The sequence below is a fragment of the Rhineura floridana genome, chromosome 10 (genome assembly GCF_030035675.1).
Source record: "Rhineura floridana isolate rRhiFlo1 chromosome 10, rRhiFlo1.hap2, whole genome shotgun sequence".
Lineage (NCBI taxonomy): Eukaryota > Metazoa > Chordata > Lepidosauria > Squamata > Rhineuridae > Rhineura > Rhineura floridana.
The window spans coordinates 65,713,407-65,774,430 of record NC_084489.1 but is presented as its reverse complement, the minus strand read 5'-3'; the positions used below and the strand labels follow the sequence as shown (position 1 = coordinate 65,774,430).

Here is a 61,024-nt window from a genome sequence, read left to right as displayed (position 1 = left end):
AATGAAAGTAGCAAATAAGGTCGGAGCAATGACACATCCCTGTTTGACACCTGATCCCACTTTGAATGGATCACTTTGAGAGCCATTGTTATCCAAAATTGTTGCTGTCACGTTGTCATGGAGGAGTCGCAAAATATTCACAAGTTTATCAGGGCATCCAATTTTCAGAAGGATGGTCCAGAGAGCAGTTCGATTTACAGTATCAAAGGCCTTAGTCAGATCAATAAACGCCATATACTATTCACCCCTCGCTGGATCATCACCTTGCAGTGGTGAGTGGGCTTGCATGTTCCAATGAACCCTGTGAGCGATGCTGTCGGGAGTCGTACTTCCAGCAGGGTCACCCATGGCGGTAAGGTCAAGGGAGAGGAACCAGACAAAGAACGATCCAAGAAAGTCCTCAACAGCAGAACAGGCAGAGGGTAACAATGTGTATGTTGCAACTGCTGTGAAGGCAGATGAAGGCTGCAGCAGATAAAAGAGTTCCAGTCATCGTGGTATCCACGCCATTGAATCAAAGCCTTTCTCTGTCAAGATTATGTGTTGATCGTCGTGCACCGATCTCCCCGCATAAAACAAATTCATGCACAGGCGTCTTCCAACCAAACCAAACCAAAAGTCCCATGGCGATCAGTGAATGGCAACGGGGGCATGACTGTGAAATCCGGAAGCCCCTAGTCATGGACCGGCACATGGGCGGTGGATACAGACTCAGTCGTCCTGGCTCAAGGACCGAGGCAGTTGAGTAGTTCGGCAGCTGTATCCACGACTGAGCAGTCCTATTCAGGATCCACTCTACTCACCCCATATGGGGAGGGGCCTAGAAAAGGTGCCCTAAACATAGTCTGCCTCATCTCTCTCCCTGACTGGATCACCGCATCCAGTGGGGTCACCACTTAGCGGTAGCAAAAGACAAATGAACTTTGGAACGTGGAATATACGGACATTGCTGGACAATACAGATAGCGGTATTCAGAGGGGGTTTACCATTGCCTCCCTCCGAGGCTAGTCCTCCCCAGCTTGCCACAGCTGTGCAAGCCAGCCCCTTCCTTCTTCACAACTGCCAGCTGGGGGGCAACTGGGCTCCTTGGGACTATGCAGCTTGCTCACTGCTGCACCGATCTTTAGCTGGCCCTTTACACCCAGGAGACACGAGCGGGGATTTGACCTCTCAGAGTCTGGACTCCCAGCCAGGCTCTACTCCCCACTGTGCTATACCAGCTGTAGGACCTGGGAGACCGGGGTCCAAATCACCACTTGGCCATGAAGCTCATTGGTTGACCTTGGGCCAGTCAGCAACTCTCAGCCAGCCTCATGGGTTGTGAGGATAAGGAGAGCCATTTATGCCCACCTTGAGCTGCTTCCAGGAACACTGAGGGGTTATAAATGCAATAATAAATACATAATAATGGCAGTGTTATTTTAGATTAGCCTATTATTTTGTTCCTTTTAAAAAAGAAATACTTTGGGTAGGATTCAACTACCGGTAAGTCCAACACAGAGTAGACCCATTGAAACAAGTGAACCTAATCTACTCATGTCTATTAACCTAAACTATCATGTCAGCGTGTCTTCTCTGAGTAGGATTAGCACTGAATTATTATGGACTGCCTTCAAGTCGATTCCGACTTATGAGCGACCCTATGAATAGGGTTTTCATGGTAAGGGGTATTCAGAGGGGGTTTACCATTGCCTCCCTCTGAGGCTAAGAGGCAGTGACTAGCCCAAGGTCACCCAGTGAGCTTCATGGCTGTGTGGGGATTCGAACCCTGGTCTCCCAGGTCATAGTCCAACACCTTAACCACTACTACACCACACTGGCTCTCTTGGCAGTGAATAGCACCCTATATTTTATTTATTTATTATTTGATTTATATCCCGCCCTTCCTCCCAGCAGGAGCCCAGGGCGGCAAACAGAAGCACTAAAAACACTTTAAAACATCATAAAAACAGACCTTAAAATACATTAAAACTAAACAACGTTAAAAACATGTTTTAAAAATGTTACCCTCTTTAAGGAGAAGCGGCAGACAACTATTACAGGGATGTCGTGGGCTATCCCAAAGGCATTTAGGCCGTTTCCTCCCCCCCCCATCAGCACTTTGAAGTTACTGCAGGACCCAGAAAGGCAAACGGGAGGGGGGGGAGGCGAGGACGGTTTTTGAATTCCCTGGACAAACAAGATTACGAATCCGATCACCGGCTTGCAGAGCCTCCACGCGCTGCCTAAGGCTGCAACACAACACATGTCTACTCATAAGTAAGCTCCATCGGGTTCGATGGGACTTACTCCCAGGTAAGTGTGTATTGGATTGCAGCCTAAATTCCCTCCCTGTCCACGCCAGAGCCGGGCGCCGCCAGCCCCGTTTTTCCCTTCTTTCAAGTTACGGTAAAAAGGGAAATCGAAACCGGAGATGGAGCCGGCGGCAGGAGCGTCTCTCCCCGTCGATGAGTCAGGCGCTCAGCTCGCTCGCTGGCTGATCTCGGGACTGCAGGCTACGGGACTCCTCCTCCGGGCTTTTCAGTTCAGCGAAGGTTCAGGAGCGCGTAGCCTGCGCAACCAGTGTCTTGGGGTGCCAGGCGGGGTGAGATCGCCTTCCGGTCCAGCTCCTTCTTTCGTTCTGCTGGAGCCTTTTCTCCGCAGAAGTAACGCTGGCTTCGGAGGACAGGATTCCGGGAAGGGAGGAAGAGACCGCCCGTCAGCGAGCCCCACAGAGAGAGGCAGAGGGAAGGAGAGTGCGCGATAGCGAGTAAGCATTTAGCCGTCCACGACTTCAAAAGGGTAACTGCTCTCCATAATGGCCGGAAAGTTGCCCCCTCCTCTATTTCCCGCAGTCTTCTCCTTTAAATTATTATTTTTAATATACTGTTACCTGGCCTGAGCCTCAGATATATGGTGGAATATAGGCTCCAATGGCTGAACAGACATCTCAACTTCACAGTAGGTTTAATTGGCAAAGTGCTATATAGTTCATGCTATCACGTGTGGTGGGTGGGGAAGAGGAGATGTTACTTTTTATTCCCATTTTACAGCTGAGAAACTGAGGCAGAGAGAGACTTGGTTGTGGCATACTCCTGAATAGCTTTTGACCAGAGATGGTGCCTGGCCTTTTACCAGGGAGGTGAGGTTGTAAAGGTAGTGTCCCTCTTTTAGTGCTGTGATGCTTTTATAAATATGATTCGTAGGCTGCAATCCTCTACACACTTACCTGGGAGTAAATCCTGTTGGATTTAATGGGGCTTACTTCTGAATAAGGCTAGTTCCTTTTACCTAGAGCAGCACAGCCTTGGTGCTATTCTGATCAGATCGTGTTCCTTTGGAGATAACAGAAGCACATCTTTGACTTGAACATTCTCAGGCTGCAGCCCTATATGCACTTACCTGGGAGTAAGTTCCTATTGAACTCAATGGGGCTTACTTCTGAGTAGACACATGCATAGGATTGCTTCCTCAAAGTGATTTTACTTCAGTCAGTTGGTAAGGTGAATCTTGAAACTATATTGACCAGAAGGCAAACTTGCATTACAAAGTTCTCTTGGTCTTCTTGTAACCCACCAGATGCTCACATTGCTAGTGAAGTCAGAGGTGACTTCATTCATCCCTGCAGAGGAAAATGAATATGAGTGTGACTGGGAAATCCCCCATTCTATGTTCCACTGACTGCCAGCCTCAGACCCTCCCTCCTCACCTTTAATAGGGAAATAATAATAACAATAACAACAGCAATAATATTACAGCATTGTTGTAAGGACTGAACTAGAATGTGTGAACTGCTTTTGAATGCTATCTGGATAAATGCTACGTACTATTAAATTGGCTTGGGATCAGACTGTGCATATCTTTTATAGCAATTCTGTGCAAGCAGTCCATGGTAAGAGAGTAAGTGTGTACCTGTAAAATTGAGTGTCTGTCTATATAAAATAGTTGTTTTTAAGAGAGATCAATTATTGCATGTTCTTATGAAGAAATGATAATTTGGCAGCTGAATTAGTTCTTCTCCCACTGCAAATAAAGAAATACATACCTTTGCATCTATCTGAGGCTACTGAAGAAACAGGGGATGTAGAAGATATTGGTTTTTGCTGTGTTTGCTAATAGTTGTACCTGCTTAGGTGCTTGAGAAACACCAGTTTTGTCCCAGCAATATTAACCCATTTTCACACCGCTCCTTTATCCAACCGCTCCTTGCTTAAACCATTGAAACAAACTTATTCTAAAAGTACAGTGCACTGCGACCAAACATGTCAGCTGATCATTATTTAAAATAAGGTAGTTTGGCACCATTTGCTAAATGGACACTCTTGGCTGGAAATCAATGGGACAAGTTGGCCATGGCTTAACTTTAAGTCCCATTTATTTCAGTGGGAGCTAAGTGCAGGCTGCTAACTTAGTCTGGATCCAGGTCTCTCAGCTTGATGATGGTGCCATCAATGTACACAATACTTTACTGAATAAGGTAAGCAAGAAGGAGGGGTTCCTATTCCAAGCAGGTTGCAATATTTTAATAGTGAAGAGGTAACTATGAAAGGAAAACAGGCAAATGTAACAAGGAATGAATATGAGTGAATGCAGCTACCTGTACATAGGCTTAATTTCAGTGGGAGGTGAGCACTAAGGGGTTAAGCTAAAGGCTTCATGAGAAAGGTAGGTTTGGAGGAGGGATCTAAAGGAGGTATGGGGAACCTCTGGCCCTCTGGATGTTGCTGAACTACAGCTCCCATAATCCTTTGCTATTGGCCATGCTCGCTGGGGCATATGGGAGTTGTAGTTCAGCAGCATCTGGAGGGCCAAAGGTTCCGTACACTGAATCTAGAGGAAGAGAGGGAAGGGGGTAGCACCACTTAGGCCAGGGGTAGCCAATGTCGTGTTCTCCAGATGTTTTGGACTAAAACTCCCATCAGCCCCAGCAAGCATGGCCAGTGGTCACAGAAGATGGGAACTGTAGCCCACAACAGTGTTGTGTAGTGGTTAGAGTGTTGGACTAGGACCTGGGACAGCAGGGTTCAAATCCCCACTCAGCCATGAAGCTCACTGGGTGACCTTGGGCCAGTCACTGTCTCTTAGCTTAATCTACCTCACAGAGTTGTTGTGAGGATAAAATGGAGGTAGGGAGAACCACGTATGCCACCTTGAGCTCCTTGGAGGTGGGATATAAATGTACTAACAACAATGACTTCTGGAGGGCACCACGTTAGCTACCCCTGACGTAGGTGTTTTGAGAGAGAGTTCCAGATGCACCATATTGGGTTGGGTCCAGATGTGCTCCTGCTTAGACCAGACTCAGTGAAATCGATGGGGCTTAAATTAGTTATGATTAAGGGAGCAATCGAAACCCAAGATCCGCCAGGAGGAGCCGAGTTTGGAATAGGCAAATCTCTGGCTGAGCCTGGACTGTGCCAGCTGAATTCCCTCATCCCGACTCAGCTGGAGATACGTTGGCATAAGTCCTCCATCCTGGCTCAGCTGAGGCTCAGCCGAAGGTGCCAGAGCTGAGGCAGGGGTAAGTCCTGAAAACGGGGCGTGACAGAATGTACCCCTATTCCAAACTCCGTGACATGACTTTGCAATGTAGCCGAAGTTACCCTGGCAAAAGTGGAAGTGTAAGTCAAACTTTATGTTACAGGCTTGTATTCTCTCTGCCAGGCTCGAGCTGTCTTAGGTGGCAGCGGCCCCACTCCCGGACAGAGTTTGGAAGAGGGGTGAGTTATGCCTTGCATAAATTCTGCCGGCTTCCTATAGTTCAGATTGCTCTGCTCATCTAGATTCTACCCACTCTTTCCATATTAGCACAGTGGAAGGAGGTTAGTGAGCAGAAGAAACGTGATGGGGGGTGAAGCGTTGGCAGTAGCTGAACCCATAAGAAAAGTCTGAAGAAGCTGCAGAAGGTCCCTTTCCATTTTTATTGGGCTCCCCCTGCATGACAGGTGTTGCATCCGTGAAGGGGACACCTGTGCAGGAACAGGAGCTCTCCTGGGGGAACAGGAAAATGAAAAGTTGCCTTTTCAGTTTCTTTGGGTCATCTCATGGAAATTTTGCAGGGGAATTTTTGGCTATTTCTCTAAGAAGTACTTTTGAACAGGACATGCTGCTTAGACTTGGTGCCTTTGCCCCTTGAGGAGAACTCAGTGGTCAAACGCATGCTTTGTATGCAGAAAGTCCCTGTTTCCACCCCCAGCATTGCAGCTTAAAAGAAGCTCAGAGCTGGGGCTGATGGGAGTTGTAGCGCTACTTCTGGCACCAGCTTGAGATTTTGGAGAGCAGCTATTGGTTGAGAGTACCGTGGCAGTACGAGGCTGGATGGACCAATATCTGCCAAGCTGAAAGGGAGCTTTCTTTGTACATATGCCCAGCTGGGAAACACGAATGGTTTCCCCTGTTAAACCATTGTCTTCCCATTCTGGGTGGAGTGGGTAGAGATATGCTGCCAGCTGCAGTCTCCGATGTCATGTCTTTCTGGATGCCCCAAACCTGAATCATCTGCAAGGTGTTTATCTGATAGGAGTGTGTGGCATGAATCAGATTTGTGGAGAAATGTGGCAAGGGAGAGGGAATATGCTTGCCTCAAATTAGGTCATGCTTCTGCTCAATGGGGACACACATGGGAATCTCTGTCCCAGATAAAGGAATGCTTGCTTATGCCTCTCTTAATAGCTCTGCTGGTCAGCTGCTCCAGGACAGAGCTAACTGGAATGCCGCCTTAATGGAACGTGCAACTCTTCCACCCCATCCTGTGGTGAGCATCCTCGTGTAGCACAGCGGCAAGGCTCCCTTGGGCAGTCCAAATAGGAACGGAGGAAGCTGCCTTACACTGAGTCAGACCCCTGTTCCATCTTGCTTGGTGTTGTCTACACCAGGTGTGGAGAACCTGTGGCCCTCCAGAGGTTGCTGAACTACAACGCCCATCATCCCCTGGGCCATTGGGCATGCTTGCTGGAGCTGATCGGAGTTGTAGTTCAGCAACCTCTGGAGGGTCAAAGGTTCCCCCACAGCTGGTCTTCACTGACTGGCAGCAGCTCTCCAGGGTTGTTTGTTTGTTTATTTATTTATTATTTGATTTATATCCCTCCCTTCCTCCCAGCAGGAGCCCAGGGTGCCAAACAGAAACACTAAAAGCACTTTAAAACGTCGTAATAACAGACTTTAAAATACATGAAAACAAAACATCTTTAAAAACATTTTTTTTAAAAGCTTTCAAGGCATCTTAAAAAAAGGTTAAAAACATATTGGTTTTTTTAAAAAAGGTTTAAAAACATATTAAAAAGCAATTCCAACACAGATGCAGACTGGGATAAGGTCTCAACTTAAAAGGCTTGTTGAAAGAGGAAGGTTTCAGACAGGGCTCTCTCCCAGCCCTACCAAGATATGTCGAGGATTGAATTTGGGACTCTGCCTCTGAGCTACGGCCCTTCTCCAAATGCTACGGCAAGGGGTTGCCCAAACGAGCATTTTTCCAGGGGATTTGGTGCTTCATAGTGCTTCACTGTGCAACCAACTCAAAGGATCAGATGTGCCTCGGTTGGCCTGGAATGACCTCTCCCACCTTCTCCTCAGCAAAGCTCCTTATCAGCGAGTGAGAGAAGGATACTTGGAAAAGCTGTCTTGTGGATTTCTTTGGTGGCGTTGCTTCAGAGTCAGCTTAGAAAGAGCAGGCTATACCGATGCAAGAGTCTGTGTACACCGGGGGTGGAGAACGTGTGGCTTGCCAGATGTCGTTACACTACATCATGCCTGGCTGTTGATTTTGCTATCTGGGACTGAGGGGAGATGGAGTACAACAACAGCTGGAGGGCCACAGGGACATCACTTCTGCTCTCCCTCATAGCCTTAAACTGGTTTACCAGTCATTCCCTTTCTTCAGGGAATCCTGGGAGTTGTAGTTCTGTGCAGAGAGGCTAGAGATCTGAGCACTCCACCCAAACTACAGGACACCGTTATGCTAGCATAAAGATGATACAATTTGCAGTGTGTATATCTCCTCTAACAAGTGGCCTGACCATTTCCAGTGCTATTGGGGCTCATTCTGCACAGACATAATATCAGAAATCCATGGGTTGGATTTTGAGAACCACAAACAGAGGGAAACTCACAGAAAGGGACTGCCCCGCTCCTCACCTACCCTCTTCTGGAGAGTCCCCCAGCCCTGAGGAGTGACTAGTCAAGATGCACAAAAGATACAGTGGGGAGGAGGAGGCAGGTAAGTCTCCTTTCATGGGTTTCTTCCATGGGTTTTACTGTGGATATGCAATGTATCAAACACTGCCACTCAGACTCTGCAGCAGTTGTAGTTCTCTTGAGTACAAGGAAGCTATGACGAAAAGATCAGACATGTCATTTTGTAAGATATTATCTTTTGGAATGATGAGGTCTAGGAACAGTTTTCGGTTTATCAGGTAAACATAATTCTCTTTCTCGTAGATGAGAGGGGAGATATATATTTCAAACCCTGTGGTGTTGAAGGATTTGTATTAAAATGCAAACTTGAAGTCTTTTTGACTAGCCTACACTGATACCTGGTGAGGCTGAGTAGTGTGTATGTGTGTACATACATACGCATTCCGCTCACCAGGTATTGGTATATATATCTGGCTTGTGGACCTAATTTGGCCTTCCCATTTGGCCCACCAGGCCAAATTTCAGCCAAGCCATGCCCACCTACCCTACACCTGCTGTCATGTATGGCATCCATTGTGGGGCAGGTAAAAACGTGGTTCAGCCACAAGGGGGCTTGCAGGCACTGTCAATCAGCTGACCAGCAGTGCCTGCAAGCCCTATGCACTGCACTATGCAAGACAGCACTTTGAAAGGGTCTTCTGGAGACCCGACAGTCAGCCGATTGTCAGGTCTTCAGAAGCCCCTTTCAATGCACCCAGTGCTTTGAAAGCACAAAAAAGGACACACCTGATGTCTTTATAGTGTCAGGTGATTGACAGGTGGGTGACTGCTCACCTGTCAAACTTGGCCCGCAAGGGGTAAGGGAGATAACGCTGTGGCCTACCAGCAAGATCCTGTTCCCCACCCCTGTGCTGGATTTCTAGTCTGCCAATGTGAAAATCCACTTGCAGGACCAGCAATCAAAGTTGTAAAAGTCTTTTTTTAAAAAGTCAAAGCACCATCAAAACACAGATTAGGGGGAAGTTCCATGTGGAAAACTTGGGGCTTCCCATCTGTAGAAAACTGGGTGGAAACAGCCTGGGGGGGGTCTGTTTACTCAACTGGTAAGCATTGCATCCCCTATGGAAGAGTCGAATGTGCTTTCAGATACAATCAGGGAAACAATTAAATTCTTTAAAAAGAACAGTGATAAGTCTTGCGATATACCCATTCACTGTGTGGGCAGCACAAAATCTAGGAGTTGTTGACCCTGGAAAACTAAGAAAATTAAGGTGGGGCATTTCTGGTAAAAAGCTATTTCTAGTAAAAAGACAGAAGTCTCAAATCTTGTGCTCTGGTTCAGAATGATGCAAGACGAAAGGAAGAAAGCTGACAGTGAGCGATGCTCCATTTCCCCAGTTTATATATGACTGTGGCCAAGCATGTTCAGCCCTACCTCTTCCCTTTTTTGATTTCTCACCAGAGACTTCCTATCTACAGTGTGCAGATTGCAGATGGGCATGTGGTGCTGAGCCTTTTTTGCAAAGGTGCAGTAGGGTCTGCAACTCTTAGCCATCTGACTTGGTCCTTTAGCATAGATTCTGATGGGTGTTTTTTCCACGTATCCTGTTTAAAAGCATTTGCCAGAAGGCTTCCACAGCTATGCACTGAGTAGAATGAAGATAAGAATCTTGGCCAGAAACTATACCTAGGCACGCCACTCCAGCTAGGCACGCTGCACTGCATGGTGGCTTCAGTAGATCATGTGTCACCTGTCCGACCTTGGGAGGAGTTAATTGATCTCTCTCTGCTTCTCTGTGTCACTGTCCAGTTCTTCATTCTTGTCATACATAGACACATGTGGTTGTATTAAGCAAGCCTGGTGAGTCAAGAGACATTTGTCTTCAGCTAGAATGAAGGTAGGCATAGTTTTTGAATTGTATTTGAAAGTGATGGGCAGATGGGATACAATTTAGACCTGTTTCAAAGGAGGGTCCATCTCCATTCCTTTCTGGAAGTCCGAGATGGTCAGATCATCTTAATTTGTGTATCTTTCCATCAGGAATTCCCCTTTTCTCTGGACTTCTGTTTCTTCCTATGAGTTCAGTGCCAGATGATCTTACAAGAATGAGGCTGTTCTCCAGAGAAGCGTGTGGCTTCTTAGAAGTTCTGTGTTGTCTTAGCATAAGCAAATGGTAAAGCACGTACCCTCACCTGTGTTGGTGGAAAGGTGTTAAGATGTAGTATGACTATGACTTGACTTCTGCATTTTTAAATGTAACACCAGTGAATAAATCTGTTTATGCAGCCAGCAATTGCTCGAGCCCAATTTCCTTTTTACCAATGTGTGTGTTGTCTATGGAGATTATATGTTGGGGAATTTCCAGATACCTGATTGTCTAAAATAATGCAATCCTTGTTTTTTCAGGTTTTTAAGGAGTGTGTTGTGAATAGGAAGGTTCCTTCTGATTGTGGACTGGGAAATGCTTTTAGTTGACATGTCAGTTTTGGATTCCAGTAAGTTCCCCTCCCTTCCCCAACCCTCTTATTGAAACTATATCAAGAATCATGTAGAAAACAAAGCAGCTACAAACTGGAAACAAAACAGAGGAAGAGTTACCACATGCGATATGATCACTGTACAGTTGCAGAATGATTTTGGTAGGCTCCTGCATGGAGTCTTGCAGGGTTTTTTAAAGTTGCACAACATATTGCTGAAATGCAGTTTTTTGATGACAAATTGCATAATGCTTATACTGTTTCAGTCGCTGTATGAGGTTCTTTGATTGTGGTGGTGGTGGTGGTGGTGGTGATGGTGATCATGACTTTGGTCATGGTTAGGAACACAATCCAGAGTGATCCATGCTGGTTTTCCTTGTACTGCAAAGGAAGGATTGTGGTGTCTCTCGGGATCCAGATGCCTTCTCCTGAGGTAGCACTTCTTCTACTGGGATATTGCAGTTTCTCAGCCCAGAGCAGAATATCTTGTTGCTGGGAAATTGCTGTCCTCCAGATGTCATGGACATTGCTAATTTGACTGCAGTGCATGGATTGGGATGCCTGGGATGCTGTGGGCACTCATTGGCTAGTGCCTGTGAGGTGATGAACAACACGAGACACACCTGCCCCATGGCCTGTGCAATCTTTATACATTGTCCTAATCCTTTTCTTTGCTGGATGAGTGTCCTGTATTAGACTACTCCATCAAGAGCATTTGCACAGCAGAAAGGGGTGGGGACAGACATGGAGCTCTAGGCAGGTTTCAACCAACAAGTGAAAAAGGTGGCACGGGGCTTCCCCAGCCCCCAGCATTTCCCTGGTAGTTTCCCCCCCCTCATACTGGGAAACTTGAGCAGCCATTGTCACAGACAGCCCACACCCTCTTCTTCAGTATAGCAGCTGCTGGCTGAAGTCAATTTTTCAAGCTCCGCTGGCAGATGTAAGGTGGATATGAATGGAGGGAAGTGTAGGACAGATTCTCCTTGAGGAGGCAGCTTACAACAGGGTATTGCTTATTTTGCAGAAGTAGCAGGACAATGTAAGGACAGAGTCCCACAGCAGCAGCAGCCACCTGTGCTGCCTCCTAATGTGACGAATTACGCCAAGAGTGGGGAACTTGTGGTTTTCCAGATGTTGCTGAAGCACATCTCCCATCATGCTTGACCACTGGCCAAACTTGCTGCGGCTGATGGGAGTTGAAGTCTAACTTCTGGTGGGCTACAAGCCCCCAACCCTTGAATGACACAGTGAGCCACCTCCCTCGTAGGGTTGTTCCAATCTCTTTTCCCCCTCCCCTGGTAGCTATAAGCCTGATCAGCCAAACTTGTGCCTCTGGTCCACTGACCTCAACCATTTAGGGTCGCTCCTGCAAGCACGGATCCTTGATCCTTTTTTGTCTGTCACGTCAGAGAACACCATCCTCCCATTGCGTTTGTCTAGGGATGGGAAACCTGCGTCCTTCCAAATGTTGTTGGAGTCCAACTCCCATCAGCCCCAGTCAGTGTGGCCAATAGCCAGGGATGATGGGAGTTAGTCAGGCCACACCGAGAGGGCCCCAGGTTCTCCATCCCTGAGGATGTGAGCTTGTTGTACTGTAGTACTATTGGTACAGCTAGCTGTTAAATCTGCTTTTGATTGCCCTCTGCCATGTAGAGTCCCATTGATTTCAATGGTTGTTTAATGCACAGTTAATATGCAAGTCCTCTTGAATTCAGTGGGACTTAAAAGCATGTGTAACTCTGGATTATGCCCACTGTAAAGCAACGTCTTATGGCTACTTAAGCCCAATTGCTTTAAATGAGACTTGCAGCCTGATCCTGTACGTATTTGTTTGAAAGTAAGTCCCACTGAGTTCAATGGACTTACTTCCTAGAAAATATATTTGATTCCAACCTTATGTACATATAACTGTGTGCAGGGCTGCAGCCTATGAGTGTATCGATTGCATAGGTTTTCAGTGTACAGATATAGTACGTGTGTTCCAACTGCATTACTTCCTGTGTTGAAATGTCTTAGCTGTCCTCTTGAACTAAGTGTGAAGTATTCTACTTTTTGTTTTTTGTGGTTTGCCATTTACAGGTAGAGTAAGGGGAAGAGGACAGACAGTAATGGAGTATATGAGCACTGATAGTGACAATAAAGAGGAGATTGACTTACTGTTAACAGACTTAAATGTGTCTGAAGTGATCGACATCATGGAGAACCTTTACCCAAATGGAGACCTGGCAGTTTACAAAGACAGCCTCCTCGGTCTGTGTCCGGAGACTAACAAAAATGAGGAGCGTGCGGAATCCATACTGTTCAGTGGAAGGGAAGTTTCGTTGTTGTCATCTGTCAAGTACGGGACCGTGGAAGATTTGCTTGCTTTTGCCAATCAGGTGTCCAACACCGCAAAGCAAATTTGCCGGCCCAGAAGACAAGAGTCTGGAATCATATTAAATATGGTACGTTCTTTTCTTGAAATGCTGGCTGCACATGACTTAAGGCAGTACACCTCTGAATATCAGTTGCCGGAAATTGCAGGAGGGGAGTGTGCTGTTGCGTTCAGGTCCAGCTTTCAGGCTTCTGTAGGCATCTGGCTGGCCACTGTGAGAACAGGATGTTGGACCAGATGCGCCATTGGCGTGATTCTTATTGCTATTGAAGACCGTGGGATTTGCTAATAAACCAATAGTCTCCATGATCAACTCTAACTGGATTATGCTGGTTCATGGATTGGATGATACTTTGTCCTTAGTCCAGCCCATTTCAGAGAAGAGTGAGAGAGTGCCTGTCTTCCCTGCCCATCTGGTGCATTTGACCTGTCTCCTATATCCCCACATGGGCCCATAACGTTCAAATACGGTCTAGCTGCGTAAAATGCACCATGCATGAGCTAAAATCATAGGAAGCAAGTCAGATTACTGGCCCATCTAGCAGTGGCTCTTCAGGGCTTCGGACAGGAGTCTTTCTTTCTGGATGCAAAGCATGTGCTCTTTTGCTAGGCTTCAGCCCTTCTCCCAACATTGTCATTTCCTAAATTTTATTGAAGAAATTGAACAAACAGTTTTGATTTTCCACATATAAGCTGCATTCAGATGTTATAGCCCCATCTAGAGAGGAGGCCTCTGTACCAAGTAGGGGTGGAGGGATCTGTCAGTTTTGGTTCTCTCTGTTTTTCATCTTTCTAATCTTAAATTCAGTTCTCCACATTTTTGCAGCAACTTGCAGATTTTAAAAAGAAATCCTCATGAAAAGTTTTCAGCATTTTAGTGCAAATTTGTCCTAATAAATATATATCCCAATATATTCATTTTGTGCACACTTTCCCCTAATATATGCATTTTTGGTTAACGTTGCGTGGTTGGAGAACTGCATTGCAAAATTTGGATAAATGTGAATTTTGAAGGCTGGCTGTGTTTCGGTTCTCATATTGTTTCGGACACTGCACATTTGATAAATTCAGCTTTAAATGTGAACTGAATTGAATGTCTTGCCTATTCCTAGTGCCAAGTGGATTAGAGAATAGGTGTGCTCTCATCCCTCACCATGAGATGAGCTTGACTAGGGGACAAGTATTGCTTGTCCATATTTCTGGTCCATGTTTCAAGCCACACTAAAAATGAACACTATTTTTCAATTGCAAACCCAGATCTTAATCCTGTCTCTGTGTGTGTTTGTGTGTGAGAGAGAGAGCAAGAGAGTGAGAGCGAGAGAGCCTTATAAAGTAACTAAAAGTTATGTCATTGCAGCTAAACTGTTGTTCTGTGCTTGGGCAGTCAGATAGAACTAGATGGGTCTGTCCAGCTGTTTGGGAAATCTTTATTGCCTCCCTTGCATCCGTTTATGGACTGTACAGCTTTAGGATAACTGCTCTGAATGTTGTGGACCAAATCTGCACATACATGGCAATGGGAAGGTATCCTGACACACACACACACCCCGCCGAGAAGTCTCATGGCTCTTTGAACTTATGCAGTGCAAAGGAGAAGAAAATGGCAGCATGTTGTGCAAACGGCAGCTGTTGCATTAGAGTTGGGATGTTGGCCCCTTACACTGGATCCTGTGAGCAGCTTGGCTTCAAAATGCATCTTGAAGTTTGAATAGGATCTTGATTAACTCATTAATTAATGCCTCTTGGTTGCCCGGATAGAGACGGGTGTGTGTGCAGAAACCAGTCTACTGTAAAAAGGTAAACTATGATGGCCATTGCTTCACCCACTTTTGCCTCTTGGCTCTGCCCACCACTGGCATGTGGTCCTTCGGCTGAAAAAGTCCCCCTCCCCCGATCTAACCAAACAAGTGACTAAAGCATTGCAGCCCTACTCAAGACAGTTTTTGCCTTGCACTGTGGGTGAACCTTCCAATGCAATGCTTTAGCTGATGCTAAGATGCTTGCAGTTTCAAAGTACAACTGAAATCCATGTGACAAAATTAGGCCTTTATTCTTATCTGCCTTGAATATTTCAGGAAAGTTGGTTTCTCCCCAGTCCCTTGTCCAGCCTCTGATGGTAGGAGATGCTGGAATGGTTTGCTTACCTTCTCTAACCAAACCCACAGCTTTGTGAAGCAACAGGCTGGCAGGTTCCAGGAATGAGCAAACAAGCCACCAGGTGGACTCATTACGCAAGTCCATCAGTCAAGCTGTTGTTGCCAGACAATTAAGTGCAACTTAGGCTCTATGGGAGGCTAATCACTCCCTGGATTTGTAAATATTTCCAGAGTGAATAGAATGCTTCACATGCTGTTCCCATTTGATCAGTCTAAAGAGAGATGGCTCCTTTGTGTCATGAGGCTTCTTTGTATTGGGAAGATGAAATCAGGCAAGGTTAAGTTCTCCTTATGGGAAGGGCTTATATTAGCTCAGTGGCAGAGTGCATGCTTTGTGTGCAGAAGATCCCAGGCATTTTCCATTTAAAAGATCTCACAAACTGGTCTGGGGACAGGGTGGCTGTGAGACCTTGGAAAGCCATTGCAAGAATAGATAGTGTTGGAGTAGGTGAGGCTCATGGTCTAATTTTGGAAGGTCAACACATGTGTCCAATAAACAGATCTGTCTTTATCAAAGTATAAGTTATTCATGAAAGATTAATTCCTCCCCACCATCGATTTTTTCTTAACAGATCAGTCCCAAAAATGGGCGCTATCAGATTGACTCAGATGTGTTCCTCTTTCCGTGGAAGCTAACCTACAGAAATATTGGGACTGACTTTATTCCACGAGGAGCTTTTGGGAAAGTATACTTGGCACAAGATACAGAAACCAAAAAGCGAATGGCTTGCAAACTGGTAGGCTCCTAGGATTTCCTTTCCGAGTGTCTGTTATACATGGGGACCATACTAGGGGCAATTAGATTTACTTTCTGCCTTCAGTTTGCAATAATGGGGGCTGTTGTGTTGTTTCCTTTATGATGGAAGAACAGCAGTTTAAATGTCATTTCTCCAGCGTGCACATCTCATGCACTCAGATATGTGACTGGAGCTCCATGCAAGCAGGGTTTTTCCCTATTCTCTTACGTTTTGGGGTATGTGTGTTTGGGGAGGCATTATTAGATGATGAATTGCAGTGATGGTTATGGAATCCCAGGAGTAGATGCAGCAATCTTGTTGAAGCTAAAAAAGGCCAGGTCTGTGCCTGTTTCCAAAAGATATAAGCCTTGGATCTATAACACCATGTTTTACAGTAGACCTATCTGATGGGATTATATTTTGAACACTTTCCTCAATGGTTGCATGGCTGACTCAGATGTCATCGTAATCAATTACTTAAACCACTAGTCTACAGTTCTGCTTGCCACCCTCGCTGTGGTGAGTGTTCTGTCGCCCTCTGGCGAGGGTGATGATGAGGTAACCCCCAGCCTTCTTCTCTAACTCACAGTTGGGGAGGGGTGGCAGCGGGTGTCCCTGCAGTTGTGCTGAGTGTTGGGTGTGCTGTACAACTGGCAAAGATTTCCAATCCCTTTCCAGCTGAGGAAGGTTGGGAGTGTTTTTATTGGGTCTTGGGTAGCAGAGGTCCTTGAAGTGTCAGCCCAAGTGGTGCCAAGACTAGCCCCAGCCTCTCCTTCTGGCTCCAGAACTGGGGTGCTGGATGGCTCAGTTGCTCAGAGGAAAACAAGCCCCTGTTCCCCACACTGTGAAACTTTGGCCACTTGTTTCCCCCCTGTCCCCTTTGGCAATTGGCCCACTGCCATTTTGTGAGCCGTTTGTCCCCTCTACCTCTTTTCTTGCCTTTTTAATAAAATGTTTCAATATTATGAGCTTCACTGCCTCCAGACGAGTCTGCGAGAATGGAATCTCACCTCACTGGTGCAGGATCATGTAAGCTTGTGTGCCACCAACCTTTGCTCTGTCTGCTTTACTTAATCTGTCTTTATTTCGGCACTCTAGGTCCCGGTGGAACAGTTTAAGCCATCAGATGTTGAAATCCAGGCCTGCTTCCGCCATGAGAATATTGCTGAACTTTATGGAGCCATTTTGTGGGACAAAACAATCCACCTCTTCATGGAAGCAGGAGAAGGAGGCTCTGTCCTGGAGAAGGTGGAAAGCTGTGGGCCTATGAGAGAATTTGAAATCATTTGGGTGACGAAGCATATCCTCAAAGGGCTTGAGTTTCTTCACTCAAAGGGAGTTATACATCAAGATATAAAACGTATGTTAGCATTTCCTTTTAAAGAGCTGAGTCTCCCCTTAACCTAGTAGCACTGTATAGTGTTCAAGGCCTTCAGTTTAAGCAAGAGTGGAGAACTCATGGCCCTCCAGATGTTGTTGAACTCCAACTCCCAGCAGGCCCCAGTGAGTTTGGCTAATGGCCAGGGATGATGGGTGTGGTGTGGCAACACCTGGAGGGCAACAGCTTCTCCATTGCTGGTTTACAGCTTAACTATATGTTAGTGCTTTATACATTGTTCTCCAAATAATCCTGGGTTTTCTTGGAAGGTTATTTGGGATTTATCACTGAGATACCTTAAGTAAATATTTATGCCCCCAGCTTTCTGACAAAATGGATCTACAGAGTTCATTGATATAATGAAAAAAATGAAAGCTACATCTTAAAAATTACAGCTGTAAAAAATACACCAAAGCCAAACAAGGCATGGGAACACCTGAGTCTCTATAACCCCTTCTGACAAGCCTTCTGAAATGGCAGAATATTTCACCAGCTACCATAAATGATGGAGCCCAGTGAGACTTCCCAGGAAGAGAGTTGCACAGTTTTGGTGCCATCACAGTAAAGGCCTTGCCTTGTGCAAGCTGCCTTGAAAACCTAAATGGTTGAAAGGCAGGTTATCAATCTGTTAATAAGTAAAATAATAAATACTCCTCCAACGCACCTCAGGGAATGGGCATACAGAATGGGGCAGATGGTGAGTAATGACGACAAGCTTCCTTTGAAAAAGAGTCTCCTGCTGATCTTCACCTGCAATGCACAGACACAAGAGGGTGTTTGGGGCCTTTTAGGAGCAGCGTGCCCTGTGTAAATGAAGTGTCTACAATATGCCCCAGAATTCACCCACTGCAGTTCTTGAAGCACTCTCAGTCAAGCAAGTGGTCCTTACAACACCATCCTATGCATGTCTACTCAGAAATAAGTCCCATTAAGATAATTGAAGCTTACTGCCAGGTGAATGTGTACAGGATTGCTGCCTAAAGGTAGAAAAAATGGGGAAAACAGCTACGTTGTTCTCTCACTTTAAAAGTAGATTGTACTCCTCTTCTGCATTTATCATTTATTTCTTAACAGATAATAATAACAGATAATAATACTGATCTCTTAACAGTATTGCATGCTGCATACTAGCAACATCCTCTGGGAGCAAACAACAACAATACAAACTTTGGGACAGAGAAATAACACCAGCTGAGCAAAACTGTGGCCTCATCTGCACTATACATTTAAAGCAGTATCATGCCACTTTAAACAGTCATGGCTTCCCCCAAAGAATCCTGGGAACAGTGGTTTGTTAAGCAGTTAAATAGTTTAAGTAGTTTGTTGGGAGTTTAGGAAACCCTCATTCCCGTTGCAGAGCTACAATTCCTAGAATGGTTTAGCAATCAATCTCTCCATTCCCAGGACTTTTAGGGGGAAGCCGTGTCTGTTTCAAGTGGTAGGATGCTGCTTTAAACATATTGTGCAGATGGGGCCTGAGTTTCATTTAGGTAGATTGGGTAAGAGCGCCAAGAGAGAAGCAAATACCAGTTTTGGAGGGCGCTGTTGACCCATACTTTTCTTTTTCTGCATGTCGCAGCCAAACAGGAAATGCAGCAGAAGCTGGTTTCAGTTCCAAATTGCCACATTACAAAGGCAAGGCTATCAACTGGGGAAAAAGCCCTTTCTGGCTATGCTCCCTCTACATCTATAGCTTTAGGCCAGGTTTCGTAAAAGGAGCCTCATTAAGAGAGGTGTGTCCTCTTGAAATGCCATGAAGTCTGGTGTCTTTGGGGACTCCTTTGTGGAGTTTATTGCCCTCAAAGGCTTCAGCTTCTGTTTTTTTACCCTGGAGACTCAAAGCTGCGTACAAGCTCTTGTGTGTTTGCTTTTTAAAAAAATGTCCTGCTTCAGTTGTTTTTTAAATTATTGTTATTTTCAAACCACTTGTTTAACTAGCATATTTGTGGATCCATCTGTGTTCTTCAAAATGAAAGGAGCTCAAAAGTGGAAATGCCTGAATCCTATCAGGTTTAAAGAATAGCTCAACAAACAGGACTCCCAGCTACCTCCCACAGCCATTGTTTGGCTTTTGTGCATTTAGACATAGGTGCTTGCAATAATAATGAGGATTATAACAATGGCATTCCTAGCTATTAAAGATACTTAAGGCATAATCATGCCATTTTGCATTTATATAGCGCTTTAGAGCCTTTGAAGGACTTTGCACATGTGATCTTAATAGTCCTTACATCAGCCCTGCTGTATCATCAATACTGCTGTGTTGCAGGTGGGAAAGCTTGCTTAAAATCACCTTGGGAGTTCATGGGTCAGCCAGGACTTGAATGAGAGATGGAGGACCAAACTCTCCTTCAACCTGGGCTGCTAATCTGACCAGGAAAACAGAGCTGGGGTAGAGGGAGTTAACTCTCTTCCTCCCACCACCACCACATAGTTTTTCTGTTTTAAATTGCCCTCAAGTTGTTTGGCCCTGCTGGGGAGAAAAACATAGGTGCCTGTATTATGTCCTGTAGCTATTACCAAAAAGGGACCTGTGTATTTTGTAAAACTATATTCCATGATCCATCTTTGGGCAGTGGCCAGGGCCACAATACCACAGCAGGGCTCACCAGGCATTGTGATGCTACATTGGGGTATTGTGGGAATTAAAAATGGCAGCTCGCAGACCCAGCTACTTAACCCTGCCTTGAGCCAAGCAGCTAGGTCTGGAAGGCACTATTTTTAAGTGCCCAGAATGTCTCCAGTATAGAGTCACCTTGGGCCTTTGTGGAACATTTGGCTGGGAGCCCACTGAAGGCCACTTTCCCAAGGGCCAAGTTTGAAAATTTTGAAGTCCCTTCACTTGGCCTTGTTCTCTTCAGCCTCTAAAAAAGCTCTGTTAAGGCATTCTCTCCACACAATTAGCAATGGCATGAGGGGGAGAGCAGGGCCAAGCTGCCCCCCTGCGCCCATGAGTGTGGGGGAAGCCTGCTGTGCACATGTAGGCTTCCCCTGTGATGTGGAACTCTGTGTGATCAGGGCTGGCCTCCACTGTTAATTGCATGAAAGGGATTGCCACACAAATGATAAGGTTTTATTTGCATGTAAAATGTGTGCTGGCTGCCTTCCTCACAGTCTCTTGCCTTGAGGTGTTTTCTGGGTTTAAAGCGGATGTTGGAATTTTCCCTCCAGAGTCCTAAATGCTCATCTCTTCCCTTTTGTTTCTAGCCAGCAACATTGTTTTCATGTCAACCAAAGCAGTTCTCGTGGATTTCGGTCTCAGTGTTCAAATGACGGAAGATGTATACTATCCCAAAGACCTCAGAGGAACAGAGGTAAGGACTATGCACAAGAAGGAAGCCTTGCTGCTCCCTCTTCCTCATTGATTGATTGATTGATTGATTGTATTTGTATACCGCCCCATAGCCGAAGCTCTCTGGGCGGTTTACAGCAACTAAAAACATCAAAAACAAACATACAAATGCAAAACACATCTTTTAAAAACAATTTAAAACACAATTTAAAACACTTGAAGCAATTTAAAAAACACATGCTAAAATGCCTGGGAGAAGAGGAATGACAGATGAATGGAAAAGAGCTGATTTGGGGGCATAATCCAAGGGGAAAGTCTACTGTTGTCACTTCTACTCTGCAGCTGTAGTCTCTGTTCAGACATAATGCCAAACTGTGGTTTGGTGCTGCTATGTTCACAAGCCTCAGGCTCAAGGGTCCCTCCTTGCATTGCACTTTCCCTGACTTCCTCTTTCTTTTTTATAGCAAACCGCAGTTGGACATTACATCCAAACTGTGCAAACAATAGTTTGCACAATCCATAGTTTGCCAAGCCAAAACTGGAAACTCGCTTCACACCATGGTACAGAGGGGGATAAGAGCATGGTATAAACCCAAGGCTTAGCCATGCAGCACCAAACTGATCTGAACTCACCCACCCCAACTGTAGTTTGGGGAGGGTTTTAAAATTCCTTGTATTAGATATCCAACCCCTTTCCCAAAAGAGCATTGCAAAGGGTTCCCTTGCTGGGAGTGATGCCAGTGAAACAGATTTGAAACTGAATTGTTGTTGTTTACACTCACCCTAATTCTCCTTGATCAGCTGCCCTTAACTCGTTCCAGGAAAATTGATAACTCCACTATGTGAGAGCTTAGCACTGACCCTGAGTGGCAGCTGTTTGCTTGCTTGCTTCTCTTTAGAGAGCTTATCTCTCACTTTTCAAATTGATAAAATTCTCAAGGTGTCTTACAAACGAAGATGAAGAGGTAGACGTTTATTATAATGTAAAATAAAAATGCATAATAAAAAGAACAAGAGAGAGCAGGATAAGAACTGCATAAAACTTCGAGAGGTGCAATAGAAACTTCAGTCTTAGGAGCAGCAGTACAAAATCAATCGCAGGTCAGTCCAATCACTTTGACGTGATGCTTAAAGTTAAATTAGTGATGGTGCCAGGAGGACATCCCTGGGGAGAGAATTCTACAACCGGGACACCACCACAGCGAAGACCCTGTCTCACAGCAGCCAGCATTTCGAAGGCAGAGGCATCTCAAGAAGAGCCGTGGAAGAGACTCTCCAGTATCTGGATGGGTTCCCATGGGAGCAGGCAGTCCTGGGCATCCTGCCATTATTGCCATGCCTGGTTAAGCAACCTGGCTAAATATTTGGTTGGATCCTGAGTACGGAGAGAAGCGAAATGTGTTATGAAGACTTGCCCTCTACAGGGCAAGGTACCCTGCAATGATCTCCAGGAAGACGTTGTAATGGGATTCCCTAGGAGTAACAGCGGCAGCATACAGCAGAGCCCAAGGAAGTTGAGACAGTCAGGCTAGGAACAAGGGGGACTCGCAAAGGATATCTTTGCTTTTGTGCAGCTAACTAACCAATTCCCAGTTAGGGCTGTGGACCCACATGCCCAAGTCTGGGGGCTTATTTGGCCCCTCTGTGAGTCTACAAATTTGTTGTGCGAGGACGGACTGTGGAATGCATACAGATATCCTTAATTTAATACTATAATCTATGACAATGCAGTTTAGCCTCTATCAGTACTTAATGCCAGACTATAATCTACAGCAGTGGTCGGGAACCTCAGGCCCCCGGGAATCAACCATGGTTTCTCGATTTGGCCCGCAGAACCCTTCCTAGGCCACACCCCTCACTGGCCCTGCTTTGCCGCCGCCCCCTTTTGCCTGGCTAGAATATGTCCTTGAACGCTGATCATTCCTTTTGCTTGTCGGTATGGAGGACAGAGAGGGGTGGGTGAGTGACACTAGCCTGCTGTACAGAGGTAAAATTCGTATTTGTTGCTCTGCCCATTTTTGCCTCTGGCCTTGCCCGCCATTGGCATGTGGCCCTCAGAAGGTTGCCCAGAAGGGAATGTGGCCCTTGGACTTGAAAATGGTTCCCCACCTCCGCCAGGGGTCTACAGCTTACCAAAATCATGTTTCCTGCTATTGGAAGTAACAAGTAATCCTTAGTGGCTACTCACACCCAAACTGGCTACGTTTGAGAGCTTGTGTGGGGCTTGCTGGCCCATTCCCCTCCCTCCATCTGGTGCCTCCCCCGCTGTCTCACTCAGGCTCTGCACGGCCTCTGAAGATCCGCTGGGACAGGAGTGGGGAACCTTTGCTGCGGAACGACAACTCCCATCAGCCCTAGCAAGCATGGCCAGTGGCAAGGGATAATGGGAGCTGTAGTTCGGCTGCATCTGGAGGGCCGCAGGGTCCCCCACACCTGTATTTAAAGAACAAAGCCTCCTCTCCTGCCCAATACTTGTTAACTGTCAGGATTCAGGATGGGGCAAATCTGACATGGGAGCTAATTTCCCTCTGGATTCCATTTGCAGATTTATATGAGCCCAGAAGTGATACTCTGCCGGGGCCACACTACAAAAGCCGACATCTATAGCCTGGGAGCAACCATCATTCACATGCAGACTGGCATCCCACCGTGGGTGAATCGATACCCTCGCGCAGCATACCCCTCCTACCTCTATATAGTAAGCATCGACTCCGGCTGGATGGGCAATGGTTCTGTGATGACTGAGATACCAGTTTCCAACCCATCACTCTTTTGGACAGCACTTTAGGCTTGTGGACTTCCTAGGGGTATCTGGTTGGCCGTTGTGAGAAACAGGATGTTGCATCAGCTGGGGTCACATCCATGCCTTACCCTTAAACCACATTTAAAACACATGGCTTCCCCTAAAGAATCCTGGGAACTGTAGTTTGTTAAGGATGCAAGGAATCATAGCTCTGTGAGGTATAAACTGTGGCTCCTAGGATTCTTTGGGGAAGCCATGACTGCTTAGAGTGGTATAACTAAATGTTTGGTGTGGATGTGACCTAACATAGGAAGGGGCCTTACGCCATGTCAGATTTATTTGTCCATCTCAGCTCAGTATTGTCTACCCGAAGTGGCAGTGACTTTCCAGGGCCTTGGGCAGAAAAAGGTCTTTCCCATCACCTGCTACCGGATGCTTTTAACTGGAGATGCCAGGGATCAAACCTGGGACCTTCTTCATGCAAGCCATGTGCTCTGCCGCTGAGTTATCGCCCTTGTCAGCTACAGAAGGGCTTGTCTTTGGATGTTACCAAGGGCAAAACTACGGGTTGAGTCACACTGTGAAACTGGCACTGGCCACACCCAGAGTGATGACACAGGGTTGTATTCAGTGCTTGTCCTACTCAGAGAAGACCCATTGAAATCAATTAACATGACTAATTTAGGTTCATTTATTTAAGTAGATCTCCTCTGAGTAGGTCTTAGTTGAATATAGCTCACAACGAGTGACATTTCTAGATGTTTTTCTGACCCCAGAAAGGCTGCCCAGGAAGGATGGCATGCAGAACTAATTCTCACTGTGGCACAAAACAGGTGTTATGTTTGAGATCTGAAATTGGATCTCTCAAGTGTGTGTGTGTGTGTGTGTTTAAAAAACTTAGAAGTTATGGGAGACTCCAGTTTTGATCAGAGCAGCAACTTGTGTGTGTGTGGACACATCCTCCTCCCCATCCAACTGCTATTAGCCTCACTTGGAAGAACAGGTATGATGCAAATACCTGTTTTTTCCATCCCAGCAGAAAGAGGAGGAGAGGGTTTCATTTGGCAAAGTGGCCCAGGAGAAAGGGTTAAACCAGCCTTTCCCAACTAGTGGGCCACCAGGTGTTGTTGGACCACAACTCCCATCAGCCTCAGCCAGCATTGCCAATGGTCAGGAAAGATAGGAATTGTGGTCCAACAACATCTGGTGGCCCACTAGTTGGGAAAGGCTGGGTTAAACCCTCACCCAGCACCACTGCCAGGATCAAAGCTGAAGCCCTCCCCATCAGCTGCTTTTTTTGAAAGGAGGCTATGTCTCCTCTATATCTCCCCCCCCGAATGTGGCAAATCTGTACAGTCTTCACACCCATTCAGATTGCAGGTGGGGCTTCACCTGGTGGAATGCATCGTCATTGAAAAAAGAAAAAAACTGGATGTTGAAAAATGGAAAGCAGGTTTTCTATATGGAGGATTTATTTGCAGGCAGGCAAGTCTACAAAGGAAGCTGGAATGGTGCTGTGCTCACTATAAGCATTTTTTTTTTTTGCATTCTTGCTGAACTTGGTAAACTTCCATGGGTTTGTGGAAGTATGAACAATAAGGGGAATGACGACTTTTGTTTGTCTTCGATTGGAGTGGGAGGGAGATGGAAACTGCAAGCCATGAAGTTCGCAGGCAGAATGTGAACTTGGCAAAGGAACTCGCCAGTAATGAGCTCAAATACCCACGGCTGTCCCAAGATTTTAGGCCTTCCAAACTGGAGCTACGCAGGGCATCAGCACCACTACAATGCCAAGTGCATGGGGGGTGGGGGAATCCCAAAGATTAATTCATTAAAAAAAAAAAAACTTCACTTTTCTCTAAAGGATTCTTTTCTCCAAGAGCACAAATAGAGCATCTTTTTTAAAATAAATCTTGGTTTTCTTCAAGCCAGTAACTCAGTGGTAGAGCATCTGTTTTGCAAACAGAATGCCTCAGCTTCAGTCTCTGGCATCTCCAGATAGGACTGGGAGGGACTCCTGTCTGAAACCCTGGAGAGCAGCTACCAGTCAGTGCAAACAATATTGAGCTAGATGGACCCGTCGGACTTGACATAAGGCAGCTTCCTACTTTCCCGTGTTTGCATGGTGAACCTGAGGTGTTGAGCCTCTGCATGCCGGCGATCAATGTCCTTGGGAGGCTGTGTCACATTTCCAGCACTCAAACAAATGTTTGCCCAGACTGAATCAAATGCGCTTCCTGGTCATGTCAGTCAGTGCTCCTCTTGGACCTGAACACTGGGTCATTCCTTTCATCTCTTGGTTGCTCTGTGCTCATTCGCCAGCATTGCAGAGCTAGGATTGCAGACCTCTGGATGAACTCAAAGCCGGTCTTTAGGGTTTGCCATTTCACTGTGAAACTGGCTCACTTTCCAGGTTTGCCGTGGCTCTCCGTTGCAACAGTAACAGAGTGGCAATTTTCCAAAGCATGAGTCAGGGCGAGGAAATTCCTAGGGCGGTAACCTTCGTATACAAATTTATCTCTCAAAAATTCTTTCCCCCTCCTTAGTTAGCATCATGTTAAAAACTGCCTGCTTTCTCCCCCAACCCCTTCTTTTGGTAGATCCATAAACAAGCACCACCTCTGGAAGACATCTCTGAAGACTGCAGTGCTGGCATAAGAAAGTTACTTGAAGCCGCCTTGGAAAGGAACCCAAACCAGAGACCCTCTGCTACAGAGCTACTTAAACATGAGGCCTTGCATCCACCAAGGGAAGAACAGCCTCGGTGTCAGAGCCTGGACTCTGCTCTCTTTGAAAGGAAAAGGCTGCTGACAAGGAAGGAGCTGGAACTGCCAGAAAACATTGCTGGTACAAAACTGATCTGCCTACTCCTGCCCTCTGGAGGTTGCTGGACTCCCAGCTCCCATCAGCCCCAGCCAATGTGGCCAGTGGGCAGGGATGATCGGAGTTGTAGTCAGTGGCGGTGGGTCAGTGGAATCCACTTTGGGTTTTAGTCCCAACTTTGAATGAGGTGGAAGCACCTTGGATAGCTCCTCAAAAGTTCAGACTAAAACCCAGAGCAGATTCCACTGCCCCACTGACATGGAGCCAGCCACCAGCCTCCACTGGTTGTAGCCCAGCAACATCTAGAGGTATCCGATCCCATTTCTAGCAGAACAGGATGTATAAGGAAGGTGACAGGGCTATGGAACTGAGCCAGTGTCACATACGAGCTGTCGGTCAAGTTGCGGGTCTGGGTGGAAGTGGAGGGATGAGATGAATATGAGAGACTGATAGATATCTTTTCCTTAATGTTTATTTTTTTAAAAAACACATGAGCCAAAGTAATCCCATGATTTGAATCCAGCTTTTAAAGCAGCAATAGGCAAATGTGACGAAATTATGTCTGACTGTCCAGAGATTTCTCACCAGCATCCTTTTACTATAGTCTTTCTAAGATGTTTGCTAAAACCTACATAGTATGGTGATGGCTGGCAGTATCCTAGCACTTTAACAGGGCGATCCTATGCCTGATTATTCAGAGATGAGCCCACTGCATTCCATGGGGTTTAGAACTGTGTACGTGTGTTTAGGATTGAAGCCATAACCTTTTTATACACTAACTGTTCTTCAATGGGCCACCACTGCCTTTTGAGCTTACAGCATAGGTGGCTAAGCTAGGGTAAGGTCTGAAGGTACATGAGGTCACCACCTTGCTGAAGCTAAGCAGATCTGGGTCTTGTCAGTGCCTGGATGGGAAACCGCCTGGGCACCACATGTATGCCGCCTTGGGTTCCAGGGTGAAAGAAAGGCGGGGTATAAATATAATATAATAAGCTGCAGCACAGAGGAAGGATTTGGAGTATCTGCACTGAGGATGCCTGAGTGAACCTGGCCTGTGAGTTTTTTTTGGGGGGGGGGTTGCTTTTGCAAAGACTGCTGATTTATTATTTTCCTGGAAAAGAAGCATATTTAGTTAGCTTAAGCAAATAATGACAAAAACAGCAACAACCATTAACCATCATCAATTGTTCTAAAATGGGTCTTTAGGTATAATATCATATAGTGATCTTTCTCCTTTTAAAAAAATATTCCTTGTCAGATTCTTCCAGTCTTGGGATTACCGAGGAATCAGAACTGCTAAAGAGACAACGGTCATTGTATATAGACATTGGAGCACTGGCTGGCTACTTTAACATTGTCCGGGGACCAACAACACTAGATTACGAATAAATATGAGGATCTCTTGTGCTGGACAAAAGGAGATAATTCCTCTTATACAACTACTTTTGAAGAAGAGTGCAATCTGCTTTATCACTTGAAGGATTTATAAAGCTAACCTTCCGGGAGCTCTGACCAGTTTATATTCAGCAAATATAGGAAACAAAAACAACAATAGATTGTTTTGCAGCTAGCCAACAAAAACAACATTAGATTGTTTGTTTTGCAGAAAATATTGCTGGTATATGATGTGCGTCTTGTATATACACATCATTTGAATAATGTTCAGTCTGTATAAATGTAAAAACGCATGTGTGTAATATGCATTAGGGGGTGGGGGAGAAAGACCTGATTGGATCAGAATAGTTAAGCTAAGCTGCACTTGGACCCTCATTAAGACTCCTCAAAGTCTTCTAGTTAATAATTGTCATGATGCATGTTGGATTGGCTCTACAGCTTTGTCTAAATAGAGCCTGCTTCCGAGAGCTGTGCGGCTTTTTATAGAGCTGCGCTGGCTGTGATGACTCCTTCCACTTTGCAAGTTCTGGGGTTATAACAGGAGCAAAGAACCTTTGGCTCTCCAGATGTCACGGAACTGCAACTACCATCAGCCCGAGCAAGCATGACCAACAGCCAGGGATGATGGGAGTTATAGTTCAGCAAGAGCTGGAGGCCCAAAGGTTCCCCGCTCCTAGATTATAGTATTGGGCTGGCTTCCCTGAAGGCCTGGAGCATTGTTGGTTGGGGTGCTCACCCTTTTCTGCCCCCTCTCTCATCCTGCTAATTATTGCTTGGATCAAGAGGCAGCTCAGTGACCCACAAATCAGCACAGCGTGAGCATCTCTGCTCATCTCCACCCAACCGCCCACTTGTTTTGCCGATGGCTTGTTTTGGATAACAAGGAAGGCAACTCCCTACCTATTGTCCCCTCCTGTTACCTCCCTTGGGTTCTTTGACATACTTCCAAGGCTCTCCTGGCGTTGCTGATTTGATCTTCTTGCTATTAGGCTGAGAACTTGCCAGCCTGGGCAAATCATCTGTGCTTTTGTTGCCCTATGTACATGTAGGAATACTCAGGGTTTTGTGTTGTTTTTTCCTTCAGCTAAGCTGGGACACTGACAAAATTTTGAAAACCCTGGTACATGGGCCAAGAACACTGGGTTGGATCCAGACTAAGATAGCTGAAATTAATGGGAGTCAGTACAAGTCATCATGTCTGAGTTGTTCCATTGATTTCAGTGGGAACTAAAGCTGCAATCCTAACCCCATTTACCTGGGAGTAAGCCCCACTGAAATCAACAGTACTTATTTGAGTAGACATAGTTAGGATTGTGCTGCAAGGTCAACTAACTTACAGTGCAATCCTAACCATGTTTACTCAGAGGTAAGTCCCACTAAGTTCAGTAGGAGTTGCTCCCTAGTTAGATGTCAAAAAATAGCTGTGGAGCCTTCTAAGTATTTATCACTGGCTGGTTGACTCCAGTGGTTTTAGAGCAGACTCTTAGAATTGGAAACCAGAAAGCGACTTGTAGCTATAGGCATATCTCATAAGGTTTGTAAATGGTAGGGTGCAGTCGAGAAAGCACTTGCATTTTAACTGACAGTGCAATCCTGTACATGTCTACTCAGAAATAAGCACCACTGAGTTCAATGGGGCTTATTCTGTCTGTGATTGCTGCCTGAATTAGGCATACTGGGTTCAGTTTTCCAGAAGGTTTTCTTGCACAAAGCTCATTGAAATGAATGGGAGATGTGCAAGAGCAGTCGTGCTAACTTACGCAGTTTGTACATCCAAAGAAAAGAGTAACGGTAAACATGAGCCACTTGATGTATAATGTTGGTATTAGAATATTGCAGCGTGGTAGGGAATTTATGCCAGGTCTGATGGTAATTTAATTTATGGCTGTGGGGCTCCATGTTTGTTGAAATAAACATGTGTTTGAATGCCATGAATTATATCTTATTTTTTGTTCCTATGGAAAAAGACTTCCTTTTCTCTTGAAGATGTTGAATACATTTTAAAGTGATGTTTTAGATGGCAGTAAAACTGTTTCAAGAACATAGTTTGGTACATCCCATGGGATGAATATGTAAACTTTTATAAAACAGTACTAAGGATTGGTGTCTCTTTTAAGCATCTGTTTTTTGAAGATGGTATACTATGTATTTTGTAAATAGAACTGTTCATGAAATGTTATCTGTTTTAAAGTTTATATTTAAGACTTTTTGTATACACAATATATTTGCATTAATTTCTTCCACTCCTGATTCCCATAGGACTGGATTAAAGATTTGAAGGAATAAATCCATATATTTCTTGTGTGTGTTTATTCTGTCATTTATCTCTGTGTGTGTAAAACAGTTGCATTATGTTGCTTCGCTCTATCTCCCTTTTTATTGTCAATTCTTGTCTATTTCAAAGTTGCTGGGAGGGCCATCACTAAAGCAGGTATGGGGAACCTTTAGCCCTCAATGTGATGTTGGACTACAGTTCAGTAGTGTGAATTGAGAGCCAGTGTGGTGGAATAGTTAAAGTGTTGGACTAGGACTTGGGAGACCAGGGCCATGAAGCTTGCTGAGTGACCTTGAGCCAGTCAGTCTCTCAGCCTAACCTACCTCAAAGGGATATTGTGAGGATAAAATGGAAAGGAAGGAGTACATGTATGCCACCTTGAGCTCTGTGGAGGAAAGATGGAATATAAATATAAGAATAAATAAATTCCCATCATCCCTGACCATTGGGTATACTTGCCGGGGCTGATGGGAGTTGTAGTTCAGCAACATCTGGATGGCCAAAGGTTCCCCACGCCTGCACTAGAGGAATTCATCTTACCATTTCATATAATAAAAGACTCCACTGAGACCCCTGGCCTCCCCTGATCGACATCAAGAGGTTCCGAGTCAGAAATGGGGAACCTATGGCCCTCCAGATGTTGCTGGTCTCTAACCCTCATCATCTCTGACCATTGGCTGTGCTTTCTGGGGCTCACAGGAGGTGGACACCTACAGCCACCCCCCACCTGTCCTGAGTCAACAGCTCTATGGGTAAGGACTCCTAAGGTATGCTAGACATCCAACTGTGCAAATTCTGAACCTCTATCTACTTTTACCTTCTGGTGTCAAGGCTGTAGGCGCACAACAGTCCTTGAACTCTTGTTTCCTTTGTGTTTCCCTTTAGAAACTGGAATTGAGCCAGTATGCCACCACTGAAGTCTGTAGAATATACCACAGATCAAGAGGGGTGGGGGGAAACTAGGTAGCAAAACTGTGACAAAGGAGGGATTAGGTATTGATTAAAGTGGGAAAGTGATAGGGAAGGAGATCAGGGGCGTCACTAGGGGGTGCGGGGGTGCGGACCGCACCAGGTGACGCCATCAGAGGGTGGTGACTCTCACCTTTAATTTAAAAAAAAATTAAGTTTCTAGGTGGTCCGGTTCTTGAGATATACATAAAAACGTCAGCCGCCCCCCAGTGGCATCACTATGGGGGTGTGGGGGGTGCAGACCACACCAGGTGACACCATCAGAGGGGGGTGATTCTCAGCTTTAATTTAAAAAAAATTAAGTTTCTAGGTGGTCCGGTTCTCGACATATACATAAAAACGTCAGCCCACCTGTTAAATCTTTTTTTAAACTACTGTATAACACTTCATAGCTTTAACCCCGCCCGTTCAGGATTGCAGCCAATCAGTGAAGTGTTTGTTTGACCTGTGGCAGTGTCTAGTAAACCTCACTGCAAGGCCAGAAAATGGTGTTTCCCCCCCCCCGGTTTATCTGAAAATCTCATAAATTGGGTAAGTATATATATTTCAGTTTTTTCCCCTCTTGTGTGTAGGAGTCAGATCCTGGGCAGTGTTTTCAAAACCTTCCCAATACTTGCTTTTGTGGGGGTAAAATCATTGCTAATCCCATATCTCCAGAGTAAATCCCATTCAATTCAATAGGATTTACTTTTGAGTAGACACGGTTATGAATGCGCTGAAAATCAATGGGACTTTGGAGTGAATGTAAAAAAGAATTGTGTTTGTGTTCTCTTTCTGTCCCCCCCTCCTCCAGTCCTATTTTAAAGCAAGTAGGCAGGGCTTACTTAGTTATTACAGTTTTTATTCTGTAGGAAACAAATACTGATTTTTTAAAAACTAATACTGATTTTTCCTCAATGACCAACTGGTTTGACAATAAACTATTATATGGGCTGTATGTATTTATACATCTGCAGTGTGTGTGTGTTGTCTTTCCAACAACCCTGTGAGGTAGGGTTGGAAACCAAGGCAGCTCACAACAAGAAATAAAGCCATTTAAAATCCAATAACCATAAAGCAAGAATAAACAGTTGGAAAACAGCCTAAAGAGGCATGATTCTGAATTTTGGGTTGGGTGAATTATTTATTTATTATTTGATTTATATCCGCCCTTCCTCCCAGTAGGAGCCCAGGGCGGCAAACAAAAGCACTAAAAGCACTTTAAAACATCATAAAACAGACTTTAAAATATATTAAAACATCTTTGAAAATATTTTTTAAAAGCTTTAAAAAGACATTTTTTAAAAAAACAAAGAAAAGGCTTAAAAACATATTAAAAAGCAATTCCAACACAGACTCAGACTTGGATATGGTCTCAACTTAAAAGAACAAGTTGAAAGAACAAGTTCCTTATCACTTGAGGCTGTAGTTCTCTGCACACTTCCCAGTTTGAGTAAGCCCCATTGAATACATTGGGACTTGCTTCTGAGTAAACAAACATTGGATTGCACTATAAATATATTTAAAGATTGTGTAATTCATAAACATATTTGATAGTCATGTTTATATAAATATTTCTTCATACTGTGTCCCAATAAGTATTTGATTTCACACTATGGTTGTAGATGCTTTTTTCCTCTACGTTTTAAGTGTGCCGGTCTTCCTGGGGGTGGTCATGGTTCTCCATTGTTTTCATCCTGAGGGGAGGATAGGCTGAGAGATGGTGAGTAGCACATTTAAGGTCTTTTCACCCCCCCTTTTTTAATTTGTATTTATTTTATATTTCTCCAATATCTTCCCCTGGCTGTTTTTATGTATTTTAAATATTTTTAGATTAAATAAATAGGAAATCATAATTGTGAACCTCCCTAAAAGCAATTTACCTATCCTTATGTTTTGGCAAAGTGATGGTGTGAAGGCATGCTGGTAGAACAAGAGACCATGTTGGAGGCATGTTATAAAGTGTTTGAGGACTTTGTCACACATAACTTTTTGAGACCTGTAGATTCATGTTGGAAAGAACACGTGCATGTATTGAATGGTGGCTTGGGTGCTGTTTTTTCAGTCTACGCTGCATGCGTAGGGAAGGTGATACATCATCTGGCAGCTAGCTTCATAACGTGAGAATGAAAAACATTTGGATCACCATTCACTTGTTTACTTTTCTCACTATTGAGACCACTTCATATATTACTTTTTCATACACAGAAATTTAATCTTTGTATAGGAAAAAGTGTTTTGTAAAATGTGAAGGACAGTGGCTGCCCAGTCAGTATAACCACTGTACAAGATCTACTCAGCCACTGTAATTACCTTTTTGTTTTGAGTGCCCTTTTGTCTGGGTCTTGGTTCAGGTGTGTATCCAACTTTCATGTGCTTATGGAAGGGGTGTGCAAGTAGTGCCCCCCCCCAGTGTGGAGGCTTGGACAAACATTGTGTTATGGAAAACCAAAGTCTGTGTGAAAGTACATGTTTGGGAATGCCATCAGTGTAATCCTAAACACACTTAATAAATAATATCGAACTTGCACTTTACAAAATATATTACGGTCATGTCCATAAGCACCAGGAGGGTAGTCACCCAGGGGATCTTAGTCCCTCTGCTTTTTTGGGAGCAGGGTCCCTATGTCTCCAAGCATCCTACAGTCAGCATGAAAAGGGAGTGTGTTAGTCACTGAGAAGAGTCTTCTAATATGCTTCCTTGCCTTTTCTGCAGATTGGAGCCAATCAGAGTGAAAGGAGGTGAGTCAGCCACTGAGAAGACTCTTCTCAGTTGCTAATGCTCTCCACTTTCATGCTGATTGGCTCCTAGAGATGTTTGTTGTTGTGAGAGAATGCATTAACAAAGATCTCATTCTTAATCCAGGAGCAAAAAAGGATGTATGTGGCTGTAACTATCATGGAGGGACCCTGCAGCTCTGAATCTTCTACTAAACAACTGATAAATACCTATGTAACTTTGTGTCTGGAGACTTATTATTAAGAATCACTTTCCATAATTGTAAGGAGGTGTGTCCACACGCAAGCATCCCAGGCCCATAAATGAGGGGAGAGAGCAGCATAGGGACATAAGCAGGTGTCTTATTCCAGGGGTTCCCAAACCTTTCTTCTACATAGACCACTTGAAAATTGCTGAGGGTCTGAAAGTATCTGAAAATTTACTATGGGCATATGCAAGATAATTAACTCCCATTAGTAATAAGAGCAAGAATTTGAGCTGTGCGTATGATATTGTAATTTAAAGGTGTAATTTTAATTTTGCTAGTTGTTTATGTCACTACTATTGCCATTACATTCAGTGATATATGGGAATTACGATTTACGAGTAACATTAGTACAAAAACATTACTAAGGATTCTGTATGGTCTGATACGGGAGGAGGTCCATGGGGGTGACACCATGAGTTACCGCACCGGGTGACACCAACCCTAGTGACGCCACTGAAGGAGATTGAAAAGGCCTGTAAGAGAAAAGCATTCTGTATGTATAGACCAGGTGTTGAGGAACTTTTGGCTGTCTGGAAGTTGCTGAACTACACCATCCTGATCATTGACTCTGCTTGCTAGGACTGATGGAAGTTGTAGTTCAGCAACATCTGGAGGGCCAAAGGTTCCCCATGCCTGGAATAGACCTTGTAAGTATATTCTATAGTAACCTAGCACCTGAGCTGTGTGCTGTCTGGCTTATATAAGAGCTTCCTGAATCCACCTGACCTTCTACATCATTTGCAGATCTTTCACTACCTTATCAGGATTGATGGTCCTGCATCTATAGCCTTCAATCCTGACCTTCAAACATTGACTATCTCAGTGACTGATGCAACCCACCTCAGTTGGTGCTAAGATACATCCTAACACAATGGTGCCTTGTATCTGTTTACCCGGGTTAATGCCTCTGCTATGAATTTCAATGAAATCTATCTGTTGATGGAAGAGGAGAGAGAATTAGTGCCAGCAACCCCCATTGATCTTCCTCCAGTCTGGAGATAACTCTGTGATTGTGATGGTGAATTAGACAATTAAATGAATTAAGAGGCAATTCCATGACGGCTAGTTAGATATCAGTTCCTTAGCAATCTGTAGTATTTCCTATTCATGAATATTTCTGAAGCTAGGCAGATTTTTTGAAGAGATAGCTTAAGATGCTACGAGATGTGTTTATTGCACAAAGTAAACCTCCTTTCCATCTAGCCCAAAGAGCTGCTTAGCAGTTGCTTAGCTGCTCTAGATTTGAATGCTGAAGGAGGCTTTCTGCTGTCTTCTGAACTGAGCTGGGCTGCTTTCAGATGCAGACAATCCAACACTACCCAATCATTGTTTTAAGCTGCAAGTGGAACAGCAACACTGCTTCCAGTGTTATGTAATTTAAAATGCATTCTGTAGCCAGGCAGGCAATTCTCTTTTCCTAGCCAAAGTGCTGGAGGGATGACTTTTATTTGAACCATAGTGTGTGTGGGGAATGGGATAAATCTCATTCATCCTCATTACAGTCCTGACCATGAGTGTGTCCCCTCTGCAATTTAGGGATAAAGAAAGCAGAGAAAGAAAGACACACACACCCTACCTACCTACCTACTTTTATTTTGGAAAAGTGATAGAACTAATTCTTAGAGGGGAAACAGCAACCGTAGCGAAAGAATGGCTACAACCATTTATACTGGCTGTACCCTGCCCAAAACACCTGTCTGATGGGTCATCTACATTTGGGGAAACTGTGCAGTTCTACCATGTTTTAAAAAATGATTTTCTGGACTAGGGGAAGGAAGCTGAAGAAGGAAAAATGGAAGCAGGGTGTTTATGATGGTATGCGGATACTTCGTACAAAGTGTGTGAATATAGCATAGCTATTCCACACTAAACGCCCAGTGTGGAAGTAGCCCCGCAGTGAAGATGAACTGAGATGACGTGTGAGAGCCTTGTGCTTATGATTCAAGAGGCAGCCACATTGCTCCCATCTCTCTCTGATGATCAGCTCCTTCCTGCAAGGTTGGCACAGTCTACATTGCACTCAGTGACTGTTGCTCTGTGTTCCCCCTGAGCGCTCGGCATCCAGATTTTTCTCATGGAAAGCCTGTACTTTGCAAAAGGAGCACAAGCTTTTCCAGAATGGGTCACTGAGGTTAGTGGAGAAGTTGTACAGCTGCACCCATTCTCCCAGATAATTTCTGCTGAAGCTAAACCCAGTCACTCCATGATCACATCCTCCAGTCCAGGCTTTGGCTCACTTTTATCAACAATTGGATGCAACTGCACAAAATAAATGATTTTAAAGCCTGACATTTTGGCAGAAGGAAGCATGTATAAGCTGGATGGGCAAAATACGTTCCAGAATGAAATAAAATTCAGCAAGGCAAGGACTACGGGTCTACGTCTAGATATCGCGTAAATGAGTGAAACCTTTATTTGCTTGAAAAATCAGTTAATGGAGTTATCTGCAGGACCGCTGAACAGAGTGGGAGGTGGATTTTGAGAATTAAGTATTCTTGATACAGATGGGTGGGATTCAGTGGTGGCTGGTGTCCATTGAGACTGGCAGGACAGAAGGCAGAGACTAAAGATGGAACGATCTGTCCATTTCAGTTCTCCAAGTTTCTTATTTTTCCAGTCTGAAATCCAGTTCTCAACATTTCTGCAGCAATTTGTGATTTTTTAAAAAAAATCCTCATGAAAACTCTCTAGTGTGTTAGTGTGAATTTATCTTAATAAACATATTTTATATGCATTTTGCATGTTATTTTTCACAAACATATTCATTTTTATGCATGCTTTCCTCTAATAGATGCCAACATTGATTGGTTGAAGAACTGCATTGCCAAATTTGGATGAGGACAAATGTCAAAGGAGGGCTGGGCTTTGGTTTACACATTGCTTCAGAAAGTGTGCATTGGATAGATTCTGCCTGAAAGGCAAATTGAATCAAATTTCTTCCCCATCCCTAGCCAAGGGGCAATGAAGCTAGAGCCAAGGACAGGCAGAGATGACTAATTCTAGTTTTGCCCACATCCTCCTCCCTACTAAGTTCCACAATGGCAACAATGAGACTGAAGAGGAGGAAGATATCCAGTGTGACCCCCTGGATTGGATGAAGTAAGAAAGGCAGGCAGGTGGGGCCTGGCTAACGGGAGACTGAGGCTAGTGGGGCAATGCCCCAGTTGCCCTAATGGACCAACCTCCACAGGTCAGGCTGAAGAGCTATAATTCTGCTCCAATACGCAGAGCTAGATAGAGTGGTTTAAGTTACAGGAGGGTAGATTTCAGTATAACATTAGGAGAAACATCTTGAGAGTAAGAGCAGTTTGATAATGGAAGCAATGACCTAGAGAGGCATTAGGGTCTCCCTCACTGGAGGTCCTCAAGCAGCGGCTGATTAGCCAACCACTGGGGAAGCTCTAGCTCTGGAACTCCTCTGTCAAGCAGAGGGGTTGGACTAGATGGCTCTCCAACTCTATGATTTCATTGATGGCATTGGTGTGGTTGGGAGAGAGAAGCCATATGGAACGGGGGAGGGGAGGAATATCATGGGCAAGCTGTACCTGTGATCAGGAATTGAGATTGTTCTAAGATTTATGTTCTCTATTCATCTGTTAAATCAGCAGAGCCATGGAGAACTCTGAAACCGCTTACCCAACAATGAACACATTTACAGCCTGATCCAATGTGTCCACGTTTATGCAGAAAAAGTAAGTCCCACTGCATTCAGAAAGGGTTAGTCCCATGTTAGTGGCCCAAGGAGTGCAGCTGATGTCTGCATCAATTGTGTTGCGTTTCAATATTGTTGTCCAGTTTGCTAGTGCAAAAGGAAAAAACACTTTTTCCAGCAACCGCAGTAGCCATAGTATGTCATGAGATGGAGGAAAGATTAGAAAAAGTTATGCTCAGAAAGAGGAAGAAACTCTTGCCTTCCTCTTCTGCTTTTACACATAGAAACATGTAAGTCAAAAACGAGTTTTGGAACAAGCTGCAAAAGGTCGTCACCACACACGTTTGTTCCTCCCCCTGAATTTTTGGTAAAGGGCCTGGCTTCCCTCCACCAAAGGCTTCTGCTCTGCCCTCCCCCCCCCACTTCCCACAATGTATTTTGACATGTGCTGTAATAGTATCATCCGAGATGTATTAAAGAAGGAAGTTGTAATAATAGGCACAGAGGACATGAATCAGAAGTAGCTGTGAGCTGCAGTGTTCCACACATGGGCTTTTGATCATGTTCAGGAGTTTGCTTTGGTTCCAGTGGACAGGCAAAGACTTGGAGGGAGGCCATGATAAAACCCGTTTATACCTTGAGGGTATAAGTACACAACCCTACACAAAAAGCACTCAGTGCAAACATCTTTAAACCCGAGCTTGCTGTGTCTGGGTGGAGAAAGTGGCTTGTGAACTAGAAGAATTGCTCACATAAAAGAATAATGACTTCTGCTATTGCAGCAGATCCCATATGGGTAGCTGCACTTACTGTAGTTGAGGAACTGCACCACATAATTCCTGGCCAATCCCAGCTCTGCCAAGATATGAACATATGATGCTCTCTTATATGGAGTCAAATCTATGGTCCATCTACTCCAGCATTCTACTGGTCTTCAGCTGGTGGGCCAGAGTCCGCTACTAGGTAACAGCAACAGGGCCACCACCATACAAAATATATGGCAGAAGACTAAGAAGTAGGTCCCTAAATGCATGGGTAGGCTAAAGCTGCATCCTGGGTCTTCACTGTTGAATATGTCTTTCCCTGGCAGCAGCTGTCTATGATATTTGGTCAAGATCTGTCCCATCACCTCTTACCTGATCCATTTTAGCTGTATGTGAAAGCAGGATTGAGCCTGGTATGTTTTGCATGCAAAGGATGTGCCTCGTCACCTAGTTATTATTCCTCCCCAAGGTGTCAGGAGCTGCTTGGGGTAGATTACAGTGTGGTGTTGTGGTTAGAGTGTGGGACTAGGACCTGGGAGATGGGGATTCAAATCCCCACTCAGCCACGAAGCTCGCTGGGTGACTGTGGGCCAGTCACTGTCTCTCACCTTAACCTACCTCACAGGGTTGTTGTGAAGATAAAATGGGGAGGGGAGAACCATGTAAACCACCTGGAGCTCCTTGGAGGAAAGGCCAGATAGAACCATAACAAGACCCACCACCTGTACTTCTGTGCACAGCTGCCTCATGTGGTGATGAGCCAACAAGATGACACACACACACACATTTCCTACAAAAATGACACATGCAACAAGGTGGCAGTTTTATCAGGGAAGCTGTTCTGCCCTGCCCTGACCAAGGAGCCCAAACGGCACCAAGGGAAGTCCCTTGACCCAACAAAGACTTAGAGCACCCTGTCCCAACCTAGTCCCCTCTAGATGTTGCTGGACTCCAACTCCCATCACCCTAGCCACCATAGCCAATGGGCAGGGGTGTTGAAAGCTGTAGTCCAACAACATCTTGAAGACATCAAACTGGAAGAGTGTACAGAAGGTTTTTATGGCTCCAGGGCCAGATTATGCCTCCCAGGCTCTGCTCCTTCCATGAGAGATTAAAAAAAAAAACCTGAAAGGGACTGGCCTCTGTCTTGTTTGGCAAAGCTGGTTTTCAAAGGCAGCAGAAGCTATAGTGAAGCAATTTAAATGTATGTGCATGTTTACCCTGCTGAAAATCACTGAGACATCAGACTTGGTCTAAATAAGAAAAGCTACTTTTTAAATAGAAATGCGTAGTTGATAGGAAAGGCTAACTAAGTTGGAGGCACAAAGACCAGGCTTGGTGATTGCTCCCATGCTCCAGGAGAGAGAGACAAAGGCAAGATGTCTCCTCTCCCTCTGCTGGTCAGAGAAGGAGGAGGAGGAGGAGGAGGGAGAGTTGGGAGGAGTGCTCAGCTTCTCTAAGAGTATCAGTTTACACAGAAAGAAGACAGGTAAATGAGTATAGGTCCGGTACAGCCTAGCCAGCTTGGAGGTCTGTCTCTCTAGCTCCCTTCAAGCATGCAAACTACCCAAATTGGAGTTGCAATTTTCATAGAATCATAGAATAGTAGATTTGGAAAGGGCCTATAAGGCCATCAAGTCCAGCCTCCTGCTCAATGCAGGAATCCAAGTTAAAATGCCAATTTGTTGGATTCCTGTATCAGTTTCTGGACTCGATGGCCTTACAGGCCCCTTCCAACTCTACTGTTCTACAATTCTATGTCTTAGAGCCAACCACCCTGTCTCCTGTCCATCAAGCCTCTTCACTATGCATGTTGCATTGGTGCGGTGACTTGGGGATGTGGGTTCCTGGCATGGGTTCCCAAGGGGATACAGGATCAGAGGGGACAGGGGCTGGAGTCTGGTCTCAGGCTCAAGAGCTTCTCATCTGGTGGGCTCAAGCTGTGGCATGATACTGGTTCCTGAGTTTTTGCTCCGGTGCTGTTGGACTGATGCATCTGGAAGGGCCTTCCTCATCCAAGTCAAAACACAGCTGTTGCTCTGATCAGGGCTGTTGACAAAAATAAACAGGATCTCTTAGCAGATAGGCAGCTAACACCTCAAAGAGCTTGGAAAACGTACCTGTAATCAGAGGAGTTAATTGTCATAGATTGGAGAGGCCCATTTAAGTTTGACCAACACTCATCAAGGTTCTCAAATCGCAGACAAAAGATGAGTTGGTAGTTATTATTTAATCTCTATCTATGTTTGGATTACTTGAAGTTAACAGAGGTCTTTTCCCATCTTCCCATCTGTTACTGAAACAGATGTTAGAGCAAGGCTGTTCTATTGCTCCTAGCAAAGAGGACAAACTTTCATTTCTATAATGTATTAATGTAAGCCTATAGTAAGGATTTTTCTCACCATACACACCTGTACTTCCTCACTGTAAATGCATGCAAATGTCAGCTGGAGAATTGTTGTGGAGAGGTTGCACATTTAGACTGTCCTCAACATTACTAATTAAGACACAGGAAGACTCTGGAGGAAAACAATTGGGTTTGGTAGGAATTATTTCCGTACTGGAAAAATGCCTGTGTTTAGGAGAGTCCCTTTTCACATCTGACTCATTAAGGATTTGCATTGGTTGCTATTTATATATCAGGTAATAACTGGATTAATCTTTTTTTTAGTAAACCACATGCTAACTAGAAACTTAGTTCAAAACAATGTATTTCACAGCAGTGTTCCTAAGGGCCCAAATTTGCAACTACTTAGGTGAATAATTGATCACATGAGTAATCACATTGGTTTAAATTGCAGCATCCATAATGCTTGTTGACATTCTCATATACATTAAGGGGGCATGATAAAGGTTTATGGAATAAACTGGCTGTAGAGAGTGCAGAGGTGGGCTCCTCCCACCCACTCAAAGTGCTAGTGATGGTGAGCTTCCCAGGGGCTTCTGGTGAGTTGCTGCTAGAGACACAGGTTTGGATTCAGAGCAAGTTAGTTGCTTTTAGATCATGTTGATTTCAGTGGGACAAGTTAATCATGATGTAGGTACCATTGACTTCAATGGGTTCTAAGTCACTGATTTCAGCAGGTTCTAAGTGAAACTAACTTATGCTTATCTGAGCGCATCGTTGATGCTTATTTCTGATAGGATTGCACTCCAAGTCTGGATCCAGCTCACAGTCCGTGAGCAGGCAGCACATTTGTCTGATTGAGCAAAGCAATTCTCACGGATGTAAGGAGTCTGTAACCAAAAGGGTACTTACTTTTGAGTAAACACGAATATTGTACTTTAAGTACATAAAAGGACTATCATTATATCAAGTTCAAGTTTCAAGTTTATTGTAGGGCCATAGGCCAACACAAGATACAATACCAAACATATAGTATATATTAGTAGTTAAAACAATGTTAAAATTATGTAGAATTTAAAAGCGTTAAATTGTGCCAAAATCTAGAAAGCTCTCGCATGATGACAATCCAATAAGAATTCAATAAAGGCAGCTATCTTGTTTGTAATTCTGAGGCAAATTTGACTCTTAATTTTTGAACCGCTAATGCAAAGAGAGAAACATTATGAGTAATCTTGGGGTTTGAATCGGAGAGTAGGAGGCATATTGTGTCTGCTTCCATAGTCGTCCCGCCGATATCTAACCACTTCCGTAGCAATTTTGCTCTAGGAATCTGATATATTGGACAATTTAAAATTAAGCGTGGAAGGTCCTCTGCTCCATTAAAACCGCAAATACATTTTCTTTGATCCTTAGGGATGTTAAATATTCTTCCCTCTCTTTCTGAGTTGGGGAGAGTAAAAAAACGAATTGCCGTAAATGCATGTCTAAGGGGTACAGGTAGTGTCTGAAGAAGATAAGAGGAACAGGTGTGATCTTGCTTAAATCGCCAATACCAGGGAGCAGTTCGGCAATTTAAAAGGGACAAATGATCTAAATATTCGGAGTGTTGGAACATCTTTGCTCTTAGGCTTTTATGTGAATCTATTAAATTAAATTCTTGTATCGTTATATGATATCTGTGTAGTATGGCTTCAATTTTAACTCCCCAAATAGTTTGTGAATTTCGGTGATTTAAGCATAAATTTAGTAATTCCCTGTCTTTCTGTATCATGGAAGATCTTATAAATTTTAACAGCGTTAAGTGTATACGAGCACCTAATGCTGGTAAACCTGTCTCCGCACGGAGCATTGCCGCAGGTGTTCCTTGGGGCTGCGACAAAAGGCGCCTCAAGAAGTTAGTTTGAATTGTCTCAAGGGCCAGAACTGCTTTATCATCCCATCCCCATATCGGTGCACCGTACAGGATCTGGGAAACTACTTTGGCCTCGAAGATTTTAAGGGCCGGGAGAATCAGATATCCACCGCTGGTGCGGAAGAATTTTAAAATTGCACCTACAGTTCTTGTTGCTAGTTGCTTAATCAATAGCCAATGAGGTTTCCAGCAAAGGGTGTCCGAAAAAACCACCCCCAAGTATTTAAAAGAGCAGCACTGCTCTAATTGATGATTTCCCATCGACCATTTATGGCTCACCGGTCTTTTCCCGAAGACTAGAACTTTTGTCTTCTGGTAGTTTATGTTAAGCCTCTCAAGTTTGCATAGAGCATGTAGTCTTCTCATCTGTTTTCTCAGACCAATAGGTATTAGAGAGAGGAGAACCATATCGTCTGCATAAAATAATGCAGAGATCTTCCTATGACCGATGGAGGGAGGAAAATATTGGGGATCCGATAAGTCAGCAATAATGTTAGTTAAAAAAAGATTAAGCAGTAAAGGGGCAAGAGGGCACCCCTGCTTGACTCCCCTCTCAACTGCAATTGGGGGCGTCAAATTCCCCTGTCGGTTTACTCTCACTTGAGCCACAGTATCTGTATATAAGGCTTTGATTAAATACAAAAGTCGGCAGTCTATTTTCATGTTGTATAGTTTTGTCCACAGCCTGTGCCTATCCACAGAATCAAAAGCTGTGGCTAGATCTACAAATGCCACATAGAGATGTCTGGTGGGGCCTGTTATGGTCTGGTTTGCCAAAAAGTTGAGAGTTTGGCAATGATCAATTGGAGAAGACCCTCTCCTAAACCCAATCTGTTCTGGGGGTATTAGATGGTTTAAATCAGCCCACTGCTCTAGCTTTTGTAGAAGATATTTACTATACAATTTGGTTACCACATTCAATAGACTGATAGGGCGATAGTTAGAGGGATCCGCCGGATCATTTTTTTATATATATTGGGACTATAATACTACGTCTCCAACCCTCTGGAATTGTTCCAAAATCATTGATTCTAGTGAACATAACAGCTAAAATAGGGGCCCACCATTCAGGTAGATGTTTAAAAATTTCCGGAGGCAGAAAATCATTGCCTGGAGATTTCCCATTTTTTAACGAGTTTATTAAGGTTATAATTTCTTCGATGGTTACAGGGGGCCACTGTGGTAAGGACGAGATGGTTAAATCCGGAGATGTCGTTTGAGGGGGTGAGAGAGAAGGGTATAGTCTCTCAAAGTGAATATACCAGTCAGAAGATGTAATATGCTGTATTAAAGTTTGGCTAGATGTTCCCATTCCTAAATTAGCTAGCTGCCAAAAAAGACACTCTTGTTTTGTCGAGACCGCTTCAGCTAATCTCTGCCATCTAAGAGTAGCGAAATCTAATTTTTTTGTCTCAGCAATTTTTTATACTTAACCTTAGTAGTTTTAAAAAGGTTTACATAGGCTTGGTCGCTTGGATTTTTGAGTACTAGCCGTAGGTGTTGTTTGAGTTTTCTTTTTACCATCCTACATTCCTGATCGTACCATGTTATGCGTGTGTGTGGTCTATTTGTTACTGGCGGTTTGCGAGTCAGGAAGGGTTTTAACAGAGAAAGGATGTCCTGAAATGCCAGTATTGGATCGAGTGTACCATCTAATATTCCCTGGTGTATCAGTTGATATGGGTTAGAGCTAAGTTGAAATACTATCTGGTTCTTCCTATTCTCAGACCAGAGAATCCTTCTCAATGGACTGGGGGATTCCTTGTGGGGTGGTGGAAACTTAACAAAATTAGAATGCGTTAGAGTTAATTGAAGAGGGAAATGATCACTCTCAGGTCTATATACGACCTTAAAAACGGCGATAGCTGACAGCAATGTTTGAGATGTGATCATGTAATCAATTAAACTTGTCCCCAGGGCAGATCTATAGGTAACAGAGCCATGGGAGGAATCTACTGGGGAACCGTTTAATATTTCTAAGGAGTGTGCTGACACTAAATCTAATAGGAGCAGGCCCTGTTTGTTTGTCTTATGATCTTGAAGAGATCTAAACGGATTGGTATTTTGGCCCTCTGGAGCCCAGTTTGATGAATTAATACTGATCTGCCGTGGGTTCCCAATTCTAGCATTAAAATCCCCACTTAAAAGGAGGGAGTCATTTGGATATAAATCTTTGAACTGGTTAAGGGTTTCATTCAGTTTACCCCACACATTATTATCCTCTGAAACAAGAGCGTCCATCGGGGGAATATAAACATTGATACAAATCAGGTTCTCATCCATTATATCCCTAATCCTGATGGCCAAGATTGATTGGGATGAAGAAGTTGATAGAATGTTTACTTTGGATGAGTACATATTTGATATCAAGGTTACTAGGCCTCCTTTTGGGCGGCCTTTCCCTGAGGGTTTTACGGCCGGCGTTAAAAAAGATTGATAGTTAGGAAGGAGTAGATCTTCAGCAGAGATGATCCAAGTTTCTTGTAAGCAAATAATTTTATATTTGCTTAAGAAATCTAGAAATTCTAAGTCATCTTTCTTATTTGCCCATCCATTAACATTCCATGATAGGATGGGAATCTGTCACAAGGTCGTGATCTCGTCGAACAAAGATGGATGTACTATACTGCCATTTGTGGGAACGAGCAGCTTATGGGGCCAAAAAGCACCTGACTGGCTGTTATGTAGAGGTTCCACCTCCCTAGGTTCTAGGGGAGGGGTTGATATCCCTAATTCATATGCCTCCAAAAAGCACATACTATCCCACTTCCCCAGGGGATCAATTTTCACGTGTCTAGCAAGTTCATATCGGGGAGAGATTTCCGAGTTATTATCGGAGTAACTAGGAGGAGGGGAAAGATTCTCCACTATACCCCTCTCGTTTAGTGCAGTTGGGGCAATCTGATTTAGTCTATCACTGTCATGTTGAATTCCCAGTGAACCATCTATCAATCTGTATTGGGTTGGTTTTAATGGCTTTGCCAGTGATTTCGGAGTTGTTAATAACTTTGGCATTTCCGGGTGGATTGATCTTTCGTTCTGGAGTCTTAACTCAGTGAGACACTTTTTTAAGAAGTCTAATCTAGTAATTATCTCATTTTGAGATGGTTGTGGTAAAGCGCCAAATGTATCAAGTAATGAGATCTCTTCGTAAATAAAGGGTTTAAATTTCCCATATGGCGAGGGATTTGAGTCCTGGGTGGCAGGATGATCTTCTCTTTCAGTTGTAAAAGTAATTAGGGGTTCATATGGAACAGGTGCAACAGCCTTCGAGCTATAAAGTCTCTGGGAAATTCTAAGATTAGATGAGAATGGTTGAGGGGTTGGGTTTGGGAAAAGGGGTAAGGGAGGGGCTTTATTTTCAAAGTATCTTGAGATATTAATGCCGAAAATGACTAGAGTTGATCTAGCTGCTAGTATCTTATTTGCTGCGCTTAGAGAAGAGAATCGGACCACAGCCCGAGCATTGTGTCTGTTGTAATATAGATATCTTATCCGTACTACATCATTAGGACATAGTGATACCCTTGGTTGTAGTAGATCGCAGAAATGCGCGATACGCTGATGTTGTTGCAATCGGCCTAACGGTTTAAGGAAATTTTTGAAAACTAGCTGATGTGGATCTAAAACTAATGTCCATTGGCTTCTCATCTGAGTCCGTGGTAGTGATTGTCTCAACAGGATATCAGTCCAGGGGTCTTGAAAATATTCTGAGAGGTCATGAGCGCCGTTTTGAAAGCTCATAGAAATATTAAAAGAGTCATTATTTAATGGTTGGGCCGTAATCTGAGAGTTTGGAACTGAGTCCAAAGAAGCATTGTTTCCTTTAGAAAGGTTAACAGTTGGGCTTGTCTTTTCCTTTTTGCCCTTCTTACAAGACAGAGAACCAGCACTTTTTTGTTTATTTGCCGTTGTATTTTGTTCCAGGAGCTTAAAAAGTTTCTTAAAATTCATTTTCCTTTCTTTACAATTCTTGTTACTTTTAACATTACTTGATTTTTTAATTTTGTTTTTGTTTTTTGTCTTTTTGTTTTTTATCAGCTTGCACTTATTTTTTGAGTTCATTGGAGTTGGATTGGGTTTTTTTAAATCACTGTTGTCCCCTATTTGTTTCTTGCTGGAGGGTCTGGTGATAGAGGTTGATGCTGAACTCTCCTTAGTATCCAGTATTTTAAGGACCGATGTTAAAAGGCGATTAGTTTCTTCAAGAGAGTTCTTCATTGCATCCAAATCAAAAGCAAGCATAAGAAGCCAACCTGTAATCGTTGGACCAATTTCTTCTGGTATATTAGTTGGAGTTGCCTGTATACTTTCCAGGTCAGCCTCTTTCACTGTCTGAGGTTTTCCTTCGATTGAGTTGATCGCCTCACATGGGGCGGAAACGGCGTTCAATCTTCTAGACTGGCTCTTTACTTCAAGAGGGGGACTTGATCTCCTCAGAAGAGGATGGATGTTTCATTCTTCTGAATTGCTGGTTGCGTCCGCTTCTGTCGGATTCCGAGGAGATATAGGGTTAGAGAATTGGGAATCAGCTTTAACGCGTTGTAGAAGATGTTCTTTAGTAAGTAAAGTCGCAGTAGCTAATTCCTCTGCCAAGTTAGGTGCTCTCTCATCGAAGAAAATTTTATAGTTCTTATCAGAAATATTTGTGATGGACCAATCATAGTTTGTATGAGTATATATCATTATATACATCTGTCATTTCAATCAGAGTTGGGAACCTGCAGCCTTCCAGATGATGCTGGATTACATCTCCCATCCAGAGCTTGGAAAAGTTACTTTTTTAAACTACAATTCCCATCAGCCCCAGCCAGCATGGCCACTGGATTGGGCTGATGGGGGTTGTAGTTCAAAAAAGTAACTTTTCCAAGCTCTGCTCCCACCATCCCTGACTGTTGGCCATGCTGGCCAGGGCTGATGGGAGTTGGAATGTCCAACAATATCTGGGGGGGAGGCACAGGTTCCCCATCTGTGATTTAAAAAGGAAAAATAGCACTGTATAATCTCTCTCAGTCGACCATGTCCTGAGATCTAAGAACACATTTTACATTTCTCTAAGGAATAAAATTAACTGGATCAGGAGCTTGTCCATCACTTTCACTACTCCATCTGAATCTGCTGTCCAGGCGCTAACTATTGATGGGAAACTTCAAAGCCCCTCCTACTCTCCTGTCTGATGGTTCTTTATCTTTAAACAGGACTTTGACTGGACAGCTCTTACCACTGCAAGACTGGACACCCTAGTCCAGTTGTGAAACTCTCCTAAGCAGTATTTGCCAACATAAATAATGCAAGCTATTCCTTGCTTGTTAATATATCACCCTATCTGATCTGTATTTTGGCTTCTCCCGACAAAGCCTACGCATTTGCATTTGGATAAACTATGGATGCAGAAACTGGGAAAAATTTGAAAGCCACATAATTTGTTAATAAAGTCTCACAAGTCATATGTTTTATGAATAATTATAAGGGGTGTGTGTGTGTGTGTGTGTTTGTTTGTAAAAGATGTTGTTGGACTAGCTCCTGTCAACCCCAGCCAACATACAATGGTCAGAGATGTTGGGAGATGTAGACCAGCAACATCTAGAGTACCACAGGTTCCCCAGCCCTGTGTTAAGAACGTAAGAAGAGCCTGCTGGATCAGGCCAGTGGCCCATCTAGTCTAGCCTCTTGTTCTCACAATGGCCAACCAGATGCTCATGGAAAGCTATCCAGGCACTCTCCCCTCCTGTGGTTTCTGACAACTGGTATTCAGGAACATACTGCCTGTGACCATGGAGACAGAACACAGTCATCATAGCTAGTAGCCATTAACAGCCTCATTCTTCATGAATCTGTCTAATCATGTTTTAAAGTCATCCAGGTTGATGGCCTTGTAACTATGCACTGTGTGAAGAAGCACATTCTTTTGTCTGTCCTGAATCCCCCCACATTCAGCTTCATTGGATGTCCATGAGTTCTACTGCTATGAGAGAGAGAGAAGAACTTATTTTCTCCATGCCATGCATAATTTTATACTCTTCTATTACATAAATAAAAGGTGAGGTCTTACTCACCTTTAAAAAGCCCCAAATAGAAATAGGGACAGTAAACACAAACACACTTTCCTAGAACCATTTGTTGGAATGATAATGGTGCCTTAAAGCTTCTTCTGTTTACATGAGAGCCACAGCATGCAAGGAGGACTTGGGCGGGGGCCGGGTGGTGGCAAGGTCAAGGCAGATCAGGCACACCAGTGGGAGTGCTGGATTGGCTAACCAGTGCACCTGCTCTGTCTGATTGTGGTACACAGAAGTGCTGCCAGTGCCAGGAAGCCAGGTGTGTGCTGTGCCCCTCCCATCCAGAAACTCTTCTTATTCTGGCCTGACAGCTGGTGCAGTTTCTCCACTGTCACTGTTGAAGAAGCATCTCTAGACCTGTAGCTTGGTATAAATGTTCAGATGTGATTGAGGAATGGAGCAGACCTTGCTGCAAAGAAAAAAAGAGCCCATTGGCTCTGTTTCCATCCCCATTGGCCAGAATGAGCACGCTCACCTGATCACACTTTCTCTTACTATGGTGAAAGATATATTGCATTTCTATTTAAACAATAATAATTTCAAATTTTGCACCTATACATATAAATCAGCACATGCAAATATTTGCGCAAATCCACATCCTCTTTTGTCCTATGTGTTGTTTTTTTTCTTTTTGGTGATGTATTTCCTTCCTTCCTTCCTTCCTTCCTTCCTTCCCTCCTTCCTTTTTGTGATGTGTAAGTGGTCACCCTAGACTGGACTCATCCTTGAGCAAGAGAAAGATCCAACCTGAAAAACCTGTTCCTCATCTAAACTGTCTGAAATGAAGCTTCTGTTGCAAAAGTCATGGCAGTCACTTGTCTGACAGTGACGCATTGGTGATGGGTCTGATCTAAAAATGTGCACGAGCAGCAGTGGTTGAGGCAAAATGTGGGCCTAATTATATGCCTGACGTACAAGGTTGGGTGTTTGGAATGGCTCATTGCTTAGGAAAAGGTCCAGTTGACATAAACTGGTCTTACGTCCAAGTAATGTGCTGAAATGCTAGGAGGCAAACACCATGTCTTTATATAATGGCCAGCCAAGGTGTATTCATATTAACAGAAATAGGGTAAGATCTGGTCATTTCTTATGGTGCCAACTGTCTTCAAAATATTTCTACTGAAGGATGGCATTGACACAGGGTGCCTTCAGACAATCACTGTTCTGCAGGAGGGATTCAAGAGCATACCAGAAATTTAGGTTTGTGCAGTTGAGATAGATTAAAGCACTCTGTTACCTTAGCACAAGAAATCCACTTTTTTATTATTGGAAAAAAAAGACTTTCTGCAGTTACTAAGTGATGGGGAAATGCCCTGAAAAATGTGAGATGAACAAATGATTAACGAGAAGATGTGTAAATACCCCATGAGCAAATCAGGATGAATGCTCATTGTCATATCACCACACATAGGCAAATCAGAATGAATGCTCAATAAGACTGGGCATAGACTACTGCTGCATAAGCTTTGTGCAAGCCAGCCCTGGTGGGGCAAATAGGTGCACCCAGTGGTGGGAGGAGCCCACTAGACCTGGTGGGGTTGCTATGGGAATGTGCCCAATGAGGTCACGGGGGAGTGGCCAGGTTTTGGGTTCCTCCCCATCCTCCTCCCTTGCAAATACACCGTGGATACTTAAGCATTCCCGTTTTACATATAGAGCCTCAGTAAACTGTAAAGTGTCCTGCTTTGGTTCAGAAGGGATTCCGTCTGCTGTCACAGCAGTATCATGGATGATAGTTATTGCCTAAGGATCTCCAGTGTTTCTTTTCTGAAAAATAAAACCAATCTTGTAAACTGTAAGCTCCTATTACCCAGAGAAAAAGATATGGCAGGTGGGGGAAGACAAGAAGCCAAAATTTTAGAAAAAGGAGTCTTTCACACCGTATGATCAGTTCAGAATACTGTAGCAAGAGGTTCCACAAGTTCCTCCAGTGTTGAGCGGACTCTCACATTCACACAAAGTATGTTTATGTCTCTTGGTTTTTATAGAAGCAGGGATTTGCTTAACTCAAAATTCCTTCTCCATTCAATCAACCACATTTACATAAATTCCACCTCTCCACTCAAAGTGAAATTGGGGCTGGAAGTGTGCAACAACCCCCCACATGCCCTGCTAATTGGATTACCACTGCCAGGATATCTGTGTTATCAACTACCCTTTTGCTCTCTTCTCCCCCAATCCCCATCATGAAAGACACAGTCCAGGGTTCAGAAAGAAAATAAATATTTGGTCTTTGTCAAGGTGCTCCTAAGCTTTTTTGTTTGAATTAAAATAATTATAATAAGTTCTTGCTCTTATCCCTATGGAGATTAATTATCTTAAGTAAGCCCATATTAAAATTTCATATACTTCAAATAAATAATAAATAAATAAATAAAAAGGTCCAGTCTATTCTTGGGACAGCTTGCCACCAAGAATCTTCTCTCACTTTAACAGCTGCTTTTGCTGCAAAATAAAAGTGTCCAGTTTAAGCATAATCTATTTAGAAGAAAGAATATCGTAACTTGGAGAAGGGCTCCAAAATGCTTTATTTAAAGGTAAAGCATCCTTCCATCTTCAATAAACCTGAGATTCTGTCTTGGCAGCAGTACTCTGACAATGCAATCGTGCACTGGTTAGGCTACAATCCTATACATATTTGCATGACACTGACAATAAGCCCCCACGTACCAAAGATTCCCCACCCCTCCTCTAAGGTTTCTATTTGAAGGAAACTCTATGGTTTTTTATGAGAAGCTAAAGAAGAGTGAGGAGTAAGCCTAGGGATGGAGGAGGAATCTATTTCAAACAGAATTAGAGAAGGAAGGTGGCAGTCCCAGCCTTGAGTTTTGCCTGCATCCGGCTGCCTCTTGCATTTAATACCCACTTATGTGCTTTTGCATTGTCAGGTTTTTTTTTTTTTAAACCAAATAACTACATGCAAAATTATATGGAGAAAAAAGTTTACATATAGAATGTATAAACGAGTCCAGCCCAATGGGCAGTACTATATTTCTGCAGCGTAATTTTGGAAGTACAAACACATAAGTATTTTATACAGTTATATGCACCGCTCAGTGTAAATGTTTATTTGCTGGTTACTTTAGGAAACCTGAAATAAATATGTGCATAGTAACGTATATAATATGCAATAATGTTTTGTAGTTTTGGTGGGACTGGTAAACAAAATAACTTGCTTCTCATCGAGATCAAGGAGGGAGATGGGGATTAGGAAAAAAATCAGATGGATAAGCTGGACATTCAGACGTTCAGAAAATTCTATCCCTAAGTAAATCTTGGGCAGAATCCTGAATCCTTTCATTAACTTACAATGTGGGCAGTAATGCCTGAAGCTACAATCAACTGAGGTATCAGTGTAGCAAACACAATGCAGGTCTGCTGAATCTATTTTGGGTGTGTAGTAAAGATCATTCCATAGCAAAACTGTTGTCTGATTGCTGCATTGTCTGTCCGGGTCACTTTTCAGTTTTGTCAGAGAGGAAGCATAGCTCAATGGCAGGGGACATGCCTTGTTACGTGTATCGAGCCCTAAAGTCAATCCCAAGCATTTCCCAGGTAATCCAGGGATTTTAGAAAAAAGGCCCAGAACAGGCCTCTGTGTGAAACACTGGAGAGCTGCTGTCAAACAGAAAAAAAAACCTTGATGACCTCATGGCTACAACACCCAGCCTAAGTTTTGTACATTTCTGTTTAATTTGTTATATGAATGATGCTAGAATAATGCCTCTTGCTTGCCCAGATGCAGGATGGAGAGATCTGTGATGTGCATGTTTTATTTGTTTCCTTTTTCCTCATCCCCCCACACCCCCTGCTGTGTGTTAACATCTTGCCTGATGAAGCAAGATGAAGAGTTCTGGAGAACTCAGAACCTCGCCACACTTTTGTGACATTTTGGCTGGCCTCAATAAAGGTATTGCCCAACTGTGGACTCTTGAGTTAGTCGTGTTGCCCAGAGCTCTGGAAAAATGTCTGGGTCTTAACACTGACCTATATTTCTTTCCCTTCCTCTCCTTCCCCCGTGAGATGGTAAGCTGTGGTTTCATCTGGGGCTACAAGATTTTTCTTCCAGCCAGTGGAAACTGGTGGCTCTGATGTCGGCGGGGCAACGAATCCACTCTGGGTTTGAGTACCTTGGACAGCTCTTTGAAAGTTCAGACTAAAACCTGGAGCAGATTCACTACCTGCTGACATCAGAGCCACCAGCCTCCACTGCTGCCAGCTCTGGTATATGTGGGAATGCCACACACACATTTCCTCAGTAGGTAGCATGAACAAGGATGCCACTCGGTCACTCTTCATTCATGCAGGATCAAAGAAGATGACTATTAGCCATGGTGGGTATGTTTCAGTGCTTGGAATAGGGATGGAAGGATCTACCAGTTTCAGCTCTCTCAGTTTGTCATATTGCCACTCTTAAATTGAGTTCTCCACATTTCTGCAGCAATTTGTGATTTTCTTTTTAAAAAGCCCTCATGAAAATTTTCCAGCATTTTAGTTAGAATTTCTCCTAAAATAAACACATTTTTGTATGCAGTTTTGACTATGGTACACATTGTTTCAAGCAATTTCTCCTAATATAATGCATTTTTATACTATTTTCACTAATATAGTCATTTTCATGCACACTTTCCCTTTATGTATGCATTTTTCAAACATTGCTTAGTTGGAGAACTGCATTACAAAATTCGGATGTGCAAATTTTGACGGATGGTTATGTATTGGTTCTCACATTGCTTTGGAAAGTGCAAATTTGATAAATTCAGCTTTACATGTGAACTGAATCCAATTTCTCCCGTCTCTTGCTAGTTCATTTTAATTAAGTCCACTGAATTAGTTCTAAAATCTCTGAGCTATACCTAAAAATAGTTCCCATCATTATGGATTAAGTTCATTTTAGAGTACAACTGTGAACAATTTCTAGGCCACCTTCAAAATTATTCTCTTACATATTTTTTTACTCTTTAGATCTTGAAGTTTAAAGATTATAATTGTCGGGAAACATAAACTAAACAATTCACACCCCACTATGCCTGTGTGTGTTTTGATGTTTTCTTAGCCTTCTCAACTACATTTTATACTTCAGCACAGCAGCTTTTAATGTTCTGAATGTTGCAAAAAAAATTGCTGAGGATTATTTGGATGACCTTGAATTGAACTATGAACTGAATGCGAACAGAACTCTTTCATTTTGTAATGAATATGAACTAGAATGAGTTTCTTTTTGGACATGTTGAATCTGAACGAGAACCAGTTCATGTTAAAAAAGAACTTTCCAACTTCTGGTATATTTTACTTCCACTGTCAGAGGCAATATGTCTCTGAATACCAGTTGCTGGGAATCACAACTGGGGAGAGTGCTCAGGTCCTGCTTGCGGGTTTCCTATAGTCATCTGGTTTGGCCACTGTTAGAACAGGATGCTGGACTAGATGAGCCACTGGCCTGTTCCAGCAGCCACACTTCTTATGCTCTTATGGCGACACTAACCATAACTCAGCCGTTGCTCTGAGTAGTGGCAGTTGGGAAAAATGTTACTCTGAGATGATGTGAGTGCTAACAAGCTCAGTAAGGAACCAGTGACAGGCATTAACCACCGCAAAGCTGCAGCTCTCCAACTATCCTCTTGAACCAAGGTTGGCCCCTTATATGCATCAAAGGGCAGGAAATGTGTGCTTCTAGTAACTATGACTCCTCTTCACTTGTGCTGACAGTTGTGGTTGTGTGACGGTGATCTGAAAAGATAAGCAATTCTCTTCTGTATTTCCCCCCCACTTGCAATAAGGTCCTGCTTTTGCTGATGAAGATTTGCACATTAAGCCGAAGGCTAGAATATTTGTTGACTCTGGAGTTCTAGTTAACAATGAGTGTTCTTCCAATGGGGCACTTTGTAGGGTTGTGGTGCAACCCCCTCAACTTGTCCCTCCACCATTGGCTTGGTAACAAATCCATCTCTCTCTCCCTCTGCCTGCCCACTTTCCCACTACTTAGGTGTTGCCTGAAATGACTTGGAATAGACAGGAATGGTACTTGCAGCTAAACATATTTAGGAACATAGGAGGCTGCCATATACCAAGTCAGACCACTGGACCGGCAGCAGCTCTCCAGGTTTCAGGCAGGAGACATTCCTAGCCCTACTTGGAGACCTCTCAGAGATTGAACCTGTGACCTTCTGCATGGAAAGCAGGGTTCTACCACTGAGCTACAGCCTCTAAGACTAGTAACGACAATTTGCCCAGGTACACACATAACGACAAACTGTAATGAGCTAAAAATGGAACGGAATGCTTCTGACCTTGAAACCATGCTGGAGGAAGAGAGAGGAGGGAGAAGCACATGAGCCCAAGGATCACTCACAGAATGCTAAACTAAGGTTTAATGTTACATTTGAACACAGCCATGAGGGGAGAGAGACTCTGTTGCCATCAGGGGAGGCTGTTTCCACCTGCCTTGCCCCACCCTCCAGCCTTCAAAAGGGAGCTGTCTCAAGAGAAGGACAATGAGGGGAGAGAGACTCTGTTGCCATCAGGGGAGGCTGTTTCCACCTGCCTTGCCCCACCCTCCAGCCTTCAAAAGGGAGCTGCCTCAAGAGAAGGACAATGAGGGGAGAGAGACTCTGTTGCCATCAGGGGAGGCTGCTTCCACCTGCCTTGCCCCACTCTCCAGCCTTCAAAAGGGAGCTTCTTTAGGAGGACTTTCTGATCTTTGGGTTGGGCTGTGTGGGTTGGGGGATAGCTTCTACTTTGTTGTTTAGTTTTATTGCTTCTTTTTTGATGTTTATATACTTTTATGTCTGATGTTTATATACCTTTATTTTGTACGTCGCTCAGAGTGGCTGGGTTTCCAGCCAGATGAGCGACTAATAAATCGAATAAAATAAATAAATAAATAAATAAATAAAATAAATAATTCTGTTTAAGGATATATTTTGCTAAGAAATGTGCGAGGCCTTTTTGGTGGGGCAATTTGGAACAGCCTCCAAAAGGAGGTCCACCTAGGCTCTTTGCTGCTCACTTTTTCAGAAGGCAGCTTTGTTGCTTGCTGTGTTTGACGTTTGACTTCATCTTTAAAAGAACTATTTGGCGATGTTGCAAAATAAACTGGTGTCACATGACCCTTGCCAAGGGTGCTGGTCCATAGTTCTCTCATTCTGCTTCATTGGCAGCCTTACCACTATCACTATCCCAAGTGACTGCCTGGATTGTTTGTGCCATTACAGGCAGGCCCTGGTCCGATCAGTGCACTAGGTCCTTGTACTACAAGCTTGTGGTAGCAGAACCCATTTTTCTTGTTTGTATAGTGTGACACTCCTAAACATGACCTCATCTGTGAGGTGCTAAGATTAGTTCAGATTCTGTCCCACTTGAGTTTCATCCTTGGGATCTGACTCATAACTTGCTTCCCGCACCAGATTGTTTTTATTATACAAAAATTCTCTACCATATCCTTGGTCAGTTTACAGCAGACGCAAGAGCAAACAAGAGAGCTGTTCCCTCCCATGGCCTAGTGCAGCTATATCAAATGTACATTTAAGGCAGCTAGTCTGACCAGCCTTGCCACTTCCTCATAGGCAGGAAAAGCAGAAGCTTCTTATCAGGGTGAGAGCTCAGAAACTGCCTATAAAGAGTGACATTTTGTGACTTGATATTTTGTGGCAAGGAAGAAGTAAACTGACCCAGGGTTACAAAGCCGGGAATGGTTCATTCCCTTAATGCCAAATTAATTTTGCTCATGGCTGGTTCACTGAAACATAGCTTTTGCATACATGGGGGAAATGCAGGCGACAGGGGCAAGACCACCAAGACCATCAGCAATGTTTTAGTGGTCTGGGGGCGAAGTTCGGGCACCACTGCTTTAGCATAAAAGGTCAGTTCAAACATTTAAAATCTTTGGCTATTATGAATCTTAACAGTCCCCAGGGATGGAATCATCTGAAGAACGCAGATGGAAGTCCTTGTGTGGTTCATGAAGTTGAAATGCCATTCCATGGGAGGGCCTTTACATGTAGTTCTTCCAGGTTTTATCAAGCAGGTCAACAACATAATAGTCCAATATCATCAACAACAACATATCACAATAACCAACAACAGCAACAACATTTCACAAGCATCTAATAATCCAACTAATCTTCTGAAGAAATGATGGTCTTTAATTATAGCCTGCAAGCTGTTTATGGGCTGAAAGTGGGTTAACAAGAAGATGAATCCAGACAAGATGGAGATGTCAGCAGTGGAGAGTTTGTGTGGTCTAAAAAAAAGGAGCTTCCCTGGTTTGGAAGGATCAGGTATATATATGGGGGTGTCCTTTGATCTGTCCTTGCTGCTGGATGCCAGGAGCCCAGCTGCAGCCCAGAGTTCATCCTCTTGGGAAGATGATGATCTTGATTAGTGTACTGGGCACTTTTGGAGATATACTTGAATAAAAATCTGTCTGGTAGATACTGAGTGGAGAGTAAGCCTCTTGGCTTTGGGGAAGCTTCTGGGAAAAAGTCAATGTGCTGGTTTTGACCTTTTCAAATGACCTAGTTCCTTTGTAATTGAGGGAATACCATTGCCCTCATAACATCCTTTCCTCCAGGTTTTTGAGAAGAGACCTTGTTCCTCACGTTCCTGATGTGGGTGTTCCATAACTGTAGTGCCATCATAAGGAATGCCATTATGGGGCAGCCTCCTTTTTGATTATTTGTTTGTTTGGGTAAGTGTTCTTCAGGGTAACATTCTCAGAGCAGTTCACAACGCAAGTTTAAAACAACAATAAGTTCAATTCAAAGCAAATGCAAACATTTCTACAAAATACAGCATCAGCAGCTTAACCAGTTCAAATCATGGATCTAAAAAGCCTGGTATGTTTGTATCTTCTAGTGGAAATAGATTTTATGTTTTGTGAATTGTCTACCAAGTGTACTTGTGGGGTTTTTTTATGCCGTTGTTGTTGTTAAAAAATCAACCATCATCATCAATATCAATAACCAATAAATCATAGTAAATAATACTAAAATGTGTTGTGTTTTTGTTTGTTTGTTTGATTAAATGCAAATAGCTTCAACTTAAGGAGGGGCCCTTATCATTGTCAGGATTGCTGTAGGCACGGAAGGTGAATGCAATGCTTTCCTCTCCTAATGTGGTCCTAATAAAAAAGGCTCCTCAGAAATGGCTGCTTGCTTTGGGAGGAGGAGATTTCTATTAGCACCCATGGGGATTTCCTCCTACGACATATAAGACCTTCAGGAGAGAGGAGGGGTTTTCCTCAGAAATGCTTGCAGCAGGGGAGGAAAGGGTGTAATCCAGCCCCACCATGTCTGTAGTGATCCTTTTGATTAGTCATTCCTCCCCCTTCCTGCTGAAACGATTTGCTTCTATAAAAATACTGTATGTTAAAGGCAAAAGATGCTTTTCATATCGTGTCCAGTTTGGCCCTTCAAATTACTTGGGAAGACAGATGGACTAATGTTAGCATTTTGGAAGAAGCAAAGACTACCAGTGTTGAAACAATGATCCTTCAACATCAACTTCGCTGGATCGGCCATGTTGTTCGAATGCCTGGTCACCGTCTTTCAAAGCAGCTACTTTACTCCCAACTTAAGGATGGAAAATGGAACATCAGTGGACATCAAAAGAGGTTTAAAGATGTTATTAAAGTGAAAAAAATGTAACATGAACATCGACAACTGGGAAGTCTTGGCCCATGAACGTCCCAAATGGAGGTCGGCTATTATCAAAGGTGCTGTGGACTTTGAAGAAGCACGAATACAGGGCAAATGGGACAAACGAGCTAAGCAGAAGGCACGTCAAACAAATCCTCATCGCAACCATCTTCCATCTGGAAACCTATGTCTTCACTGTGGGAGGCTGTGTGGATCCAGAATTGGCCTCCACAGTCACTTACGGATCCACTGTTAAAGACCTTATCTTGGAAGACAATCTTACTTGGCCACGAGTGATCACCAATGAATTAATATGAGTTTGGCCCTGTCCACTCTTGGTCTCCCCTACAAGGAGGAATATATATACACATACATACCTCTCCTGTTGACTTTATATGTCAAGCTGAATCACCTCTTGGCTTAAAATGGGTGGGAAATGACCACAAGAGGGCCTCTTCTTGCATTTGCTGGCTTGCTTGGACTGCCTTCAGTCAATCCCGACTTATGGCCAGGGCTGGTTCTAAAGGGCGGCCAGGTTGGGCACTGGCCTGAGGGCCCAGGAGCTACAGGAGCCCCTGAAGGGCCCTCTGCTCCCCTTCCGCGATCCGCACCCCCCACGCCCCCCACTTACCTGTCAGCCGGCTTTTTATCATTGCCCTTAATGAAGATGGCGGCCACAGCTTCCCTAAGGTACTGAAGTCGCTGCCGCCATCTTAGTTGATGGCAAAGATGTACGTGTGTAGCACGCACGTGTGCCATCAACAAAGATGGCGGCGGAGGCTTCTTTCCCCTTAGGGAAACCGCAGCCGCCATCTTCATTAAGGGCAATGGCAAAGACTAGACAGTTAGGGGACCGTGGGGGAGCACACGGGGGGCCATGCGGGGGGCTGTGTGCGTTCATGTACGTGCACACCCACCCACCGGGGGGCCAGGGCAAGCTGATGCCCAAGGGCCCCCGCATGCCTGGAGCCGGCCCTGCTTATGGTGACCCTATGAATAGGGTTTTGATGGTAAGTGGTATTCAGAGGGGATGAAACATTACCCAAACTTAAACCACAGCCTCTTTCCCAAACCGTGGTTGGCAGCTGAAGCCATGTGTGGCTTATCAGTGTCATTTTGCAGTGACTTTAATCCAAACCATCTTGCCCGTCCCTGAGAGTATCATAGCAGGAGCTTGCAGTGTGGTTTTCAAAACAATCCACATGGCTATCACTGTTAGATGATAAGTGTAGCTCACTGTTTGAGTCTATACCAAATCTGAGGGTGATACCCTTCTTAGCAAAACATGGAAGGTAGCAGTATCGGTGCAAACTATAGTTTGTGCTGCTGCAACTAAGGTTGGTTGATAGGACCAGCCCATCTAATGGAGTTTTGTCTTGCAGAGGGCATCTTCACTACAAATATATGCCAATTTAAAACTTGCCATAGTGCCCAGCCAAGGAATCCTGGGAGTTGAAGTTCTTTGGAGGGATCCCGATACCTCTAATAAAGTATCCCTGGCCCTTCTCCATGTCCCCCCTCTGAGGGAGGCTCAGAGAGTGGTAACAAGGTAAAGAGCTTTTTCAGTTGTGGCTTCCCATCTGTGGAATGTGCTCCCCAGTGAGCACAACTTTTAAAGATACAGAAGACCTCTTGGAGGCCGGGCCTGGCAACCAAGAGGTCTTCTGTATCTTTAAAAGTTCTGCAGGGGGGAGGAAGAATTCCACCTTGTGGTTTTTCCCATTACAGTGTTGCAAGAACACCTGCACTTGGCTGACTTTCTCTTCTCCTAAAAATACAGGATCAGTCTCAGGCCCTGAGTCTGGCAACCCTAATACATACATATAACACTGAATCCTGCACTTTCCCCAGGGAGCTGAGAGGAATCTGTTCAGCTACCCCCTTGTATGGTATCCCATTGAGATCCATGGCCAGGCCCAAACCTGGTTAACTTGAGAGTGAGTGAATGAATGAGAGAGAGAATTCTTCTTTTCCCTTCTATGGCCCATAGCTAATGAATAGCTGACATCATAAAATGTGATGTGTAGCAGGCCTCAAAAATCACCTTGTGGAACATGTTTAATACAGCCTTCAAAAATCATTAATTGCTTTTGCAGACTGGATCCACTCTTTTGGAACTAATGAGGCTGAACCTTTTCTACCTGTACTTTCTCTGACATAACTTTTTTCAGTCTTTTTTTAAAAAAAATTGGTGTAGTGGAGGGCAACAGCATAGAGAAAAGTGTTCTTTCTGAAATGATCTTTCTGCGCAGGTGGAGTGACAGCAATGAGTCAGAAGAACTGAGAGTGTAGCTATGTGGAAAAACAAGTTTAATTATGTTTGTGGCATGTGACAAAAACATTTGCCAGTCTTGAGAATCAACTAACACCCTGAAAGTCAAGCAAATGACTTCCTCTCATGATGAATTTGCTCTGAATAATGTTATAATAGGAATTCCTCCCACTGCTGAGTTTCTCTACCCACTCCCCCATCTTGGCTCAAGAGTGAAAACTGCCTATTAGAAGCAGGGTAGGGTCTAGGAAGCAATGATCAGCAGGATGCAAGCACAGGTAAATAAGCACAATTGGATTCATTATGAGGCTAAGTAATGTGTAGATTAAATCTGGACCCCCTGTGATGGTCTAATTATTTGTAGCTTTCTAGTGGGGGAAATTATGCCCAATTCAAGGTGTTGGTTTTGACCTTTAAAACCCTATACAGTTTTAGCCCAGTCTATCTGAAGAAGCGCCTCCAGCATCGTCAGGGATGCCGCTCAACAAGATCAGCCTCAGAAGACCTTCTCTCGATCCCACCGGTTAAAACAGCTAGACTGGTGAAGACTAGAGAGAGGGCTTTTTCAATAGTGGCCCCCACCCTGTGGAACTCTCTCCTAAATGATCTCCGCCATGCCCCTTCTATTATAAGCTTCCGCCGGGCCTTGAAGACCTGGCTCTTCAGGCAGGCTTTTGGGGT

The 61,024-nt window shown here is 44.0% G+C and overlaps 1 protein-coding gene across 4 annotated transcripts; it reads left to right on the top strand.

Moving 5' to 3' along the window:
• The first annotated feature begins 2,473 nt into the window (after window positions 1-2,473).
• Window positions 2,474-29,736, top strand: MAP3K8 (mitogen-activated protein kinase kinase kinase 8). Of its 4 annotated transcripts, XM_061587288.1 has the most exons (11): window positions 2,474-2,750; window positions 4,364-4,457; window positions 5,645-5,700; window positions 10,521-10,609; window positions 12,671-13,035; window positions 15,694-15,858; window positions 16,957-17,218; window positions 20,444-20,550; window positions 23,074-23,226; window positions 25,872-26,118; window positions 27,353-29,736. In XM_061587288.1, the coding sequence occupies exons 4-11, from the start codon at window positions 10,576-10,578 to the stop codon at window positions 27,481-27,483; spliced, it is 1,464 nt and encodes a 487-aa protein (XP_061443272.1). In that variant the 5' UTR covers window positions 2,474-2,750; window positions 4,364-4,457; window positions 5,645-5,700; window positions 10,521-10,575; the 3' UTR covers window positions 27,484-29,736. The 4 variants fall into 4 exon arrangements, with proteins under 4 accessions (XP_061443272.1, XP_061443270.1, XP_061443273.1 ...); XM_061587286.1 differs by lacking the exons at window positions 4,364-4,457; window positions 5,645-5,700; XM_061587287.1 differs by lacking the exons at window positions 2,474-2,750; window positions 4,364-4,457; window positions 5,645-5,700 and adding an exon at window positions 9,668-10,011.
• The last annotated feature ends 31,288 nt before the right edge of the window (window positions 29,737-61,024 follow it).

Coding starts and splice junctions, on each gene's coding strand:
- MAP3K8 (XM_061587286.1), top strand. CDS start 10,576: ATGCTTTTAGTTGACATGTCAGTTTTGGATTCCA. Junction 13,036..15,693: donor CTGGAATCATATTAAATATG/GTACGTTCTTTT, acceptor TTTTCTTAACAG/ATCAGTCCCAAAAATGGGCG. Junction 20,551..23,073: donor AAGACCTCAGAGGAACAGAG/GTAAGGACTATG, acceptor TTCCATTTGCAG/ATTTATATGAGCCCAGAAGT.